This window comes from Lytechinus pictus, chromosome 1 (genome assembly GCF_037042905.1).
Source record: "Lytechinus pictus isolate F3 Inbred chromosome 1, Lp3.0, whole genome shotgun sequence".
Taxonomy (NCBI): domain Eukaryota; kingdom Metazoa; phylum Echinodermata; class Echinoidea; order Temnopleuroida; family Toxopneustidae; genus Lytechinus; species Lytechinus pictus.
The window spans coordinates 34,490,513-34,562,601 of record NC_087245.1 but is presented as its reverse complement, the minus strand read 5'-3'; the positions used below and the strand labels follow the sequence as shown (position 1 = coordinate 34,562,601).

Genomic DNA, 72,089 nt, shown 5'->3' with positions numbered 1-72,089 from the left:
TCTATACTTCTACGTCTACTTCTTCTTCTACTTTTATTTCTGCCCCCTTTTCTACGTCTACTTCTACTACTACTCCTACTTCTACAGCTACTTCTTCGTCTACTTCTAATTCTACTGCTACTTCTACGTCTACACCTACTTCTATACTTCTAATACCAATTCTACTTCTACATCTGCTTCTATACTTCTACGTCTACTTCTTATTCTACTTCTATACGTCTACTTCTACTTCTTCTACTTAACTGCTACTTCTACGTCTACTTCTACGTCTAGTTCTACGTCTACTTCTACGTCTACTTCTTTGTCTACTTCTACTTCTACATCTACGTCAATACTTCTACGTCTACATCTACGTCTACTTCTACATCTTCTTCTACATCTTCTTCTACGTCTACTTCTTCTTCTACTGCTACTTCTACGTCTACTTCTACGTCTACGTCTAGTTCTACGTCTACGTCTACTTCTACGTCTACTTCTTTGTTTGCTTCTACGTCTACTTCTACATCTACTTCTACATCTACTTATACATCTACTTCTACAACTACGTCTACTTCCATATCTACTTCTACGTCTACTTCTACATCTACGTCTACATCTACTTCTACGTCTACTTCTATGTCTACTTTTACGTCTACTTCTACGTCTACTTTTACGTCTACTTCTACGTCTACTTCTTCGTCTATTTCTACATCTACTTCTACATGTACATCTACTTCTACTACATCTACGTCTAGTTCTACGTCTACTTCTACGTCTACTTCTACGTCTACTTCTACGTCTACTTCTTTGTCTACTTCTACGTCTACTTCTACATCTACGTCTATACTTCTACGTCTACATCTACATCTACGTCTACTTCTACATCTTCTTCTACGTCTACTTCTACTTCTTCTGCTGTTACTTCTACTTCTACGTTTACGTCTAGTTCTATATACATCTACTTCTACGTCTACTTCTACGTCTACTTCTTCGTCTACTTCTACGTATACTTCTACATCTACTTCTACATCTACTTCTACATCTACATCTACGTCTACTTCCATATCTACTTCTACGTCTACTTCTACGTCTACTTCTACGTCTACGTCTACTTCTACATCTACTTCTACGTCTACATCTACTTCTACGTCTACTTCTACGTCTACGTCTACTTTTACGTCTACTTCTTCGTCTACTTCTATGTCTACTTCTACATCTACTTCTACGTCTACATCTACTTCTATTTCTACTTCTACGTCTACTTCTACGTCTACTTCTACGTCTTCTTCTACGTCTACTTCTACTTCTTCTTCTACTGCTACTGCTACTTCTACACGCACGTCACGACTAATTATACTTGCATTATACTCCCAGAGTAATATTATCACTATTCCCATCAAGTCTTCATCATGATGTTTTATATCTGTTCTATTCTTGAAACCATTTTATGTTCGTGTGTTTTCTGATCTAGTCAGGTCAAGTACATGTTTGTTTTTTACGCACAAATCAATTCAATCTGATCTTCGACACGGAGATTTGCGGGAGAGATACGATTCTATTCACATGGTCAAACTTCCCTTTGTGACGTCACACTCATCTTTGTGAACTGAGAGTTTGACCATATCCCCGCTCCTTCTCTCTCTCTCTCTCCACACACACCCTCACACACACTCTTATATTGCTTGCATCAACGCACTTCAAGAGCCAGGGGCTACGCCTCTATAACAACGAGGCACCCTCTCAAATTCTCGGAAAGGCGAAGAGTATTGAGTCATTCAAGAAAACATTTGTGCTGCGTCGACCAACAATAGCCTGTGTTAAAGGGCAAGTCCACCCAACAAGAAAATGGATTTGAGTTGAAAGGGAAAAAACCTGACAAGCATAATGCTGAAAATTCCATCGAAATCGGATGTAAAATAATGAAGTTACACAAATTTGAACTTTTGCTTTATTTTCACAAAACAGCTATATGCCACAACATTATGATATGCAAATGAGAAAGTCGAAGGCGTCACGCATTCAGTATTTTTTTATTTTATGATATGAAATATAGAATATTTCAATTTTTTCACATTTGAAAATAAGGAAGGATCTTTATGAATTACAAGAAGTTACAAGTAAAATGGCAATCCCACATATTCAAGGAGAATTCAACCCTTCTTTCACACTATAATGAGGAAAAAAAAATCAGACATGTCATATTTTCATAAAACAATGTACAACAGAAATAGTGAGTGGACATGACATAGGTTCTCTCCTTTGTGTACATTATGTAACTGTTTTGCGATCTTAAGTGAAAATTTAAAATGTTGGGGTTAGCATTTTTATTTTACATCCAATTTTGATGAAATCTAGCGTTATACTAGTACATATGATTTTTCATTTAATTAACTTTTGTTGGGGTGGATTTATCCTTAAAGTATGCGGTCAGTGTCCTGAGCTTATATATACTGCGGTCGGCTGCGTGGCTAAACTTCTCTAATCGTGTTACAGCCCCCTATACCTGGGACGCACGCGACAGTCCTTGGGTTTTAGTCTTCAAAAGGAGACCACGGAGAAAATATCAACAAAAGGATTATGAACGTTGGGTAAATCATTATCAAATGCTGTGAGATCGTATATGATTTTTCAAATAGTGAAAAAAAAAGAGAGAAAAGAAGGTGAAAATCTAGAAAAGATTTTTGAAAAGAAGATGGAAAAGAGGTAAAAAAGGGAATAATATCTCAAAAGAGATGCCCGGGTCGTGAAACGTTATTTCAATACCCCTTGAGTTCATTCGAGAGGGAAAAAAATTGTGTCACCTTTAAGTTGTCTCGCCCCTATCAAAATACCCCCAGCGCCGCCCCTGCCCCCCTAAAGGGTGATTTTCTATTTTTAAAAATGAAAATGATTTGCATCTTAAAAAAACATACATTTAATACACAGTGCCTAACATAGCTCTTTTGGGAAAAAAAACCCGACTGTATTAATATCACCGTATAACACTATAATAGTATTCATTACTAATTCCCTTAATTTGTTTGTAACTTTATGTTGATCATGGTGTTACATTCTTAATGAATACTTCATTATAAAAATGACCCAAATAAAGTACATAATGATTTACATATTCACGGATGGTTCTCTCATGTTATTGAGTTTAAGTCAGTGCATGTGGACTTTCCCTTTTATAATTTGATTTACCTGTCTCTATCAAACTGAGGGGCATTGAGAATTCGGGACAATGAGACTGCAAAAAGTTATGTGTTTGGTGTTGTATCTTTAATTAAAAAAAGGTTTATTTTTGTTCAGTGACTGAAAAGCCTCCAACTGGTGTTTTTTTTTAGACTACAGTTCACTTGACGCGAAAGAGCGCCACAGCATGTTTTCCAAGAATTAATTTGGGTGCTTAGCTCGTTCGATTTTTTTTAAGCTGCTACCTTCAACCTCAGTTCTAATTGATCCAATTATGCGTTATGAACTGAACATAGCAAGATGTTATGTCGGGTTGCGATATGGACGTGGATGATAATGTTCGATGGTTACCTGAGAGAAGCATGTTTATTGTGACGTATAGAAGTCGACTTGCGGCAAAAGAGAATAGTTTAGACTATAGCCAATCCTTCTATATATACAACAATTATTTTTAACAAATCTGCACAACTAAGTAAATTGTACAGATTTTTTTTCTCCTTTTTTACGTTGTACATATTGTGTTCATTTTTTTGGTTGCATGTATTTTGTTTCTTTTTGTTGTTGTGCAGATCTTGTTCAATTTTCTTGCCAGTGTGTAGAATGTCTATGATAATAATTGTTGTGGTTACCAAGACATAAGCTCCCTTTTGATATGTTTTCTTGATTAGCATAATGGCGGTTATAACATGATTCTAACATTGAATCGGATAAAGGCCTGCACTAGGACTCTTTAACCTATCATTTTAGAATAAATAAATCATGCAGTCATTTAAAAGGCGAAGACATGCTTAGCCACGCATGGCGTGTTTTCCTTCAGCAAGAAATGTATCTACACTGTGCTGCACTCGACCCAGGTGAGGCGAATGGATACCCGCGTAGGAAGAAATTCCTCGAATGCTCGAGCACCCGATCAAGGGAGCCGTGCTAAAGCTGGGGTAATAATAACATTATCATGTTAAGCAGGGCCCGCTGGTAGAACAATATTCAGAACTTAAGTGGCTCCCCTGGGTAAAATATGACGTTATCTTCATCATTATTATTGTTATCATTATTATTAAGACTTCATTCTCTTGCTTTAATATTATTTTTTTTGTGACGTTTTGTGGAAAATAATGTTTTCTTTCTTTCCTTATCCTTGCTACCCCACCCACTACAACTGCAACCGTCTTCCAGCTAGTCCTTTCCACCCCCCCCCCTCATTCTCTCTGTCTTTCTTTGCTTCTTCCCCCACCCCACCCCATCCCATCCCAAGTTCCCCATCTCCAGTCTATTCCGTGCATCTCGGGGGGGGGGGGGGGTGGGGAGGGGTGAGACGACCCTCTTCCATTTAGGCTGCAGTACAATATTCAAATACGAGGGGAGGCGCACGTCCCCTTGCCACCCGGTCCCCTCGACAACCGCCCTTCCTGCATGCTTGCCTATATGGAGGGGCGTACTTTGTCCCTTTAACGTGTTTCACCGATCCGTCCTTCACCTTCACCTTACACAGTATCACTAGTCACACCTGCATGCATGATGTATGACAAGGATGATAATCAATGCTATTCTATGTTCACTATCTCCCGGGTTCATCTCAGTCACGCTGACAACAATCAAAATAGTCTACATGTATTCAGACACCTTAAAAATACAAATGCCTGTATATTTTGATTTATTTATGAGGGGCGTCCTTTTTCAAGCCTTATGTGCTTATAAAATGACTGTCCCCTCCTATGCAATGACTGTTTTGATTTTACGATGAAGTATTATTGTTAATTCATTTTATGTTGGATGTTCAATTGTTGCATGGAAAAAGGCCTATATAGGTAATCAATCAATCAATCATTCAGTCATTCAGTCAGTCAATCAATTAATCATTCATTCAGTCAATCAATCAATCAGTCAGTGAGTTAGTCAGTTAATCAACCAATCAATCAATAATTCCGTCAATCAATCAATCAATCAGTCAATCAGTCAGTGAGACAGTTAATCAATCAATCAATCACATGTTACCTTATTAATACCTATAAATTATTTTGATCGTCATACTTGATGACCCTTTAACATAATTCCTTTTTCACTTTCACCTCTTTTTCTTGATTTTCTTTTAAAGGTTTCTTTATAGGTTTTTTTTTCTTTTATTCTATGCTCACACAGTCATCGCCCCAACATAAATGATAATATATTTTACGCCGAAGATGTGTAAGTGTCAGTGTCACATGATTCACCAGCGAACGATGGTATTCCAGTATCTAACATGACCGACACGCATCTCATATCTCATATCACAAGCTCAGCGTGTATGGCCTCTGGTCTGCATGCACAGACCCTGATAGAAACTTTGACCAACAAGTGTGTCTCCACGCAAAGACTATAGCACACACACACAAAACTGACTGTTTCAATTCTGAGCGAGAGGGCTTTCAGTACACAAGGCATGGGTAGGCTGCAGATTCAGACCCTTAGCTCGAGTGAAGGGTTTGCACAACAGACCACATTGCCTCATTGGCGTGCAGATGGGGGGCTTGGGAGCATGGACATCCCATCCCCCCCCCCCCATTTTTTACAAATAAAAAAGATAGAGGGGAAAAGGAAAGGAAAAGGAAAGAAAAAAAAGTGATATGGTTTTATTTTCTGACTTGTATGTCAAAATGTATCACATAATAATATTTTCAACTTAAAAAGGTAAAAAAGAAAAATTGCTAGCGCGCTCCGCCCTTCACAGCTTTTCTTTTTTCCAAGTCCCCTCAAAATTTTCGTCTCATTACGCCACTGCACGATCTCATCTGTGAATATTTGTGACATTTGAAAACAGTGGTGTTTAATCCAGGGGTGGGACGAATCCAAGGCCAAAACATGGGCTTGAGATGCGGGCATGATGCACCAGTTCGTAAAGTTTGCCAGCGAGCGAAGCAAAAGAGCCCCAAAATATCTAATTTGTTAAATCATAATATGTTCATTCTATTGTAGATTTTGAGAGATTGGAGGCCAATCAGCCAGATATTTAGGAATAGATAGACAGATAGATAGATGGATGGATGGATGGACAGATACTAGAAAGATAGGTAGATAGATAGACAGATATATAGATAGATAGACAGACAGACAGATATATTGATATATAGATAGATAGATAGATAGATAGATAGATAGATAGATAGACAGACAGACAGACAGACAGACAGACAGACAGACAGACAGACAGACAGATATATAGATAGATAGATAGATAGATAGATAGATAGATAGATAGATAGATAGATAGATAGATAGATAGATAGATAGATAGATAGATATGTGAGACTATAATTGCGTTTTACCTTAATTTGCTTTCTACTTTCAGAGAAAGCAAATTAAAGAATAATGTTCGGTCCCATATATATATATTTAGGGGTGGTTTTTTGTTGTTGCATGGTCAGATCTCCCATCCCACTTGCAAAACCCTTCCATAGCCCCTGATACACTGACGAGCAGACATTTCCGTGAATGGCATCCATTTTATACGGTATACATACCACTATTCTTGAAAACGATTTTGAATTCCAAATTTATAGCAAAAATCCGGCACCTTTTATGGCCCTAATCAACTTCGTATTTCCACTCCGATGAGCATCAATATTGAGCTATATGCAGAGGGTGAATGAACTAACGCATTGTTGCAGGTGAGAAATATGATATCGTTTCGTGTATTGTTCGATTGGAGGTGTATGCCGTTAACATACTAGTACGATATAAACATTGAACTCTGTCAAACGCCCTACATCTTCATAATATTCATACTATATCATGTAAAATGACCACTGATTTCTGCCAGTACAATACATCAGTGTAGACTATAACTTCCTGTAAATGGGAAGTAAAATGTTTACATGTATAATCGAAAATATGATAATAATGATGATAACACTTTATAAACGCTTTATCAAACCATGGTCAGATGAAACATCAGTTATTGAAATGTTTTACAAGCGGGTCCCTTATAACATAACATATTATTACCGTTCTCCTACGATAAGCTTAATTGTAAACTAAACAAAAAATTACCGACTCTATAATAAGTCTTTTGTACGACTCAGCTGGGAATCGAACCAAACACCTCCCGTTCGGTCGGGACATTTACCAATGAGCCACCAATCTCTAAGAGACAGAGTGAAAATTTTTAATCGTTTAATCCACTTTGAGCTTGAACACTCCATAGAGATGTACATCACACTCGTCGCAAAAATTAATTCTCTGATTTGAATTGCACGAAACAAACCGTATGGTCGGACGATATACAGGCATGGGGTAGTAATGTGTGTATACCATAATGACCAGTATCAATACTTACAAAAAGCATAAATTTAGAACTTTAAGTAAATATTAAAAACAATTGCATGCAATGAATTAATAAATAATGATCTTTTTATCAATGACACTGATTCATCAAATAAGTATACATCGTAAACGACTAGAAGTTTAGGTCTGTAAATTATTAGTTTGTGATGCATACTAAAATTCATCTTAACCATATTGCCTAAAACAAAGCAAGGTGGTTTTGATCAGAAGTGGTGTTGTTTTTATAAATAATAACTCATTATCAAGTACTAGGTCGAGGAGATGAGGTTCACCCATTTGTAGCGCTGCATGTGTCAACGAGAAACGTGTTTAAGAGCCGCTCAGTAATCATTATCCATGGTAGAATGATTCCACCATCATGATAAACACACGATGAAATAAACTCGACTATAATGATTATATCTTCACTGATAGAAAAACGCAAGGCATACATTTCGCACGCCGTTTTTGATCGATCTGATTCAATTCTAATGCTTCACAAAAAAGGTATAGATAACATCATCTTTTGACAAAAAATGCAACCAGGTGAAATACGAGAAACTTATGAAAGCCTAACTTGTCATAAAAAAACATGCAAGAACAAAATTCTTTATGTAAAATAAATATTTAAGTATATACATGTAAAAGAACAAAGCTGTCTTATTAAATTAGAAAAAGTTCACCCCTCTCTCTCCCTCCCTCTCTCTCCTTCTCTTGCTGTTTCTCCATTTCTTCTCATAGGGCCTACCGACCGCCATCTTTAAAAAAAAATTAAAAAACACTATGGTATATTCAATTTTATTTTCATCTCTATCATAATTTGGTAATCATAAGCAAAATCAAATCGTTTCTTTGACAGGTAAATGCAGATAAGGAAATGATGATTTGACACCCCCCCCTACTTATTGAGACCTGTACCCACGTGATATTGACCAAACTAATTAAAATTTGGTTTACCGCCTTTTTCAGTCGTCTGATGTGTTTTGCTATCTACTGTAGATAGTGGTTATTGCGCAATACCGTTGGCCATTACATGATTAATATTATATGCTACATTAACCATTCATTCGTCACTATGGAATTTTAGGATGTTCTTGTAATCATCGGCGGACAAAGTGCAGGTGTCCCGGCCACAAATAAAAAAAAAAAAAAATATATATATATATATATATATATATAGATATAGATAGATAAATCGAGAACAAATAACGTTTTAAAAATATCAAGATAAAACAATAAAAAAATGAATCAAACAATATGGATTGTTTTTTTTACGAGACCTGTTTCATGAGATTGACCTTTTAGAATTTATACTTATGATATTAGTAATAATAAGAAGAATAAGAATAATAAAAATGATGATGATGCTAATAATAATAATAACAAATAAATAATAATTATAATAAATAACAATAATATGATGATAATTATTATTATAATAATAATAACAACAATAATTATAATGATACGTATTATACGTATCTAAAAGCGATCACAGATTGAACTTTGCATAAGCATATTTTGTGAATTAAGTTTGCAATTGGGATTTGGAATGGAGTTGTTCACTTTATTGAACAAAATAAAAATCATTTTATGCATTGTTTAGAATCAACTAAATGGTTTCCTGTAAATCATGATTAGTGAGCTTAATGTGGTCTTCATTTTATAGCCTACAAACAATGTGCCGGGAATAAATCACTTTGCGTCCTTTCCTACAAATTAGCCACTTACTTTGTAATCTTCTAAAAGCCAACTGTATTTGCAATTGTTTATATTTTCATAATTAGTATAATCTCACCCGTACTTTGTGATTATCTTACCAATGAAGTAGTAATCCTATACGAGATACTTCTACAAAGAGCTCCAGTGGCCTTGGACAACAGTATAAATCATTTAACAGGGATAGAACGATGGTCAAGCGTTTCTTTTTTTTTTGTTAAATCAGCAGAGGGGATCATAAAAGCGGTGATACGGGAAATCTATATATAAAAAAATGATTAAGTAGCCAACTTTGATTCTCCCGGCCCCTCCAACAATATTTCAACCAAAATAAGTGTAAATTTTCTGACAAGTATATAACAAAGGAATAGAGAGAAAAAAAGAAGATCTTTCTAAATAGATGAACTTACTCCCCATACCATCCCGAGGGGGGGGGGGGCATTTCTAAAATTGTCAAACAGATATTCAAATGGGACCCTATTCTGTGCCCTCTCCCAGCTGCACATAAATCAGCCATCGATTAACTTCAATTCAACAGCCGGGGAAACAGATATATGAGATTTGAAACAATAGCAGTTGTGTAGGCGTGTTACGTAGGCCTACTGTTCGAAATGATGGTGATATTTTAAGGGTGTTATAATCCCATCATGTAAATTAGCTATACGATTTCGTTGAATAGAATAATTCGCTATTACTATTGACCCAACTTTTTATTTGACGAGATGGCTGTAGGCCCAACTGGCTACTGGGCGAAATGGCTATAAGACGAAGTGGCTATTGGATGAGATAGCTATTGACTAAATGTCAAACGTGGATGTCGGGCGTTGGTCCAACTGCATGGTTATTGGTCCAACTGGCTATTGGACGAAATGACATTACACATACTGAACACAAACCTTATTTTTTAATTCTAATTAACTTTCACTGAAATTTATTTCAATCAATAAAAAAACAAAAATAAATATACAGATTTAGATCAAATATGGGAATAGGGTTCCCAAGATTTTTAAAGGAAAAATCAGAGCAACAAATACACATCATTAAAGCAAACATTTAACTTGGCAAGATTTTCGTGTTTCGAGAGACCATAAATTTCATCTTTCAACATGTTATTGAAATTTTCAAGTTTCACAGCGTGATTCCCTATAAAACGTATAGATTATTGGGCAATTTGAAGCAGACCACTAAATCCAATACACTTTTTATGCAAAAGGGACTAAATCCACCTTTGCTCAATATTCATGAATCAATATTCTTTTTTTATTTCACCTAAATCAATTTTGCCATTCAGGAAGTTTTGTTCCTATCTTAAAAAATCATAAAATGTACGTTATAAAAATGACAGTTAAAAAAATAATAAAAATTTATTTTATTTCATATGATTATTTACATATATATATATATATATATACATATATAAAATCATATGAAATAAAATAAATTTGGATTTGGATTTAGTCCCTTTTGCAGGAAAAGTCCAAAGGGGTAGTACATCTACAGAAGGTTTAACAATAATAACTAATATAATAATTTTACTCTCTTGCCCTATCTGCCTATATACCCTTCCTATTGTCAGCCTATATGTTGAAATGGTTTACTGGTCTGTTTACCAGTTACCTGTATAAATTTCGACTGACATAGCAACAAATTTAATTTTCACAAAAAGGGAGTAAATCCATAATCCATAAATATTATGAATATAAAAGACATATGAATAAGAGACATCTCCAGGATTTTTTTTATTGTCATTTTGTAATGACTGTTGAACATAGTTTAAGAACTTCCTGAAAGGAAACATATAGATTCGGGTGAAATAAAATATGTTGATTTATAAAGAATGAAAAAAAGTTGATTTAGTCCATTTTGCATGTAAACTCTTCATGTATGTTTTAAATATCTATGTTATATTCATTTGTGTTTGTTTTCCGGGGAGCAACCCTGTACGGGTTATTTAAAGGACAAGTCCACCCCAACACAAAGTTGATTTGAATAAAAAGAGAAAAATCCAACAAACACAACACTGATTTTTTTTTATCAAAATCGGATGTAAAATAAGAAAGTTATGACATTTTAAAGTTTCGCTTTATTTCACAAAACAGTTATATGCAACATCCCGGTTGGTATGCAAATGAGGGAACTGATGACATCACTCACTCACTATTTCTTTTGTATTTTATTGTATGAAATATTCAAATTTTGTCCTCATTATCCTGTGAAACAAAGTTTTATTTCTCACTGAACATGTGGAACTATATCATTGTTAAACATTTTATGGTTCAGTCAAATTGGTCCTTATTTTCAAATCCGTAAAAATTGAAATATTGTGTAATTCAAACAATAAAAAACAAAAGAAATAGTGAGTAAGGGACATCATTGATTCTCTCATTTGCATGTGACTAAATTGTGCATATAACTATGTTTTGAAAAATAAGCGAAAATTCAAAATGTCATAACTTTCTTATTTTACATCCGATTAAGATGAAATTTTCAGCATTATGCCTTTCTGATTTTTCTCTATTGATTAAAATCAACAGTTTTCTAAAGTGGACTTGACCTTTAACACTTTTTTTGGCTCCCGAGACAAGTTATTTTAAACTTGTCTAAATAAAATCAATTCAATTTAAAAACAATTCAATTCAATTCAAATTTTCAGTATTTTATTTGTCTGAATTTTCTCTGTCTGTTCAAATCAGATCATTTTTAGCCTGCATGGAGTTCTTTGTCTTTCAAAGTGTCACATTTTACCATTTTAACCCAATATTCGCAGTTGATATTGTATGCATGAACTCCTGATCTGGAGCAATGGTAAGCTAATGACATTCAAATCTTGTCTCATGGGATGAGGTACTTGAGGTCCTCCGCCGGGGTATATCTGTAATAGGGTGAGTATACTAATCTCAATCCGTGGTATATTGTACAAACTAGAATACCCGCACTTATAGCGGCGCCATTTATAGTCTCCTTCCAGCGCTCATCTGCTCATTTATGATTGTAAATTGGACTCGGAGACGGTCGGTGAAGGCTTTTGAACAGGAGCATATATTATGTTCGGGGTCGTGACGATGGATTTACCTATATGAATTAAATCATTGTATACACTCAAAAAAATATTCAGGGTCCCGGGTCTATTGGTGCCACATCGCGAGTGTACAGATGGAGGGGGGTGGTACCATGGCACCCAAGGTTCTACGACCAAGACAAAAAGAGAAAAGGAAAGAAAATGAAAGTGTAGGAAAAGGGTTTGATTATCAATGTGAATCTATCAAAGAATTAGTTTTTGTCTTGAAAAGGTCGAATTTTCTGCTCGCTCAGCTTTTAAAAAAAAGTCACGTTGCGCCATCGAGCGCGGCGGCCGAACAGTTTGGTCCAGTTTGCATGGTTTGGGGATGCGGACGAATTGAGTATAATATTTATCGTTTAAACCTTAAATTAGGAATACGAAACAAATTATATTACGAGCCATTTATTTCGGAAGTATTGTTGGGAATTATTGGTTAGAGGTTGGACTGCCAATTATGATTTCTTTCGAGGATGTAGTGATTTAAAATGTAATATTTTATCAATTTAGAGTGAGGAAAAAACAAAACATAAAAAAGTATAGTATGCGTGACCATACACCGAAGAGAAGAGTTGTCAAACACTACACCTAAATCTAACAATTGAATTTAAGCATGGACCTCCATGATACAACCAAGAGCGGGGTATTTAAAAAATCTTCTTCCTTCTGCTTTAATTCAGTATTAGGTATCGCTAGACGATCTATTACAACTAATTATAGCTCTGATTACTTCATCATTGACGTCACAGCATTCATAAGCAAAGAAATGGAGGTTTTCATTTTGATGAACGGAGAGGCTGAAATGAAGCGATTTCAATTACTTATTCATATAACACTGGAGTAATTCAAATGAAGAAGAATGAAAGTCAGCTCAAAAGCACGCATCATACATTATTTCTGGTATTTTCAATCTAATAAATCTCTTTTTAAGGTCTCAAACAACGTTATATATGCTTTAAAAGAAAATATTTCCCAGTGCAGTGTTAAAATCTCCTTAAAAAGGACATCAATCATTTTTTTTTACAAATTTCATGAAGGAAGTGTAGAGTGCACTCAAAACACGTTTGATTTGGCAGTGAATTTGACCTTAAGAGAAATAATAAAATGAGAAAGATGGGAAATTTGAGAAAAAAATAGAAAAAAGAAAGAAGCAAAAGAAAAAGAACGAAAGATAGAAATAAGGAAAGACGGATGGGAAAATAGAAGAAATATGAATAAAAGTAGAAAAAACAAAAACAAAGGAAGAAAGAAGAAAGAAAGAACGAAAGAAAGAAAGAAAGAAAGAAAGAAAGAAAGAAAGAAAGAAAGAAAGAAAGAAAGAAAGAAAGAAAGAAAGAAAGAAAGAAAGAAAGAAAGAAAGAAAGAAAGAAAGAAAGAAAGAAAGAAAGAAAGAAAGAAAGAAAGGAGGAAGGAATGATACATAAATATATAAAGAAGAAATAAAAATAGAAGAAATAAGTAAAAAATGAAAGAATTTAAATCGATGAAATAAAAAGGCAATATATATATATATATATATATCATATGGGCTCCACTCATCTTCTTATTCAAGATGAGTTATATAGATCAATGCTTATTCTCATCCTCCAATGCCCCAATCACTGCTCATCGGATATGACGTAGATCACAATCACTTCCCAGAAGCCCCAAGGAGGATCTGATCACGTGGCGCGCTAAGTGGACAACAATGCCTGATCGTGGCGTCACATTATATCTTGACTGACCCCTCCGTGGGGATGACCGGTGTCGAATTCCATTTGTGATAACATATTAACATTATGAATGGAATAGTGCATTGTGTATTCGGTCAGCAGATCTTGTTCACACTGTTTCGGATTTTTTTTCTTCCGAAGAGTAATAATTGAATAAACTTTCTTGATTTAGCTTGACTTGTATTTATGATATCTGAGAGTAAGGAAAAATGTTTTAGTTAATCATATTTCAAATGTTTTCACTGTCTTTGTTATCATAACTAGTATAACAATGAATTATGCTGTGAAATAGAGTGACAATGTGAACTAGAACAAGGATAATGGCGTAATATCATACCATTTGAATGAAATTGATTGTGTAAAGGTGAGGTAGATCAAGTGGCAAAGAGTCCACTTTTGGAAGGAAAGTAAGGAGTAGTGGTAGTAGAAGTAGTAGTATTAGTAGTAATAGTAATAGTAGTAGTAGTAGTAGTAGTAGTAGTAGTATTTATATTGTTTGTATACATTTCATTTGCAAATGTTATTGTAATTACTTTCGACCACTTTACCTTGTTCTGTTGATATGAAATAAAACAAAGTAGTAGTGGAGCATAGTAGTAGTAGTAGTAGTAGTAGTAGTAGTAGTAGTAGTAGAAGAAGTAGTATTATTAATAGTAGTAGTAGTAGTAGTAGTAGTAATAGTAGTAGTAGTAGTAGTAGTAGTAGTTGTTGTTGTTGTAGTAGTAGAAGTAGTAGTAGTAGTAGTAGTAGTAGTAGTAGAAGTAGTAGTAGTAGTATATAGTAGTAGTAATAGAAGAAGTAGTAGTAGTAGTAGTAGTAGTAGTAGTAGTAGTAGTAGTAGCAGCAGCAGCAGCAGTAGTCTTAGTATTCATATACTGTACAATAGCCCCGAATGACATGTCCATTTCAAACCATTGTCTTTTTTAGGGCACCTTCTTCCCTGTATAAAATCCTCCTTGTATAAATGATTTCCCCTGAATACTAGATATAGAAACTTTGTATGAAATTTTGCGATCATTCAATGTTGAATAACTTATAGACTGGAAGTAAATACATGTACATCTGAACTTGTTTGGTTTTGAACAGTTATACTTTACATAAATAATACGCTCTATCGAAGTTATGATTGTGGGATCGTGGAGTGATCGAAAACGGCATTTAACAGTTCCTAGAATCTGAGAAAATGGATGTGACAGTCAGTCGGGTGGATTTCTCAGAACTGTGTGTACACATTTCGCATTGCCAGCGGGGAGATTTTCTTGGAAAGCGCCATACCACGGCGTTATTTATACAGGATACGAATGTACATGTGCATAACAATGGCAAACTGCTGCAGTCAAAAGCCCCGGTCAAAAGCACAAACGATGCTATCCGTGTTGGCGTGTGTATGATTTTGTATAGGCCAATATGTACTACATGTATTATGATACTCATTCGTGAACTGGATATTATTGGTATGAATTATATATATATATATATATATATCCACGATATCCCTCTGAGAAGGGGTGGTGCGTGAGTATTTGGAGGGGGGGGGGGGGAATGATGGGTAAAATTTAGACGATACCCCCCCAAAAAAAGTATTGTGATGCAATAGTTCATTCGAAAAAAAAAGATCTCCTATGCTCTTATTTTGGTCCTTTTATTTTCTTTTCAATTATTTTCTTGTTTTCCTCCCCATCTCATTGTGATCCTTCGAAGTTTTTAATAAATATTACAAATCATAACTAAAATAATTTGAAAATTCTCTAACGTTTAATTTATATACATGCTTAGCAAAAATTGTGAATTCTTTGTAATAACCATTTACTTTTTTAAAGTTTAATTATGAATAATTTTATCAATCTATCATATGCATTCTCCTGTTATTTATTCATATTTATCAATAATTGACTGTGTAAATGTATGTGAATAAATTTAATTGTCTCTGTATTCTTCTTACCATGTATTCTTAAGCGATACCCTGCAAAGCATTTCACTATAGGTTTAGAAATGATCGCGTATCGAAACATGTTGATCATTCAAAATTACACGTAATTCAAGAATAGCTGCAAAGTTGATTAAAGTTGTTTTTGACGGGAACACCATGGTAAGAGCTAAAAGGTCGACCGGTGTATGTACATAAGTCCCATCACAGTCCTTGGCCAAACATAAGATTGTTTGTAAAGAACAAACTCTCAGAGACCTATACAAATACGACGTCACACAAGGACTACCAACAAACACCTCATACACCGTGCGTGATTAGTCTCGCATTTCATGTCCTTCATTGGGAACGAGAGTTCAGACATTAAGCGGTTCCTTTAATAACATTTTATTCATTTAATGTGGTTTTTTTTTCAGGGGTTTCTGCACTAAAATCAATGATAAATTAACAAGCTCACATACTGAAAATGATATAAATGAATACATTTCAATTGTGACAATTGAAGAGATAAATTATTTATTCATTTATTGGTTTTATTTATTTTATACTGTAGGGTATATAGGCCTGTTCAGTTATGCAAAACTGCTTTCCAAAGGCGCCCTGCAGTTAAATAATAGGCCTACTGACAAAGACTGATAATTGAATTATACATAAAGCGTGTGATATAGTACAGGGGCCGGCTATTTCAAAACAATAACAAAATAATTAAAAAGATAATTATACCTATACATCGACATATAACCAATGCAGATGATTTACATTCCAAACATCAGGAATGTATATTTTCACTCCATATCTCATTGTAAATTTGTTTATTTCACTAATGTAATAGTTTCCTGTACAGTATATTCCCTGTAAAAAAATCTATGAATCAGTAGTTAACGCTTAAGTTACATAAGTAGAATTTATTATTTGTAATTATTTCTCGATTTTTTTTCAGTAGATTTAACTTGTCTTTTAATTTACTTGATTTAATAATAATAATAATAATAACGTTTTATTTACCCAGGGTAGCCACTTCAATCATAAGACTGCTCTTCCAGCGGGCCCTGCATAACATAATATGTTATTATTACCCTTCTCCAGTCTAAATGCTGAACGTCAAGCAAGAAGGCAGAAGGTCCCATTTTTATAAGTCTTTGGTATGACTCGGCCGGGGATCGAACCCACGACCTCCCGTTCATGATGCGGACGCTCTACCACTGAGCCACCATGCCCGGTTTATTGGGTTCAATGTACATTTACGAAAATTCACGTATTTCTAGCTTGATTCAATTAGGCAAAGATAATTATTACTTATGAAATCATGTTGAATGTACTTATATTTTCCAATTAACGCCTTATTTAATTAATACCTTAATATGCATTAATAGCAAGTAATTGTTAAGATTTTTAAATAACTGTCATATCTATTTGTGTTTGAAATTGTTTTGGATTTTTTAGGGTGTGCAAAATATATTATTCTTTTGTTGAATCAAAGAAAGAGCAAAATCAAATATTCACTCATCAGAAAATTTCAGATTTCTTTTTATAATAGGTTTTCGGAAAATGTTAATAATTATTCTCACTGTTTTATTTGTTAGGATGAACCGGTCGCGTATAAAATATAAATGTCAGTACCTATCATGTATATACAGGTAAGTGACAATGCATAAAGTCTAATATTTGGATAAAAGATGTCTAAGATGAAAATGATGCCACTGGAAGTGGGACGATGGGGGAGTGGACTTCCAAATCACGAAAGTACACTCCCCATTGTTTTTTTTTATTGTTTTTTTTATCTCAGTGATTGTTTTACTTAATTGAATTGAGTTGTTGTACCTCAATTTACTTGAGTAAAATGGATGCAAAGAAAATAAGTAAATTTTAATTAAACTGCCAAACTTATAAATACTTGAAGAAAAAAATAAGGCAAACTTTTTGCCTCAATTTTATTGAGTAATTTCATTTTTAACAGTGTCATTTGTCAGAACTTGAGCGTCCAATCTATATTATATATTCTTCGGCAAATTCCCCCAAATTTATCATGAAAATAATTCGTAAGCAATCGACAATATTCTATGGAATTGACTAGTGAGTTTTCTTTAAAATGTTCCAAAGTCTGAAGAGACATTTGGTAGTAATACAAAGCAATCATTTATTTTTTTCTTCATACTTTATGTTGACACACGTCGCACACGTTCTTACCTGGATCTAATGATAAACCAACATTGACTACGTGACGTTAAACAGGCCGTCGTGCCGGTGCCCGAACTTTTTTTTTTGCCTTGCCGGCCGGCTTTTCGATGGAAAAGAGGTTTACCAGCAAAAATAAATCTGTTTTCCAGACCGATTTTCAGTCAAATAAGCAGATCAGTCAGATCATCGCCATGGTCAGATCAACACAAGGAAATTAATCATATTCCGTGAAAGTGACATTTCGTGAATATCCTAATTCTCTACCCCCCCCCCCCATCCCCTGCTACTCCCCCTCATTTACCCACTATACCTTTACCTTCCCGTGAAGTTTTAAGTTCCTGAACGACAAACGTAATCATTGATTTTTATCAATAAAATATTTATTCAGCTGTGTTATCGAAATCATCTAGGCTTATAGAAATCAGATCGTTGGACGATGTGACTTTTGTTTGAGAGATAAAGATTCAAACATCAAATCACGCACGTACACGGGAAATGATAGAAACCAAGCCATTTCCTCCGGCACGAATCATATTTCGCAAAATTATTATTTACGATGTAGGCCTTCATGGAAATAAGGTCTTTACCTATCTTATTTGTTATTCACAATTGACTCATCATCATAATAGTAGTATATCATACACAATAACCTCCAATGACTTTCAACAAAAGCTGTAACTCCTTAACTGGTTAGGAAATAATTATGATGGTTATAACTAAATGCATAGATAGTAATATTAAAGGGATGGTCCGGGCTGAAAGTATTTATAGCTTAATAAATAGAATAGAATTCACTGAGCAAAATGCCGAAAATTTCATCAAAACCGGATAACAAATTACAAAGTTATTGAATTTTAAAGTTAATCAATATTTTGTGAAAACAGTCGTCATGAATATTCATTAGGTGGGCTCATCTCCACTTGTTCTTTTGTATTTTATTATATGAAGTTAGGTTTATTCAAATTTTTTCCTCCAAGAACTAGAAAACTTGGATTGACAACTGATTTAGTGCATTAGATATTTATTGCTGCAACTTATTTCATTATAAGGGAGACATATTATTCACACAAGTATGAAATAATGAAAAAAATACGATTTTATGTAATAACATAAGAAAACGGAAAGTGGAGATGTGACATCATCAGCCCGCCTAATGAATATTCATGACGACTGTTTTCACAAAATATTGCTAAACTTTAAACTTCAATAACTTTATTATTTGTTATCCAATTTTGATGAAATTTTCGGCATTTTGCTCAGTGAATTCTACTCTATGTATTAAGATATGAATATTTTCAGCCCAGACCATCCCTTTAATGTTTAGACATGCCCACTCAACATGCTCAACGAAATAATGGTAAAAGTCCCCCCCCCCCGTTAATTGTCAATTCGTCCAGTGCCAACTCGTCCAGTCATCACATGGCCTACCTTCTCTCCATCCATTAATATTTCGTGTCTAACAACCATTTGGTCCAATAACCATTTGGTCTCATATAAGCACTTCGGCTAATCACCAGTTCATATATGACCATTTTGTCTCACAACCAGTTGGTCTATAATACTCATTTTCCCCCATTCATTTCGCCCAGTTAACACATAGTCCGATCAAAACAAAATGGACTAAATGGCTATTTGACCAACTGGTTATGAGACGAAATCTTGACTGGACGAAATGGCAATTAGTCCCTGTGGATAGTGAACTGCATTAGATTAGTAAATAGCCCCCCCCCCCCCACATCGTTTGAGCAAAAAAAAAAAAATGCGTCCTACCAATTACATCTGAAACCATGCAGGATGAATCCCATCCTTCCAGCATCCATCTGACAAAAATGAAGGGGATTTGTTTGTATTTATTTCCGTCATTAAAAATACATAACAATATATACATGTAAAGAGACACAAAGAGTAGCATAAACCTACATAATGAAATAAATTCTAAACATTGATTTAAACAATAATGCTTTGAACATGCTAAGGAAGTTAAAAGACAAAAGACTAAACCAAAAAGATAAAAGACAAAAGACGGTTGGATAACCCATATTCAGCTGCACCGATTATGTGTGCAGATAGTCTTCCATGGGGACCAAATGAAAGAGAGAGAGAGTCATAGGGAGAGGAACATGAGAACAGAAAAGAAAAGAAAAAAAGAAAAGGAAGGAAGAAAGAAAATAAAAGGTAGAAAAGAAAGGAAAAAAGAAGAACAAGAACAAGAAAAAAAAATGCACTATCAGTTTGCTTATACTCCCACTCAACTACCCCCTCCCCCAGAAAAAAATAATCAAAGTCTCAAATATGAAAACGCTGATTCAAAAGAATTTAAGGTCATACAATTACGAATATTATCTGGGATACTGTTAAACAGCTTAGTCCCCCTATAGAAAAAAATGTGCATTTGCAATAATTAGTTCTGGGTTTGGGAGGCACATTATTATTTCGAAAATGGTCTTGAGGTGTAAAATATGTATTTTGTTATATAATGGTAAAGGGGAATGAGGGGTGGTGGAGATACAGTTGATATCGCTCTTCCAATTTTGGATACTTATATACATGATATACTTCGGTTGTTCATTAGCGTGATGATCGAGAGTAAAGTAACTTTGAAGTATTTTTGTTTACTATTTCCCCCCATGTTTACCTTTTCCTCATGGTTTTCTAGTTTTGCTTATTTTAATTGCGCCTCTGATCACAGATTTTCTAACTTCAATAACTTTTTTTTTTAATCGGCCCAAATAGCTGCAAACATTATCATATTATGCGTGTGTATAGGCCTGTAAATAATGTTTCCCGACCGGTGAGTTTGAAGAGCATGACGGGTGATCATGGAGAAGATGAATGAAGCGGAAAAGACCTAGTTCTTAGAGAAATACGGAAATAACACTTCAAAATTATCAAAATAATCTTGAGAGTATCTCATATGTATTGTTTAAAGGCCATTTGCGTACATTCAACAAATTCAATTGATAAAAGGAAAGGAAATAACAAGCAAAACCTGAAAATATGATTTTTAAACAGACATTTTGAACTTTAACCTAGTTTCACACAACACTCGTGATTATTACACTGTTAAAAAATTTATCCTTAAAATAAAAGACGTTCCTGCAGCAGAGTCTCGAGAACACCTGTAATCTTACCAGATTGCGTAATTTTACAGGAAATTTGTATTTGGTGTATAGATGGAATCTTACAAATTTCCTTAAATAAAACACACTTTTCCACTTTTTAAACAGACCTGTTCTGTTAAATTGCAGAAAAATTCCTGTTTTATGAATTTACATAATGATTCTGTTATTGCTTTCTGCAAAGTCTTCTTTTTTCCCCTGTAAAATCACGTTTTTTTTTAAACAGTACGCAGAACACGATCATGACAGTCGGTATGCGAATGATGAGGGAACGAATGGTGTCACATACGAACTGTGCAAATTCACTATTTAATCGGTATTTCAAAATGTCAAACATTTCACATCAGAAAAAAAAGAGATGATAAAGCAGCTGTAGTGATAATGATTCATGTTCCATGAGAATTCAAATCATGCTTAGGCTATGTCACCCGGGGGAGGGGGTGAAATATTTGTAATCTAAAAAAAAAATGAAATAACTGAGTGTGAGACATTGTTTTTCCATCATGTATGTACCGGTGATAATTATTATGCATACCTCTGTTTCATGAAGCAGAACCTTTCAATCCTATATATAACTTTCTCATTTTATGTTCCAAAGCGCTTAAACAGTGCAATTAGTATCAGCCCGGGAATCGGATCCTAGGCTGGCATGCCCGCATACAATGTATGAACTTTCTCCATTCCCAGAGGAGTATTCCAACAAGAGTTCTCAGACTCAATTGCTAGGCATACGCATCCTACCGGGTAACCATTTAACACCTGGGTGAAGAGTGGCAAAGTGTGGATTAACGCCTTGCTAAAGGACGCTATATAGGCTTCGAACTGATGACCCTCAGATTGCAAGGCGCGAATCATCAAAACCGCTACACCACGACGCTTCCACTAGTAAATTGCGGCGCCCCCGTGGGAATTTTGTACATTCTCCTTCGGGAAAAGGGCCGTCTCCACCAACAAGGGACATGGCTTATGCGACAAAAGTCCCAAGCGAATGAAGCGAGCCGCAAAAATATCACCTTTTTATAATGAAAATCTAATTTTGTGATTGATTTTGATATTGTTTTTAGAAAATAACATCATATTTATCTTACCCTCTTTCACTTCATTTTTTCTCTTTCTCCTCCTTTTTTCCTTGGTCTCGCCCCCCCCCCACGATTGGTCCCCCAAAATCACGAAATCGCCGCCAATGCCTGGATATCACCTACACTCCTGTCGTTTCTTGCAGTTCCACTCCGATAAATCAGGTAACAGTTACCTGGATAGATTTTGGAGTTACGGTATAAAACCAAACAATAGCAGAATGGCTGGTTGAGGGCCCTGGTAACGATTTTTATATAGGGGGTGTTCAGGGGGTTGTCGTTAAAGAAACTGACAGGCAATAAAAAAACCCAAAGAAACAAAAACAATAAACAAACAGACAAGCAGAAAGGTTATTGCTCAGAAATCTCAGTCCATCTCCATTTGGAAGCAACAACTTTTTATTTGTCTTGTCAACCCCATTTCCAACACCCTCCGCTTCCCAGGGCCATGCTGGGCACATTGTAAAGCTTTTTTGCACTGATGGGTTAATAACGGGATGAGCCTTATAGGTCGAAACCTCGAAATCACCTATATTTATCATTCATTCGAACTTTAAGTAGTAATTACTAAAATTATTCTCGATCACATTTCGTTCCTGAAAACACGCATTGAGGTTTCACCTCTTAATGGCCCATAATACTTCTCGTTATCTATCCCGGATAAAACACCATTCTCTGTTAATATGTAGATCTGCTTTAAACCAACTTCCAAATCTATAAATAAAGGCTACGTACATTGGAAACAGGCTGCTTAATGCGACATTAATCTCACAAGGTACCCGGTATAATGGTACTTCTACGAGGTACCATATTACACGGTTAAAGGGGAGGAAGACGGTTTAATTATCTCTGCATCCTTTAAAGACCTAGTGCCTGCACCCTGAAACCAGGTACGCCACTTCAACAGCTGCCACACAATGGGACTACGGCTACCCTGGGCAGAACTCATCCAGGGACCCGGCCGGCTTGACAAAGATAAAAACCGGCAAATTAAATATGATTGCGGCGGAAATTTCAGTCGAGGCAATGTAATGACAACTTTCTATTGCTCTGAATGTTCGAGCCAGTTCGAGCAAACAGAAAGGAACGCGGTACCTGTAAAAAAAAAAGTCAATATGTGCGTGCATGTTTAGACGAGTGGATTTGCAATGAATGTAGTTCAAGGATCATGGGTGAAATGGGATAATAATATCGCTTGAGTATATCGTGGAGAATATTCATGTATTACAGTAAATAAGTAATGTGAAATACATGGTATACAGTAAAATAGAAAACAAACCTGCTCAGTTTATTGGCAGGCAGACAGACAGACCCCCATCCAGTGGCGTACCTAGGATTTTCCACAGGGGGGCAAAACCGTCCGCCCAAAAATTTGACAAGCAAACAAAAAAAGGTCTTCAATCACAAATAAAGGATTTCATACCAGAAACAAAATTGACTAGCAAAAAAAAAAAAAAAAAAAAAGGTTTTCAATCACAAGGTCTTCAAGCTCGTCAGGGGGGGGGGGGGCAAGAAAGGTCTTTCAAGTTCATCAGGGGGTGGCAGGGATACGTTCTTTGCATGGGTTGTGGCTCGTCAGGGGGGCAGACTGCCCCCTCTGCCTCCCCGTAGGTACGCTAGTGGAGTGCCCCCATCCCCACCAGAAATTGTGCCAATATAATACCGCATCCACCGTTAATTCAAACCCAGTTGTATATTACAAAGTACACCCCCTGATATTAAAAGATGTAGGCCTGCCATTGAGTTATATTCCACAATATTATATCTGACAACGCCATCCAATCAAACCATGGAGAAAGAAGCATGCATATAGCTAGCTGTAACTATTCAATGGATTTCAAGATTTATAGCTTACGGAGGATCACGGTTTCTTCAAGTTTATTGCGACAGGGTTACAACGTGGCAACTTTGTGATTTGTTTACATAGATACGTATTTTTATATAAATGAAAGTACATATATTTCCAACGATAAAAGCATCAATACATTTCAAGAACTTGAACAAGACAATGGAGGTAGCAACTTAGAAAGCACAGTTTGTGATGAGTGCACCGTGACATAAACAATAAATACATAATACATTAAAAAACTTATATAAACAGAGTACAATACAAAACAAGGGGAAAACAAAAGGGGAAAGGGGGGACAAAAAAAGGGCAACTTTATATAAAATACTAGTATATCATTTGAAACAGAAAATAAGTCGTCAAACCAATCATCGCACAACTAAAACTGTTAAACAAAATTTAGGGACCAGACGTAAATTTTTCCTTAAGTTTTGTCTTAAAGTTATTCAAAGTTATATATGTTCATAATCCCGGCCAACTCTATCTCACTTCACCCATGAGTGTGTTACTGTTAATTCCCCCCATAGGGTACATTACAAACCCCTATTATGAATATAACCTGCTAATTATACACCCGGTATACACCCTTTTCAAAGGTCTTTATACAGCATGAAAAACCAACTGCTGAAAAGAGAGATTCCATCAAAACATCTATTGAAAGTGATGTCGGGCAAATGGAACAATTCAGTAGCAAACAATAGCTTATATGAGAAATAACGGGACCAAATTCATTTCATATTCGAGTTAAGTTTGCTTGAATAGTCAATCGTTATTATCACACACCCACGAGTCTACGTGACGTTTTACATGAAGCTTAGCTCTACATACAGATTTAAAGATACCAGTTGTGGTAACGATTTTAAAATGAGTTCGAACAGAATCCAATGAAATTACCACCAAAGTGTTTGTATGGATAAATAAAAAAAAATATGTGCCACATAGCTCTAGAAGAAAATGCATAATTGCTGAAAAATGAGCAAAATAAGCACGGAATTCCATCAAATGTCGGGTATTTTTCGAAGCAATATTCATACACTGTCCAACATATGCTTTTCCGTGCTAATGATCATCAGAATTATCGAAAAAGACTTCAACATTTTACAAAGATAAGTTTACATGTACCAGATCTAGATGTATGATAAATATATTTTGACAATAAACCATGCATGATCTAAAAGACTTTCTCATGAAATAATTGTTTGCTGTAGCTTCCGTCATATACCTTTAAAGCGAATCCGCGAATCTGCTTTAGTCCGATTTCAGATAGGTAATATGTGATGTTTCATATACTAATACATTATGGTATTAAAACTTAATGATGAAACTTTAACTTAAGATATAATTAATTTTATTTAGCGAGTTATATCGAGATAAACAAAATCAAGAACGCTTAGATCTCTATGATGTTGTTATCCAGATATTCATGAAATTTAAGGACGTTTCTATAGTCAATTAGATTGATTTCTTAAAACGGTTGACAATTTTCGATTCGTCATTCATCACAATTTTAGATCGATATTTCGTTGGTAAAAGGAATTATCTGTTCCCCTTTTCTCAGTGATGTCATTTTAACTTTGCCATGTTTACCATTCTTCTATTTTTTTTTTGAGAAACGAAAACTCAATATTAATTGGACTGGAACGAAATAGAAAAGTGAAGGATAAAGACAAAATTATTTGAAGAAAAAAAGGAATGTAAGCTATTTATTTCTTTTAATTCATAACGCAAATCATTTCATATAGGGCCTCTAGTTTATAGGACGATCCCCACCAATCGCTAACAGCTGTCAGCCATGACGCCGCCATTGCCTCGCTCCATGTCTAAAATATACCGATCATAATTATATGGGGCGGCTAGGGGGCCTTGGACCTTCAAAATGCCCTTAAAATAGGTATAGGTTTGAAGGTTTCAGCTGCAAACCCCTTCCGAACCAAATCTTATGATCCCGGGGGTGGGGGAGGGGAGGCTTGTGTCTTCTCACACAGATTAAAAGGAAAGCTGAAGAAAATGTATCTTTGAACTTTATTTGTGAGGTGAAGAGGGAGAAAAATAAAATGTGCAAAAAAAAAACACGAAACAGTAGTGATGCTTTGATCGTGTTCACGATGAAATCACCCCGGTTTTGCCTATGTTTATTTCGCAGATTAAAAAAAATGTAATACTTTTATTCGAAATTTCTACTAAAAATATCATACTTTGGATCGCATCCTCCGAGCCGTTCCATTATAATCATCTGGAAAATAAATGCAAACCTTTAAAATTAAGATTCTTACCAAAACTCAATATTGTCTAAAACAAATTTGGGATTAAATTTATGTTATCATTCATTAATTTTTAAGTAAATTATTCATAATGTGAAACACGATTGAAGAAATGATACAAGTGGTGTGGCTTACATAAGATAAATCATTTTTTTAATGATTCAATAAAAATAGGTTTTATATTTTTTCATTATTGATGTAAATCCATCACTAATGATGACGTCATCATTCATTGTCCCAATCAATGATTGAGGATTTTCTAAATAATTATTTTCTACCTTGTCTGGGATAGGGGCATCCTCGATATTACGTCATTTTCTATTTTGGAATGGAATGACTCACACGTACTCGCAGGGCGTTGTGATGCGCCCGGCTGACTCACTTGTTGAAACACGGTCATGGAATTGAAGGTCTTAAATTTGGGTTCATTAACATTGAATAGTTGTCCGTGGTCATATCCAGGCTTCATGAAACTCAGACATGGAAATTGAGAAATTAAACCATCGAGAGTTTTGTTTCTTCATAACTTCACTCTGCACAATGAGGATGAATCTGTCGAGAAAATTCAAGATTTCTCTTCCTTATCCTGTGCTGCTTTGTCTCGAATATTACCTCCCCCCCCCGCCGCCGCCCTCAATCTTACCCCATCTCTTATTTAGTCCATGCCCCACCCACACTCTCCATACTGAAAAAAAATCTAAACATATCAAATCAATGTGTCATTTCCTTAAAATGAATTATAAAATATGCAGTCTACAAAGTCTATTTTGAGTAAAAAGTTTGATTCCCATACTTTTTTTTAGTGTTTGATAGTTAAATGCTTAAACCGACGAATTCGATTGATGATCGAGATTGAGAGATAATAAAGAGTAAAATGAAAATTTCACTCCAAATTTTGCACTAAATTCTCCGTTTGAATTTATTCTAGTGTATAATGTTCATCCACAACCCTTCCCAAATTTAGGGTGATTTCATATTTCTCTATAAACAATCATAATTCTTGTCTTCTTCGAATCGATATTCCAGAATTTTCTACTAAGGGGGGGGGGGGGGGAATTATGATTTTAGAAAAAGAAGGCCGGAACCGGGTAACTGTCCGCTTTTCAAGGTGATGGTCAACGTCGGTCATACAGGGGCGGCTCCAGGGTATTTGATGGGAGGGGGTTCAAGAAGATCCTATAATACAGGGGCGGATACAAGATTTTCCAAAGGGGGGGGGCACATTTTCCATATAGGAAAATTTGACAAGCAAAAAAAAAAGGGGAAAAAAAATAGTCACTAAAAAAGAGGTTGTCATTAAAAAAATTGAGGTCGTTTTGTCCCGCTTAAAATTTGACAAGCAAAAAAATAAATAAAGGGAACGGTTGTCATTAAAAAATGAAGGTCGTTTTGTATCGCGCAAAATTGTATAAAAAAAATATTGCCATTAAAAAAATTAAGGCCATTTTATCCCATATAAAATTTGACAAGCAAAAAAAAAAAAAAAGGTCCTCACTTGTGTATGCACGACTATTTCCACTAAGAATGATTGCTGTGACTCTCAAACGGGAGGGCACACTTGTGTATGAACGACATATTTGAATTAAAAATATTGACTGTGACTCTTAAAGGGGGGGGGGGCGGACTGGAAATGCCCCCCTCCCCTGGATCCGCCACTGATCATACCCTTATTCTATTTTCCCCTTTTCACCCCTTTCTTTCTTATTGCTCTCTTTCTCTTTTTACTTCACTTGAAAACCATGATAGGGGTCCGGTGGTTTTCCCCCTTGCCCCTCCTCCTCCGTTGGGGTCGGAGTTGAGAGCTTGTTTTTTATATGAAATCCTAATACTTTAGGATTAACATAAAGGCATGAGCCACTGGCATACAGAAGGGGAACTGGGGGGGGGGGGGGGGTCCTTGCCCCCTAGACTTTTCACGACCAAGAAAAAAAAGAGAAAAGGAATTAGAGAAGGGTGACTTATGATATTATTTTCTGAATATTATGTGAAAATCTATCATAATATTGTTTAGCTTCGCTCAATCGCAACTTTTTATAAACTTTACGCAATACGCCATAGGTCTAACTGGCCCTCTCAAAATTTTTGGCTAATTACGCCACTGGCATGAACGATAATATATACAGCCTATTTATTCTTTTATCAAAAGTAGTCAACCGCTTTGTTTATAATTCTTTTAGTTTGTTTCTTTTTTTGTTCAACCTCCATCTACCCATTCATGAATAATCCACATTGTTATAGGCCTATATTGCTCACTCACTGTGACACGGGTGTTTACAAATTTATAGTGGTTAAAAACATGTAGTAACATGCTCCATTGAAATAATGGCCCATCCCTTTAAATGTGATTTTCTATTTTAAAGGCACTGTCCTCACTAAGATTGTAATTTAAAGAGGACAAAAAGGGATATTTAAAGGAGAAGAATGTACACCCGGTTGTTTTTCTTTGTTCAATAAAACGAGAACACAGCAAATTACCACCCCCCATAAAAAAGTATATTAGGGCGGGAATATACTTAAAGGTTTTTTATTGTGCCATTATCATGATATTCAACAAGCCAAGTTTTAATATCCTTTGATATCTGGCCGATCCCCCATGTCCCCGGCTTATTACAAAATGTAAAATTAACAATTTTGAGTCTCTCGGTTCGCTTCACTCGAAGCAGGGCAATGCGCAAAAATTAAAGCACTGTTTGAGATTCTCATTCGGCACCCCTTGTGTAATTATCATTTGTTATTCATTATCATAGTCAATTACGAAGCACCAAATTGTTGATATTTGTGAGATTGTTATGTAACTAATTTACTGTCAGTGTGAACTTTTCTCTTATTCTGACCTCTACACAATAATTGACCAACTGCTATACATGCACGAATACTTTTCAGTCTCCCTTTGAATTTGCATTTGTTTTTACAATAATGATAATAGAGCAAATTCTTGACACGAATATATATTATATATTAGCCTATACTTCACCAATAGGCATGTTTACCAAGTGATTTAATTAATGAATATTTCTTTCTATGGGTACAGCGCTGGCGTACAGATGGGGGGGGGGGGGGGGGCTTGGGCGCCCCCCCCCCAATTTTACATGACCAAGAAAAAAAAAGAGAAAAGGAAAGGAATAAGGATTAAATATGATATCGTTTTATGAATATTATGTCAAAATCTATCACAAACTTGGATTTTTGTAATAAAATTTCGAAATTGCGAGCTAGCGAATTTCATTAATTTTACATTATACGAGATATCAAGCCCCCTCAAAATTTTGCTCACTACGCCAGTGGGGTGCAGTTACGTGATATTCCATGTTTCAATTTTATGTCTCCGTATGTATAGTGATTACCAATTTTTACCACTTTTAAAAAATCATTATTTTCATTCATTATGACTCTTATTATTTGTCCGATGTTTTTTTCCTTCAAATTTTCACCTATCGACAATGGCCCTGAGAAGCGGGGGCTAAACACCCCCAAGATTTTTCAGGAGGTGCGGCGTATGTTATAGGCAAAAAAAAAGGTGTATTGCTCCGAAATGACGGAGATTTGAGAGCAATAACCCCCCCCCCCTTGCTTTTTGCTTGTCTTTTTTTTTCTTACGCCAACCACCTGTACAAAAACCCCCATGCAGGGCCCTGCTATCGATTTGTCTGATTTTTCTTTTTCCTCCAAAAAGAACAGTTTTAATTTGCCCTTTAATAACATGCCCTTCACCATATTTTGACCAAATTCTTGACACGAATACTTTAAGTGTTGTGTTCCCTTATAGAATTTGTATTTTTAAGCGACTGAGCAATTTCTTGGCAAGAATACTTTGAATGTATAGTGGAATTTTATAATTGCAAATAGGCCCAGTAGTTTTTTTCATAAAGTTACAGGAATTAGCATCTGCCTGAGCCCTTTTCAATTCAAATCGAATAGGCCTATATAGGACAATCATCTTTACCATGTTTACGGCAAGTTATCAATGGACCAATGAATACGGACAAGATACAGGCATTCATTCAGATTGCATACATTAACCTATTTGATGGAATGTATACAAGTCTATTACAAGATTAAAGGTTTTTGATAAACACCCCATTGTTAAAAAACACGAGAAAGTAGGCTAACTGCAAATGAAACTGGTTGCGTAATTCGGAACATTTAAGAAAAGATGGGGATTCATTGCGTATAACTGTTTTTAACATGTCTTTTGTCCAACAAAAGAAGTAGGACTTACATATATACCGTGTTTACACTTAATCGGCTTCTGCATCGGCTCTCGGTTCTGAACCGCGAGCTGTTACAGCGTGTAAACGCAGTGCAAGATAAACCAAAAGCCGATTCTGCATCGGTTTTTGGTTCTGAACCAAAAGCCGATCAAGGTTAGTGTAAACACGATCATTATTATCCGTACCAGTATCACGACTAGAATGCACGCAATATATAATATCAAATCATCCACATACTTCAATATTATTAAAAAGCACGGGTATAATAATATTATCAATATTTAGTTGGGTTGTAATTTTTGTCAGTCGAGCATACATACTCAAATCCACCATGCGCCAAAGGCGAACAAGCACTAACGATTAACTAAAAAAAAAATGAAAGAAGCAAATCAACAACGGAGTTTGGTAAACTTTAAAGGTATTGTGTAACTTTGTGAGCAGCCGATTAAAAAAATTATCAAACCAAGATGAAACATGTGTACAAGTGCATGTATTAGAACTAATAAACCCTGAAAACAACCATTATTGAGAATGAAAAGCTAAAACTACAAGGCAAACCCCGATTTTGTAAATAGGCGTCTTATAGACGCCTAAATAGTACACATAAGTGTATGGGATGAAATTAAGATGGTGTTTTCGGTCACTTTATATTTCAATTTTTGAAGCACTAAATAATTATTTTCGAACGCAATTTTGTCTGGGCTTCATTTTTGTAACATATCACAGACACAGGTGACAAGTGTGACCTTCTAGCTCAGATTTTTTAAAAGTCAAACCAATGTTAACCAATCACTTTAAACGGAACTCATATAAACAACTATGTGAAATCATTATCTTTGACAATGTCATTGTTATCTCTTCTTTTCTCATCTCTCTCTCTCTCTCATTGTTTTTCTTAAATTGAAAGTTACATACCGATGTATCTTACGTTGCTCAACTCGATGCAGTTTGCCTTTGCGATTGCGACATAATGCCTTTTGCTTTCCTTCAAAATCCCCGATTCCAGAAATAATCCATTGTCTGCATGTATGTGTATGTCAGGATCATGAATATCAACGAAGGAATTCAACGTTGAAATCGATTGGATTCGTTTAAAAAAGAAGTGAAAGAAGAAAATAGGAAACAAAGGAATGGAAGTAGAGCGAAATTTCATGGAAAAACAAGAAGATGTTGTGAATATGTTATCACTGCAAAGTTATTTATTTCCCCTATTTTTTGGGGGGAAATAGGCATTTTGTAGGGTCCATGCATGCATTAAAAAAAATGTGCTACAATGTCTTTTAAAAACGGTGTTATAATACCACCTGTTCAATTTTTTTTTAAAATAGAAATCTGAAATCTGAAGACTATAATGTTTCCCTACTATGTTTCGCTGTATCCGGTGAAGGGCTACTGCATGGGATGGAAGGGGTGGGGGGGGGGGGGGGGGGGGTGGGAGTCCGAAGGGAAGCCAATGGGCGACTTTCAAGAGATAAAAAAAAAGATGGGGGAGAAGGAAACGGAACAAATAAAGAAATATAGCATGTGAAAAAAGATGAATTTATTGTTTAACTACAATTAGCTTGCATTTCTTTGATAAATCATAATAAACAAATCAAGTCACTTTTATGCCCTCCTTTAAATTACCTTAACTGGACTCCACATGGGAACATTATTTTATGAATGCAAAAGAAAAATAAAGCAAACAACCCCCCCCCCCCCGGCCGAAATGCCACGTGATTTCATTTATACCTATATTATTTAGACAAAAAAGATTATGTGGAAGTTTCCATTACGAAAAACTAATTGCTTATTGAGCTAAACATTCCACTTCGCCTTTGGCATTTCCGTTTTAACAATAAAACGCAAAACAATGAGTATGTTAACAGCACTAATGAAATACGGGGATGCGTGCAATATTGAATTATTGATTTAAAAATAATAATTTCTCTTGAATAGGCCAAGTACAAACACTATTTTTCCTCAAGCGAATATAAAAAATAAACAGATTTCCGTTCCTCTGCTATTTTGGTTCAGTAAGGCTTCACGGGATGTCAAATAACATCATAAACTTTTCCATTCATGCATCAGTCAGCAGCAACATCGGTAATGACATTTGGGGATTCCCCTCGACAATAGTGGGCGTGACTGGCATGGTGTGAGAAAACTGTACAACATGAAAGGTAAACACTGCTCCATCACTTCCATTATGACGTCATATTAAACGCGAGTGTTTAAAATTTGAAGATTGATAGCTGCCTTTATACAAAGCCACGTAAATCTTACGAATATCAGATTATCCAGAACATGCTGGTTGATTTATCAAAATTTGTGATAAAAAGGAATTTATGATACAGAAAAATGTCCAGCACGGAATGTTATATGATATATCAAAGTAAAGATCAGCTCATAGAATCGAGGCCCTCAGTAGGCCTATACTCCTATTTCTTGTTATTTGGTTAGAATGATCATTTTCGACTATTTTGTCACTTGCCGCATTTTATATTTTATAATGTCGCTTTCATTAATTAAGGTAATTATCATTATTATATATCAAGTTTGAAAATGGCCAAAATATGCACGCGCCGTGTTTTGTTCAGTGTATGTATGCGGTGTTCATTTATTTTTTCATCTTTAAGAATTAAATCCAATTATTTTTACAGCCTTTACATGACTTTCAAGAATGAAACACCGTTTATGATCTCCCACATGAAGTATACATTTGGTAAAATCAATTAGGGATCAAACATGATTATAATTCTGTTAAAGGACAAGTCCACCCCGACAAAAAGTTGATTTGAATAAAAAGATAAAAATCCAACAATCATAACACTGAAAATTTCATGAAAATCGAATGTAAAATAAGAAAGTTATGACATTTTAAAGTTTTGCTTAATTTCACAAAAAAGTTATATGCACATCCAGGCCAGTATGCAAATGAGGGGACTGATGACATCATGCACTCACTATTTCTTTTGTATTTCATTATCTGAAATATGAAATATTCTGATTTTCTCACCCATGTCATTTGAAATCGAGCTTTATTCCTCCCTGAACTTGTGGAATTAACATTGTTTAACATTATGTAGTTCAGTCAAGTTTTACATTACTGTCAATTCTGTATAAATTGAAATATTATATAATTCATACAATAAAAAACAAAAGAAATAGTGAGTGTTGGACATCATATACTCTCGCATTTGCATATCACTGAGTTGTGCATATAACTGTTTGAGAAAAATATGCAAAACTTTAAAATGTCATAACTTTCTTATTTTACATCGGATTTTGATGAAGTTTTCAGTGTTGTGCTTGTTAGATTTTTCTCTATTTATTCAAATTAACATTTTTTCTGGGGTGGACTTGACCTTTAATCTTTATCGAATCTGCAAACGTGTTTGTAATGGAGAACCGTGTTGGTGGTGATTGGGCCGCTATATAAGCCATTTGTTGTTGTAGATCTTTTTTTTTTTGGGGGGGGGGAGGGGCAAGAATACCATGCAATAAGTGAGCGAAGCAACAGAGCTGACGTGGAGATTTTTTTTTTTTTGGGGGGGGGGTAATTGAAATTGAAAGTGGAGGATTTGGTTTACAGTGCCTACTTTGTGACAATAATTATATAATTAATGACAACAAAAGTGTATTACATATATTTGTGAAGAGTCCTTCTCAAGCACTGTGTGAGATCATGGAGGTAGAAAGAAACTCCATGGTGAGATGAATCTTATGTATCTGCAGACTGCAAGGAGTATCTTCTTTCCATCCAATGAATTTGCTATTGAAAAGACAGAAATAATCTAAATACGGCATGTTAATCTATTCGATTGCTTTGTATAAAATCAGTTCAGAGAAAAGATTATGTAATATTTTTTTAGATACCTTGTTCATTCTGCGGGGCCCCTCAGTTGATTTACGGCCATCATAACACATCAAATAGGTAGCAGAGCTCACTGCGCTCACTGAATAGTCTTTCATAATCATACATGGTTTTCTCCAAATGAAAATAACTTGTATCTTTGAAATTGTCATATAACGGAACTAATCTCTACCTTCATAATTTTTTTTTGAAAATTATTATTTTCAGCTAGTTTTAAAAGTCCATTTGATGCTTTATTAAATTTTTTATTGGTATTTTGTAATTACAGCTCATATGCGTCTGATATTTAGACTAGGGAAAGGCATCGGTCATTTGCTTTTTGGCTCGACCCCAAGTTTCGACATAAACAAACCGCACTCACTACAGAGGGGTTTTTCTTCTTTCTGTTTGAGGAGTTACAATTACCGTTTATACTCCCTCTGATTTTAGCATTCGCGTCGCCCAGCATTCGTCTCTTTATTTTTTGAGGGCGCTTTACATTGACCCGGCGTTTCCACCGGCTACCAGAGGGAGCACGTTCAATACTTGCACCTCAACGCAAGAGCTGGAGAGGGACCTCGATTTGGCGTACGTGTGGCAGGTCATATTTTTATTCGCAAAATCAGGAGTGGAAAAACAAAATCCACGTTTAGAAATACAATTTATGAATTTCCTATTAATGTAATTACAAGAGGAAAAAGACACGTAGAAGAACTAGGCCTAAATGTCCAAGAGAAGAAAATCAGATTATGCTTCATGTTCTTAATAAATATGTTGTCATGTCATGATCAAGGAGAAACAAAAGTACATATTTTTAAAATTTTCAAGAAATGGTAAGAGGGGGGGGGGGGGGGGGGAGTGTCATCTTGGTGAAACCATGGACCTATTACAGGTCCATGGTGAAACAAAGTTTATTTTGAGGGTGGGTATGTGCATGTGCTGAGGTGTTGGGGGTCCTTTGAGTAGTAATTTTCTGAAGGCATATTGAAATCTATTTCTTTTCATAAAGCAATGGAGCTGAGTTTCCACTGATGATATTGCCAACAACTACTACAGAGATGGACTGAAAAGCTTATCAAAGTATTAACAAACAAATCATATTCAATAATTCATTGGCATAGCAAACGCTGCAGCAACCCCAAACCCAGCCCAATATCGACTGCACAAAATTTCAGGACCACGTGCTTTCCAATATGGCTACCACCATTTTCCATCGAGGATTGGCATTTGTAACGATAAAAAGATGCTGAAGAGAGGGCGAATAAGCCGGGCTCCGATTGTAAACAAAATACCCCGGCTTCACATGAGCTAATACATACACGTCACTCAAGCCACTCGCCAATCACAGGAGGGGTGCGTCATCTTTAGCCAATCAGCGCTCGTTAGTGGAGCGGCTGCCGATTCACTAAACCGGTTAGAGTCACGCCCATCTCTTTCACCGCTCGAGATCAAAACAATCTCCGCATGTTCGCTTCAAAACAATTCACTTATGTTGTGTACGTGTTCGCCGTGCGTTAGACTTTTGCCGATAGTTATTACATTTTTCTGATGAGCTAGAACTGGAAGATTATTTTGTGAGATTTATTCCTTCAGAAGGAGTTTGCTGATGTAATCATGCTCTCAAATCCGAAGCGAACACCGAAGCGATCCATTATCGGTACACTTGCCAGCGCCATGTATTCGGATGGAATCTTTTACCCCGTGTTGATACGAGGCATCAGGGCCCGAACACCGAACGGCGAATTCGTGTACGAGGTCGTTCGGGAAGACGGTGTCGCGAGTGAGTGCCTAGCGGACATGATGGTTGGCCCGGGATTCTTACCAGTTTCTCATACTCATCTCAAATTCAACCAACCCGTGTACACCATCCTTGACGGCCGTGAAGTAAAAGCCATCGTTCAGAAGCATCGGAAGCAGACGAACGAGGTTTTGCTCAAAAGTGCCGATGCCTCCGAGACGAATTTCAAGAGGAAACTCGACGATGTCCGGCTGTTGGAAAGTCGCAAGAGCGTTAAACTCACTGACCATCACCACCACCATCATCATCATAACCTCACAGACTCTAACAGGCACGACAGGCTCGGTGAAATTTGCCCAGAACCAAAGAAGCGACCCGTATCAACCACCATTGAAGTTCCAAATCCAAGCCCAAGAAGGTAAGATTTATTTTGTTCTTCCATCACTTCATCATGATCATTTTTTTTTTATACCCCTAACTCCCTTTTCCAATATAGGGCTAAAGGGTCTCACTCTCACAATCTAGGCCTATATAGTATACATCTAAATTCATACGTGTGTTTATTCGGCAATTTGGAGAAACAACTGATGCGCTCTCGTGTGCATCTCTGCCCCCCCCCCCCCTCGCCACCATCCCATCGAATCCATATAAAAACAATCCAATGCATCATTTTCACATTCACATCAACTCATTAATTCTTATTGATGGCATTCTTCGTGCCGCTGCCATTTTCAGTCCCTGGATTGCCGATTGATATCATTATTGTTAATTGCCTGGTGGACACTTTAATCAGTAAAACGATAGAGTGTAATGAATTCGCTGGAGTTGGATGGAGAGCTATCAACTTTGCACACGTCTCTTTCAAACATCAAGGGTGCCGGGGATTTAAACTTCTAGTCTGGAACATCACACTTTATTTTCAGTAAATAAAAATGTAACGTTGACGTGTAAATGTGGGGGACGTTGGCACTGCCTGGTATGTCTGTATAATGTCATAAATAGTTATGTAAGCTCCATTTTCCAATAGTCATTCGTACTCATTAAAATGAGTTACTATATTGTGATACCACATACTACACAGAGAACCCACCCTAGGTTATTTCGAGCTTGTAATTTCACCAATGTAAAAAAAAAAAAGTTCGAATTTCAAATTCGTTAGCGTATGCTATAATTAATTTTTCAATCGGTAGTTGTATTTCATTATGTTATTACCCCCATTCAATCATGTTTGCATTGGTTAACTAACAGTCAGATAAAGGACTAATTTTGCAGACTAATAAGCCGGTACGCGTGGCGTTCTTACTAGGATTATAAATCCTTTTTTCAAACAGGCTTCAAGGCCAATCCAGAATCGAAAATCGGTTTGTTTGACCTCGTAAGTTGGAAAGGTAAATGAAATGGCATTGTAATCATAAGATAGGAGATAGTGCCGATGGTTTTCTTTAGTATACTTCTATCATTTCTGTTCTATATTTTTATGAAATATTGGTTGAAGTTCATGGACTTAAACTACTCACTCAGTGTATCTCAAGAGAAGTTATTTGACCATGATATGATCTGACTTTTCCAATAAACATAAATATTTGAAGCGTTGGTGATCTAGATATTCGTAACCTTGTCCATCTCTCAACAAAACCTGAACAGACCATTGTTTGCTCTTGTTATCCATCTCAGCCTCCTCAATGATCTGACGTCAGCGTCAAATGTAAATAATAAGTAACTTTGAAGGTAAAGAGTAAAGACCAGCTCTTCGGCAGCTAAAGATCGCATTTGCGTAGGCGGCCATTTTCTTTGAACATTGGTAGGTTGAACCGTCGGAGCGCTCTGAACGTGGAGAGAAGCGGTGTACAAAACTTGAAAAACAAAATGTTTGAAAGGGAGCGGGTGGGGTTTAGATAGTGAAGTGCCCCCTTTAGTTTACACTTTGAAGAAAACTGAGGGGAATGTCTTTTGGCTTTTCGCGTTTTCTTTTATTGTAAGTGGTTCCTCCTATCCCATGGGTTGAATTACAAGGCCGTGGCCTTGTATATCATACTAAGCCTCGGGCTGTGCCTCCTCCTCCCACCCCTCCCCCATTTCATAAAAGTGCACCCTTTTAAAAGGCGGCCTTGCCCACGAAAACATCAAAATGACCTGTTCAGATCTCAATATGTGAACAAGGTCGCATTCATAATCCGCCGAGTTTTGTTCTTATCGTGTTTACCGGCGTGTATTGTTGATAAACATCGGAGGAGAGATCGGTAACTCCCAAAGAAAGGAAGCAAAATACGTCATAATTATGTGCGAGCTATTGTGCTTTTTTTCCTTCTGAAAACCCGACACCCTGTATCGGAACGGAAGAGAGAAATACCGGTATATACAAGATCTTTATTTTGCAGCAAAATTTATTGGAATCATGCCAAGTTGGTAAACCCCTTATTGCACACTTTTATTGGTGGTCATGATTGTTTGACTGGAACTTGGTAAATATGGGTTGATATCATAATTTAGTATTTGGTGAAGTAGAAGTTCAAGTGTATAGAACATTCTAGAGCTGGCAGTGATTATGAGCACTTATTGTCCCCACTAAATTCAGTAGTGCCCAATATGTAGGTTATTTGAGAATGTTGCTATTTTGATTGTTGATGAAATGTTAATCACTGAATTTCCAAAGTCATTTCGATATGAATTATATTATTAATAAATTATGTTATATTATATATATTTCATTATCTTCTTGCCTTATTTATTATAGCATTCACTATATGGATAAATGAAACGTCTTTTGTTTTGGTAAATTTGTAAACATTCTGAAATGCATTTACATCTATCTCTGTGTCAATAATATTACAAGAAAACTAATAACCTCAGTCTCAAGTCATGTTTTTTTTTTATTCACATGCCACACTAAAGTTGAGGTGCTATCTTTGAAATGATTTTTTTAATGTCTTCATATGATTAAACAAATTGTCAAATTGTGAGGAATGATTGTGTCATATTAGCCCCAAGAAATGTATTTATAAGCCTACCCCTGCTATTTTGATGGGCAGCCATGATACGGCTTAATCACACCAAGGAGATATCACTCTAGTCTCCTTGATCACACGGGATTGTCACCCAGCCTCAACGAGGTCGCTGAACTGCTGATTGTGAGCAGAAGTGACATTGGGATGTTATTAGCAATACCAACCTGCACGCTGGTTGAACTTGGACGGGGCAAGGTTCTGCTATATCAATCATTGCAGATATAAGACCTGGCCATGGCATCATTAAAAGAGACCTATCCCTTCTCTTTTCATCTTTCTCATGGTTTCTTCCCCGTCTTCATTGGTATTTTTTCCAGTCCTGGTTCCCATCCCGCCCCCTCCATCGGTTGGTCTTACCCCCTCCCTCAGCCCCATCCTAACTCCTACCATTCCTACCCTTCCTACTCCCCCCTTCTCTCTACCCGCTATCCCCTTCTCCCAAAGCTTTCCTATGTCACCCCTCACCCTTCCTTGCTCCTATCACTTCTTTCTCTTAATCCATCTTACCCTTCTACTCTTTCCATTTTACCCCTCCCCTTCCCATCCCTCCATTCCCCCCTCTCTTAGTCTACCCCCTCCCCTCCCCTCATCTCTATTTCCCTCCCCTCCCCTCCCCTCATCTCTATTTCTCTCCCATTGTATCCCAAATTCCGGATGTGTCTGTCAAGAGTTCCCTCACCACCCCAGTGACATACAAGATGAATGATGTGAAGGGGGACCAACAAGTCATCCATGGGCTAGATATTTCAACCAATTTGCTTGTTGATGACATTTCTCGTTATCTTTGGAATCTCTGAAACCCAAGTTCAAATGTTCAGTGATGAAGGCATTGTAAGAATCACCAGACACATTTGATTTATCAACGAACTTGGAAGAATGGGAGGGGGGGGGCGAGTGTAAACCTAAGAATTGGATAATGATTCCATTAGAATAAAGGATTATGTGCAACATGATAAAAAAACTCATGATTCGCTTTTGACGAGAGCAGCACAGAACAAGATTATTTCTTTATTTTCCTCTGTCTTTGGACTATGATTTTAGAATTTGCTCCTGTTGTGTTCTGTTTGATCGTTGAGTGTTATTGAGTCTAATTTTTCCCTATTTTGGTTTTTAACATTTTTTTTTTTCCCCACAACTGGTGGCAGCAGTGGGATGATGAACGAACGAATTAAGTCTTTGCATGCTGCTATTGCACATATGCACCAAATAATACATGAATCCCATATTTTGGTTTTTAACATTTGGTTTAGTTTGTTCTCCACAACTGGTGGCAGCGGTGGGATGATGAACGAACAAATCAAGTCTTTACATGTACATGCTGCTATTGCACATATGCACCAAATAATACAGGAATCCCATAAAACATGGAATTTTTCTGGCATGCTAAGAGTTAAAGGAAACTAATGTTCACCATGATACTATACACGTTGATGGGGTAAGGCAGATAGCCCCCCCCCCCATTTATAAAAATATTTTTAAAAATCGCTAAACAATAAGACAAGAATTGCCACCCTTCCCTTGGCCTATTGGTGAAATTCATTAATTGTGACTCCACATGCATGGATGCCTAGTCCAGAACTTTGTATGTAACTTTAAGAAAAAAACCTTGATGACACAGATTTCTATTCTCATTTTTAACCCTTGTAGTGCCAAAACGCAGAAGACCCATGAGGCTGAGCCAGCGATGGATGACGTGATGGCAGCCATGGTGTTAACTAGTCTCTTTGGTAGTCCTAAAGTTGACAGAGAGAGGAATCTTTCAGGTGAGCAGTCTTCTCTTGATACTTGGCAAACATTGGAATAACATCAGATTATTGATCAGGGCAAAAAGCCTTAATTAAACAAATTAAAGTAATTATAATCCACTTATATGACTTCATGTTTGTACTTTAAGTGTCATTGTTTTATTGTGAATTGTACACATGTTCTTACTCAGCCTTTGGCTATGAGGCATGTTTTAATAGACCATTTTTTTAATATAATTGAATGGAAAAACATACATAATCATGCATGATATGGACAAATTAATGTGTTTGTATGTATGGAGATGATATTGTGTCTTCTGGGTCGATAGTAGACTAAAGAAATCATTGGAAATTATTAATGTAAGATATTCAATTATCACAGCAAACCTATGAATTGCTGGTGTAACGCTTATTAAAACCTAAGCTAGATGGTGCAGCGATTTATCTCGAGCACAACCTTCTCAGCATTCATGTTGACCTTGCTCTTGATGCCTAGTCTTTATTTTCAGACTATTTGTCATGAGAAGATGTAAAGTTGTGAACATAACATCATGTTTATGAATTGCAGTATGCAATGATTACAGTAATCATGCTAAATATAATCTGATGTATTGTGGAATGGAAGTGCAATGGCGAGATTGCAGCGAGTGATGAGGTTCATGTTTGAATTACGGATCATTTGCGGACAATTGTGGTGGCGAGGTCTGAATGCAAGTATGTCAAGCTCAAGGCAATTTATGTGTTCAGCAGTGGATGACCTCTGGTGGAATTGGGCCAGCTGCACAAATGCTGAGAAAAATGATGAAGAGACCTGGGTGAAAAACATCACATGACTTGGTATGAGCGGTGGGATATAGACTTGCACTACAGACCCTTTTGGGTTTCATGTGGAGCGTTGTGGCCCAGTGGATTAATCTTCTGACTTTGAAAGAGAGGGCCATGGGTTCGAATCCCAGCCATGGCGAAATTTATCCATATTGTGCTGCACTCAACCCAGGTGAGGTGGTAATCCCGGTAGGATTAATTCCTTGAATGCGTGAGCTCTGAAAGGCAGCTCGAGCTAAAGCGGGGGTGATAATAATAATAACAACGCGTCTCGGAATATAATATTTCTAGATAGATGGCGCTATATAAATGCCTATTATTATTATTATTATGTGACAAGGAAAGGGGGGGGGGGAGCTGGTAGTACAACAGCAAGGTTTTTGTTGTTACATTCAGCCAAACAATACTGTAATGAATATGAATAATGGACTAAATCCTTTAAAAAAAAAGAGATGGGACTACATATCCCCCTTCCCAGGGACCACATTATCTTCAAAACATTTTAGTACAAATAGTACCAAGTACTTACGAAAACTTGGGACAAAACAAATGATAAAATAAAATAGAAGAAAATTATGGAATAAATACAGGTACCATGAAATTTAATTGACGGTTCAATATGATGATATTGTAGTTTCTGTTTTGTCGTATGGGCCTATGTTTATATGCATGAAAGTAAGAGGATTGCCAAAATCACATGCAGTAACATATATAGGCTATAAATCATCAGTAGTTCCTCGTAAGGGCTTTCCTTATTGATATTTAATATACCCAATGTGTTTGTATAATAATTTGGGTCTATTTTGCAAAGACTATTAATGTTTATCCTCCAAGCTTTCAGGAACAGATTGCAGCTATGAATATTGCCATATAAATGACCATCAAGTAACCATTGACCTTGCAAGTATTGACCACACACTCATTAAAGAGACACCCGTTATACTATCGGGGAGAAAATATTTTCTGGCATTGAAACACATTACAAATCAGGGACAGAATGTTTTGCAAGCCACATTATGGGTAAACATTACATCATAGGCCTATAGTATAAATAAATCATGTAGTCAAGTCAGTATTGACAAGTTTGTTATAACCAGGCATGGCAATATTGTGATATTTTTGGTTCATGGGGGGGGGGGGGACAACGAGACCACCCTCTGCCATTTGCTGCTTTGCAAATCCCCCTCCACCCCCCCTCCCCCTGATCACCGCCAATGCACCATAGTAAGGAAATTTCAATGACAAGAAACTTAGATATCTATTTAAAATGAGAAATATACTGTTTTGGGAATTGTGTCCCCCTCTCTTCAATGTTCTGCATTTGAAATGATGCAAAGTCAGAAACATTCTCGCCCCTCCCTTACCAAACCATTAACCTATTGCACTATGGTTTGTATGTCCCCCCCCCCCCCCCACCACCACCTTTATCTTACACCCCACATACACCATGTTTACTTCAAGGTCTAAACTGACCTCATCTTTGCTTGTCCAGTTTCCCAGCTAGTTGACCTCATCGAATCTCTTTGTTTGATGGCCATGCCATGGTCATTGCTGCTTGACCAATGATGGTCGACCACCGAAGCAAGCAATTGGCCTTTCTACTAGAGCTTGATGCTTGAAGGCTGACCTTGTAATGGGTGCTTGATGATCCAAAACTGAAAGTTGTGTTGCTACGCAATGAAAGCTTATCAATATTGTCAAGTATTATTCTTTACAAATAACTATGGTTGCATGCTGCCACAGGGCTAGCTAAATATGCAGTAGGCATTGCTGTATGTGTTTTTCCCCACTGATCAATTTCCGCTCTTTCACATGGGAAAAAAATTGAAATTTGAATGATGATTCCAGTGAAAAACAAGGCTAATGACACATTTTTAGCACGTGTGTGAAACCAAACTAGAGTCACAAATGCTAATCACAATCATGAATTCAAATTCTACTCTGGAGGTGAATTTCATTTAAGTTTCACTCAAATGGTACAAGTTTTCTGTGAGAAAGGTCCGATGATTCTAAAGACGGATTGCAATCATTACAATGATGATTCAAGATACACATGTGAAAAGGCCCTTTATTGCATTGTGAACTGAGGTAAATCACACAACAACAAAGGAATGATAACAGTAATCATTGTGAGGGCTGATTCCAATGTGACCTAAAATGCAAAATGCCCTGGAAATGGAAAGATGTCATAATGGTATCTTGCATCTTGGAAGCATTTCTTCATAAATTCTACCATGAAGCTTCTTGTTTGTACCATGGTAACCTTATGCTCCTACCAATAATGAAAATAAATTATTTAATCATTTTACAACTGTGCATTCTACTGAGTAAGCCTAGATGCATATATGTCTAATAATAAATGATTAAAATAAATGGATTGTTTACAGAATTGTATATTTGAAAGTGTTTCACTGTACATAAGCCTACTTCATTCCTTTTATTCCTTATAATGAATTGTTTTTTCTCAAATTCTAGAGGTTTTTATAACTTCCATTTTACATTCCAATTCTAGGTACATGCCTATATTTGCTTCAGGTAAATTAGGTTTCTAGATTTAGGCTTACTACAAGTATTAATTCCAATGTCATGTATGTCAATTTACTTCATGCTAATTTTGAGGTTGTGTTCTTACAGCTTATTTTGAAAGGAATATTATTTAGGTTTTATGATATTTTATGAGGTTATATATTCTTTTCACCATATTTCTTTAAGAAGTAGAAGTAGCAGTTTTGGAATGCAGGTTGGGGGTAACTGGATATTTCTGTGGAAGATTCCAGCTGTGCGGATTTAAGTCGGTGCCCTGCACCATATCCAGAGGGTCCATCAACTTGGATGGAGCAAGTGGTGTGGTTTACCTTGGGGTAGGGGAGGGGGAGGGGCAGGGGAGTGGAGATTGCAAGGTGACAAGCTCATTTGGCATTACAGTTGTATTTTTTTCATTGCAAAAAAAAAAATGGTCGAGATGTATGTTCCCTTGCCCTCAAAATGGATTACATTAGAAGGCAGGACTTATTCATTATTTTTGTATTATCCGAGGTCAGTTAAATTGATGTTTTCACTTTCTTTTGATTGTTTCGTTTGCAAGTATTTTGATAAAAGGTCTGTGATAATCACCGGGATAATCAGTCACCAAAATGTTGATGACAGGAGTCAGTGTATAAAGCCTGCTACAAAACATCTACCAGATTATATGCTGCATGCATACATGTATTATAGGCCTACTCGACTGTTGCCAAGTTTTTAGTTGTTGAAAGCCGGCCGGTTCGTTGGTATTCCTACCGGCTTCCCTGTGTTGTTTTCGTGTTTTCAAAGGCAGGAAACCAATCCCTTTTGAGCCAAATCTAGGCTATGTATTCAGACCCTTGTGTGATCTGGAAGATTTTGTTTTTCTCTGAGTATAAGGACATGCTGGTGTTTGAAGGAGCATTTTCCCGTTAGTTTAACTCTTCATGCCAGTATTGTATGCCCTTAACTTTTTTTAGGGGGGGGGGGGCTATATGTACAATGTCCATAACAGAGTGAATATATATTCCATGACACAATATCCAATTGTTAAAAACCTCCAAGAACTATAGATGTTGATGGAAGATGTTTATAAGTGCATCATTATGGTTTGGAGCCTAGTGGTTCTGATTCGCCTGTTGGAGTTCAAAATTGCAAAAGCAAGACATCAATTCGTACTTGCCCCTCTCCACCCAGGTGTGGATTGAATAGGACCCGGTAGATGCAAATGGCATTGTTTGTGGTCTGCCAAGCAATGTGAGTACCTCTGTGACTGGCTGAAATATTCACCAGGGAGTGGAGAAGGGGCAGACTTATGGTGTAAATTATGATTATGAATGGAAGCACGGCTTACCTACCGGTTCAATGGATTTGTCGTTACAAGAAAACAGAGTAATCCATGGGGGGGGGGGGGGGTGAAGTGGCTGTTTGTGATCAGGGTCTGTTTATTGAAACTAACAGAATAGCGATGGGGGTCATGCATCAATTTGACCCCAGCAAGTTTCCATCTTGAAATGGGCTAAATATTCCTTCCAGGGACAGAAATAAGAGATGAAAAACTTTTTTTTTCTTTCTCCCCAGATGTATTTTTGGAATGATGTGAAGGGGTGGTAAGGTAGTTGCAACTTTGCAAAGATAGGGGGTGGGATCAATTAAATGGTGTCTGAATGATCATATAGTGTGGGGGGGGGGGGGGTAGAAACAGGTTAAAGGCTACATTTTTTCATCAATGCACCCATAATCAATGTAACATATGTACTGTATGTTCGAGGAAAAAAATGTTGGGGATTAATTGAACAAATTTGGGAAGTGTGGGGGATGGGGATTATATAGATAGTGATACTCAGATGTTGATGCATTTTGTGAAGGCTATATTTGTACCAATGGTTAAAAAGCGTGCAGTCTGATGTCCAATCATCAATTTGCTTCAGGACTGCATATAGAAGTTTTTATTTCATCTTGTAAAACCCTATACTGCACATGTCAGATCTACCTTAAAGTCTGTTCTGAGGCTGTGCCAGAAACCTCTTCGGTTACATATACCTCGATCTACGCAGGAGGTTTAGGGAGTGGTACCGAGTGGAGATTATGATATGATAATACACCTAAACACTTTAAAAAGTGTTTTCACCTATTTCATACTGCAACTCTGCAGAAAAAAGTAGGCACCTATAATTTTGTTTACAAAGATATTTTCCAGTTTATTTTAAATTTTCAAATTGTAATGATTATTTGTTTGCAACAGTTGGGTCTGTACCCCTTCTAATGAATTGCTGGTGTGGCCAGTGCATGCCAACTTGCACAATTTGGATTTTCAGAATGATTTTGGTAAAAATAGTTGGGTCGCTTGCCTTAGGATCACAAGGCGATTGTTCTGTTGTGAATTAATAAAAGCATATTTTACCGCCTTGTGGATGGGTACTGAAAATGGAGGGTACCGAAAACGGAAGGATTACTGAGAGGGGTATTATTAGGTGTATTCAGAACGCCTTCATCACGAGAATACCAATCAAATTACGAGAAATTGTTCAGGCCTGAAAATACCGGATGATGATTTTTACTTCACATTTACACCGACCCGAAGCAGACCCTTTCAGGATAATTTTTTTTTTAAAGTTAAGAGCATACGACTAGCGTTAAGGCTAGAAGTATTTAATGACAATCATTTTATGACATCTTTATTATCCCTCATTTGCCTCAATACCATATTACCCACAAAGGTGATCAAACAAATAATTTGTCAAATGAAAAATGAAGGTAGCAATTTTGTGAAAGGCAAGGGATATCAAATGTTGAAATCCATTATTTACCTAGACAGTATTTCCCACATCATATCCATGAGCTTTACAGTGTTTGGAGATATTTCAGCTTGTAATGATAGCGGTGTGCCATGAATATAGGCCTGACTCTTTAGGTGGTTTCAGAACGCCTCGAAGTTCGCCAGTTCCAGGTATTCTCTGATCGGGAAATTTACCCCGATCAGAAAATACCAGGTATTTTGGCGGTGTGAAAGCAAACTACGCGTAATATCCCTGAAAGAAAATAACCGATAAATAGTAGGTACTTGTCGAAATTACGAGAACTTTCGCGGGGATTTTTCCAAGGTCGTGGGTATTTTGGCGGTCTGAAAGCAAATTACTGGAACTTTTAGCCCAGCGTGTCGTTGGGTGCGGCGCCGTGCATGGGTTGCTGCTGGGCTAGTGATTTTGAATTTCGCGCCTTGCTGCTTATCAGACCATACTGCGCATGCTCGTAACTCCAGGAACTTATCCCGAAGGGTATGTTTCAGGGCGGTGTGAATGCAGGAATAATTAATGGGTATTTTTCAGCCTAAAAAAGTTCTCGTAATTTAACGGGGATTCTTGTGATCGAGGCGGTTTGAAACCGCCTAATGTATATCTGTTCAATAACTGAAATTGAAAGTTACAGCTATTTGGCCATGAAGGATCACGCTGGTGGAATGATGAGATTCTAGTCACCTCAGATTATTTTTGAAGAGCGATAAATCAGAATAAACTTGTCAAAGTGATTATTTTTATTTCTTTACCACTGCATCCAGTCAAGGGAAATTTAGGGCATATGTGTATGTGACAGGTTAGAGAGAGGTGCTGAAATGCAGATAAGGTTTCTGAAAATGGGAGATGATCACGGAGGTATAGTTAGGGGAAGAGAAAGAAAAATAAACGAGAAAGAGTGAAAGATATATGTACATAGATAGGCCTATGGGTCCTTCATTGGATTCACATTTATTATGACGGGGGGGGGGGGGGGAGGGGGTGGGGGGGAGACAATATATCTGATACTTAATGTTTTATCAAGCAGTCTATTGCTGACCGTTCACACCTGTCTCTGGGTTCCGGAAAAAGACTCCAATCCTTAGAAACATATCCAAAGCATGCCAAAATGCCTAAGAATAAAGTATATTTAGGCCTTTCAAATGCTATCGATGACAATCACATGATCAGACCTTTTGCAGTTATTGTTTTGTCAGTTTTCCTGTTCTGACCGGATCAGGTGACAATATTGTGGCGCTTCCAGATCAAGCTATCCCTTTTCTTTTGTCCCTCTATTGATGGTGTCTCCGTGCTGACGTAATGGGGCTACGGGTGAATACACCTCTTCACCATTCAACTTTCTCAGAACTTGAAAGCAAATAAACAAAAACTTGCCACAGCATGAAGAAAACACACATCATATTTGCTTTATTTGTGCCTATTGTTGTGGAGGAACCCAAAACATGTCCAGTCTCCAGACCCAAATAAGAAAATAAAAAAAGAACATTGTTAGAATATTGAACAGAAAAGTTAGAAGATGAAATCCCTGGTTGAAAGATGAGTCATGATTTTATTAACATTATAATGTTAACAAAGAGTTATGTAATTTCATCTTTCTAGAGAGGATCATTAATTCCTTTCCAACTTGTCATTCAATATTTCTGTTGGAACAAAGTCATGGAAGTGGTATACTCAGCCTTGACAGACTATATGAAAACCACACACATCTATTTATTGCCCATGCAAGAATAACCGGACGAGCCCGATGAGGTCACGAACAAAAGCATCCCGAGAAATTGATTTCAAACTATGTATTGATCCAGTTCTCACTATAGGTTTCAGGCGTATTATCTGATTGTTCCCTGAAGCGATCAATATTCCACTCAGTCCCTTTTAACCTCATTTGCTTTAATTGCTTTCATTGTGACCATTCTTTTGGACAGTGATTATTGAAAGGAAAGTTCTTATGAATCAATCAATGCTGCGAAATCAATCAATGGTAGTTCATATTAGCCTTCTTTTAATCTTTTTCCTTCTCGCCCCTATACCTCCGCTTTATGTCCACACTATTTCATGATGATGATTATTTAATTTTTGTTCAAAACTATTTCTCAATCTGAATCTAATTTATACTGGGGAGTGTTGCATGAAAAGACTTGTTGCATGTTTTATCTGACAGCATAGTATCGGTGCTTTTACCCAGGAAAAATCAATGAAAGTTGTCTTATCTGACTACTTGTCAGACAAGAAATGTTGATGAAACACCCCTCTGGTGTAAGAGGGCGTTATGATGAATATCAGTATTTTTTTTTCAAATAAATAACACATTTTAAGGATATTTCTGCAGCTAAGATTTTGAAGACAATATTCAACAAAAATATTGCTGTTTATAATTTGTATCACATCAAGAGATGAAATGAAACTGTGAAAAATGTTCTTGTGAATGTCCTTTCTTGAAGAAGTAAAGTAGAATATTTTGTTTGCAAAATGTACTGTTGCGAGTATATATTCATTTTATGGTTTCTACTGTTGAAATCACAACCATATCACAGTATCCTCATAAATAGAGAGAGTTTGTTCATGCAGTAACACAAGAGAACAAGATTTGCTGTGATATGTTATAGACCTACTTATATATATATATACACAGTAAAAACACTGTTTAAGATTTTATACAACGCTGTTTACTATATGAACCTTACAGTATTTGTTTAACCGTTTAAACAATCATGTTTAATTTATTGAAGATTAGATATTAAACTTTGTTGTTTAAGATTTAAACAATTGTTTAAACTGTTTAAACAATTAATGTCAGGTTCATATATTAAACAGCGTTGTATAATTTTTTTACTGTGTGTATATATATATATATATATATGTATATGGGTTTTTTTTCTAGTTCTTTTTTTGAATGATATTAAAATCACACTTTCACTATAATGTGAGTATGAGGTGCAGTGATCAAATATCAATTACTTTTCAGTGATTCATATCTTGATGATTGCCGTTTGTTGAGTGGAGGAAATACATTTTAAATGTGTATTCAGGAATGGTATTGAGAGAGCTTCTTCTTTACCTTACACATTGAATAATAACTGAAGTGTTTTAAATGATGGTTGTAATGACATGTGTATTTCAGGAATGGTATTGAGAGAGCTTCTTTGCCTTAATTACATATCGAATGATAATTGAAGTGTTTTTGATGACGGTTATAATGACATTTCCTTGTCACTCATAAATACTTAATCTCTTCAGTTTCATTAACAATGATTTATTATCATATTTCACTTGATTATTTTCTTCCTGCCGTTAAAATGACGTTTGCCAATTTTTTTATTCAATTTAAATCTAAGGTTGGAAGTAGTTAACATCTGAATTTCTTTTTAGTATACTAGAGTTTTAAAAAACTAGTTTCACCAGGATCGATTTATCAATTTTATTTGGTTATTTTTTAAAGCATAGAATTATGCTGAATTTCTCAATTTATTAGCATTCCAGATGCAGGTATTACATAATTTAGAATAGGTACTTATATTTTTTCTTGTTTGTTTAATTTAATTTTTTTAGGGGGGGGGGTTGAATCAAGTGTTGATCAAGCAATGCGATTGGATTATTCTATCATCAGTGAATAATATTTAAACTTTATTAGCTTTACAGATGCATATAGTTTTATACAATTAAGAATATATGCATATAAAATGATATCTAATTTCTTTTTTTCCAATCTTCGTTTCTTTCTGAAATTAGGTGACAGTGTATTGAGTGGAGGAGGTCCAATGTCACCGGCTAGTTCCTTCAGCTCTGGTATATCACCGAGTCCATCGCCGTCAATCAATGCTCACTTCACGTGGGACCTATCGAGAAGTACGCCAAGCCCTTCATCCTCAAATAATAGTAAGTAGTCATTATTTTTTTATATTCAATATTGATCCCCCATCTTTGAGCTACCACTTTATTTGTCCCTCATATCTATTATTTCTTACACATTGTCTTGATTTTTGTTTGAAACCATATTTATTCTTGATTATGTTTATTGCATTTATCTGTGTTTTCTTGTGATAATTCAGAAGGGCAAAAAAAGGCATCAGGAATAAAAAAATGATTAATTTTTTTTAGATTCATATAATTTTAGTTCAAATATGAATTTGTATTTATAACTTAATTTATCCATGATTTGTAAAACAATTCTTAAATGTAATTTTGAATGATCCATGAATGTCTATGGCTTGACTCAGTGCTTACAGGGTATAAGATTAAATATTAATAGATTTCCGCCATATATGACAAAAAATACTTTTCAAGGGTATGAAATGAAGTGAAATAACAGTCAAAAGCTGAATATTATTAAAAGATGATTGATTAAACGTTTTGATGTAATCTATCAGGTGATATGGAAAGCATGCCGTGCCCTCCTTTCAATACCGCCCAGGGTTCTATCCCATCATCCTCAGCTCTATTCAGCTCGTCGGTTGACGAAGGAATCGACATCAGTGGCGGGGGATTGCCCTTCTCAATGGAAGACAATTTACACAGTGACAGTCCAACCAAAAAATTCAAGGTAAGTTGGGATCGAAGCGTTATTCTATGACATCAAGGGGCCGTTTTGGTAATGCATGGCTTGATCCATAACTGGCGACCATTTTGTGTGCTAAATCAGACACCCCAAGTTTTAACATTAATGAACTATATATCTATATGACCCAATCAAATTTTGATGATTAAAGAGAAATTCCAGTAGTTGCAGTAAACACTGATTTCATGAGAAAGTCTGTAAAACCAGGCTTAAAGAGAAATTCCAGTATTTGCAGTAAACACTGATTTCAAGAGAAAGTCTCTAAAACAAGGCTTAATTGTCAGTATATCATCGAGGATCTAGATCTGGTACAGTTACATAAACTGAACTTTGTGAAATCTTGAAATCTACGCTGAAAAATGTTCACACTGAAGATCACCAACACAGATAGGCACACGTGGGACAGTGTATTATTATTGCTAAAATAAAGACCCGACGGAAGTGACCGAATCCGCGCTTATTTTGCTTATTTCTCAGCAATTACACAATTTCTTCCAGAATCCTTTGGCACATATTTTTTATTCATACAAACAGACACTTGGGTGGTCATAATATTAGATTCTGTAAAAAGTCATTTTAAGATCGTTACCAAAACTGGAATTTATCTTTAATTGTCAGTATATCATCGAGGATCTAGATCTGGTACAGTTACATAAACTGAACTTTGTGAAATCTTGAAATCTACGCTGAAAAATGTTCAGACTGAACTTCCCCAACACAGATAAGCGCACGTGGGACTGTGTATAATTATTGCTTTGAGCGTCGGGCCCGACGCTCTACCCGAATCCTGTGCTTATTTGCTGATTTCTCAGCAATTACACAATTTCTTCCAGAATCCTTTGGCACATGCGTTTTATTTATGCAAACAGACACTTTGGTGGTCATTTCATTGGATTCTGTACGAACTCATTTTGGTATCGTTACCAAAACTAGCATTTACCTTTAACAAAGTTTGCATTCAAATGCTCGCTGTGAACAAAAAATTGAATCTAGAGAGATCAGATTTCAACCGTAGCTGATTGGTAAACTGAATGATTGAGAATTTGATTTAACACCAAAAAGATCACTATTCGTGCATTAACTTATTGGGGAAAATGGCAGCTCGCGGCAAATTTGCCCCCAAAATGTTCCCAAAATCCCTGAAAATTGTATAAAAGAGCCCCAGAAATTCCTTTAGGGTCCTCCAATGTAAATTGTAATAGAGACTATACATTTTGAGCATTTTCCCTTAGTTTAAATGAAGCAAGAATTCATGTCAAATTGTCAATATGTGAGCTGATGATACTGTAAGTTTACTTTTCTCATAAAATTATTATCTGAATTTTCCCAGATTTATCATATGCATGTTTGCATCAATTTCTTGATTCCCTGTAAAGTATTTTATCTCAATGACACCCCAGGATAATCATTGCACCTCGTCATAAATTTTCCAGAACTTGTCCCATTCACTCAGTATGGGAACATTAAAAAAAATGGAATGCTCCATTTTTCATCTTTAGGGGTGCCAGGTTTTATTCTTCACAGGTTCAACAAACTTTGCATCCATGCTTTCAGCCAAAGAACCGGTTTTAAAGTTGGCTGCAATGTACCCGTTTGCCCTTGCCCTTCTCAAGTTTGTAAAATCCCAGTTGATTAGGAGACTATATTTCACGTAATCCCATATTACTGGTGACTGGTTCGAAATTTTATTTTGCTTTCAGCAAATATTAGTTCCGAAATGTAAGCAGGGAGTTGGGATTTAAAGCAGGAATGGGGGAGACATGCATGTAACTATGAAATTGAATAAGTTCTAGTGCATTACTGGACTGGTATGGCTGTTAAGATTTTTACTATTTTAGAGCAAAAAACTACCATTCTGGTTTATATGACACCTAGATAGATCCTTGGCATTTGATTAGTTGTTTGATATCGATCATTCAGACCATTTTACAATGACGTCATCGTCCGTGCAATTTAGGATCCATTCATCGTGCAATTTTTTATCCTTACAAATTTGTCCATTGCACGCGCGCATTGTACGAGACAATCAACAGACTGAGCTTGCACTGCATGATCATACATTGCATCAAAATTGATAAATTTCCTATGAAAAATAATCTAGTTTTAAGTGTCATATAAACCAAATAATGAACGTTCCTTCATTCGTGCAATGGACAGAATACTTCATTCGATGAAAGATGAAATGAATGATCCATTCAACTCGGCTATGCCTCGTTGAATGGATCTTTTCATCTTTCACCTCCTGAAGTATTTTGTCCATTGCACTCATAAACATTCATTATTTGTATATTATTGGCCTTGTCAAAAGTTTGTTTACATTGTATGTCCCCCCCCCCCTCCTAAACTGATGAATTTCAAGCCTTCCCCCCATCTAACAGTATAAGGCTGCGTTTATGCGACCTCAATCCAGAATCATGATTCAAAACACAAACATGAATCACGATATCACAGAATCAGCGTTTAGACGACCTTCATTCCAATGCTGTTTCTCCTCAGATTCGGGCCAATCCAGTGCGCATCACTAGTGCGCAGTTTGACAGAGGAAGTTTTTCGCACGTGTTTCGGCTCTCGAAAAATCTTTTGCTTCCAGAATTCAGTCTATACCTAATTTTGTTTAATTCTATCATATAGGGTCCATATGCTTCTATTCATCTTGTTAGTTTATCCAAAATAGTGTTCGGAAGTGAATTTCAGCGTAGATCCAATTCAATATTGACACTCTATACTCAACAACAACTGAGATCATTGTCTGTCCAGTTAATTCATTTACTAGAACTTGAAGTTGAAGACATGACCAAAAAATGAAAAGTAGTGGACGATGCGATGACCAACACAGAACTTGAACATGACAAGAAATGCATGCAGAGTAATCATGTATATACAATGAGCATATAGAGAGCCTTGAGCTTGGCAAGAGTCAAACCGAAAGTAGCCCGACACAGTGAGGTCATATAATCATGATTCAAATCACGATATCGTTTATTCGAACATTTTCGTACGTGATTCTACAGAAACGTCTTTCCAAACGCCCCTTTTTTCGTGTTTCATGTTTGTGATTCTAATCATGATTATATTCAATTTCGACTAAACGCAATCGTGATTCTGCAGAATCATGATTCAGATCATGATTCTAGGGTGAAAAAGTGGCGGATAAACGCACCCTAACAGGCCTACATGTTTAGATGAAATTCCAGGGGACGAAAAATTAATCATGGGTTTATGAAAATTTGATTTTGAAACAGAATGTGCATTTTTAAATAGAAAAGCAGTCGAAGCATGCTCCCACAAATTTGGTGTCTTTTTTTTTCAAAATTTAATTTCTGATTCGATTATGAGAGAGTACTATAGCTTCAATGGTTACTGAAGAAGAGATATAACCCAGAAAGGCAGATACCAGGGTTTTTAGCAAGGGGGGGATGGCACAACATTTACACCACTGTAGTCTGAAATAGTAGACTATGATTGATTACACTGACCCAATAGAATGACCTTTAAACAGCACAGCCAATCAACATTCAGGAAACATAGGTTTAGCTGCCACACCCCTGCATTGCCCACAAGAGGCAGGTGTATTAGTCTATTTCATCAGACGCATATAGATCAACAAATTGAATAGCGTTGTATCTCCAATTTGACTTTTTTTTTCAAAAATGAAAATAAAGTGTTCAAGAAAATGAAGGAAAACCTTTATTATCCTTATCAAATACATCTTGATAAGTCTGTTGATTTAGTATTTCTGTCAAGAGCGGAATATACGTATGTCTGATATCTGCAACTACTACTTCCCAGGCACTTGTTCAGTTGATCTTCTCCCTCTATTGAGTGTGTGTTGGTTGTGTGTGTGTTACTGTGTACACTACCAGTCTAAAAGAACAGTCCTGTATGAATTCCCTGCCTACATTTATGGTATTAGGACCATCTGGGCTTTGTCATATTTGAGAGGAGATCAAAGAAAGAGATTGGAAAAACAGATCCAGGTTTTCATTCTTCTTGAATTTGATGAGCCCAAATATAGACTTTTTTTCTTTTCTTTTCTTCTTGGGACAATGAAGAAGTGATGATGGCCTGGGTCATTATGTTTTGATTGTTGAGATGATAGAGGTGACAATGATGGGGGGGAGGGGGCATTACTCTCTATCTTATACTACATATATATCATTTTTGCGAGTCTCTCCCATTAACTGATATAGCCAAAATAGTCCCTTAATGCACATTGAATTGCATTTATATCATACAGAAATTGAAATTACATGATTCTGTGGTTTTAGATTTAATTTAAACTGTTTTTTTTACAGAGTGGTAGACTAACAAGGTGTTTATTTCGTTTCAGGGGAGGGGTACAAAAGCTATAATGGGGAAGGGTACTTGGAATCACCAATTTGGTCATGTCTGTGGTCTGATATCCTAAACTGTCACACAATTATGAGACAAGTATTTTGTTAAACCTATTTCTAATATGCAATTAACCATGTGAGATTTCAACACTATGCCCATGAGTACTAACTAATGAATTTTTACTGATCCAAATATGTAATAGAGAAGAAGGCATCATTAAAGTACATAAATGTATTGTGATCAATGAAATTGAGTAGTTTCCTTTGAATCAAATGTAAGGGGTTGCTTTGTGTACTTGAGAAAAAAATAAACACTTTTCATTTTGAGCTTAATCCATATCACGATCAGTGAAATTATATTGGACAGAATATAAATATATCTACTAAAACTCTCGAAACCAAAATTTGTACAGGATGCCGAATTCACAAACCAGTAGGCCCTACTACATGTAGTTAATTTATTATGTGAAATAATGAAAACCTGAAGTTTATAAGGATCAGAGAAAATGAGAAGAGAAGAATGACGATAAATTGATCACAATGATTTAAGCTCATAACTCCAGGTGCGTTCTGGTCTGCTGATGGAGCGAATTAAAATGCATAGAGAAGAGTTTAGCGACTGATAAAACCAGGGTGCGATTATTTTCAAACATGGCGCTGAATATAAACAGACTTCCACATCATAATTAGGTCCCCCTCTATTGCGTATCCAGGGTCTGATTTTCATTCGACAAAAATCTTCAGCATATAAAGCTTAATTTCTTTGGCAACATCAACTAAGCAGCCAGTCAAATGCAGAGATATCTCTGTATTTCAAGTTTCATTTTTCATTCATATGTATTTCTTTATCACAATGGATCATGGTATCTGCTATGTGATAGGGTAATAATATTTTCACTTCCCTAAATGCTTGATTCAAAGTCAATGAAATATGAAGATGACTTAGAATAATGACTGTTATAATATTCTAATATCACATATGGAAATATAAATGTGTCATTTTCCATTCTTCACAGTCAAAATGCTTGATTACATACCTGCAGATTGAGCTGTTTTCTTCAATGTAAATTTAAGCAGATTGATTTTCTCTTTTCATTCCATTTACTTTATTTTTTAATCAAATATCCTTAAACAGTGTTGAGAGAGGTTGTAACTTGTAAAATCTAACAATACAGTTTTTTGGTTATTTTACCTGCACTTTTGTAAAATCCATATGGTGTAATGTTCCTCATTTTGTCTGCTTTTATTACAACTGATATAATGTCAGGAACTCGGGATGGACTTCATTTTTTATTCAAACAACTGCATATTTTTTCACCTTCGATTTGAATAACTGTTTATTTCCTCCCATATTTCTCTCGCTCTCATCCTCTTGCACTCTTTCGATCCATGTCCTATTGGCGATCGAAAGTTCAGCAGACCGACCTACTTCTCTCTGAAACAATGTACTGTGCTTGGTAGCTTGGTAATCATGTATTAGTGCTCAGCATGTCGCAGTTGTGTAGAAATCAATCACTATGTTTTGTTTAAACAGATGGTGTGTAAAATTGTGTCATTAGAAAAGAAATGTTTCACCTTCACTTTCAATTCGAAAAAACAGTATTCTTCCCTCGTTATTTATCTCTCTCTCTCTCTTTCTCTTTATTGATCTATGTTCTATTATTAAATAAGAGTTCATCAACTGACCTTCTTTCCTATGAAACAATTATTGTTCTCTGAATAACGAATTAGTAGGGCTCTGTGTATCACAGTCAAGTGTAATTTGATCTCTAATTCTTTATGTCTCTGTTTATTTGTACAGATGTGTTTTTTTAATTGTCAATATAAAAGATCTCATACGTTGTATAGTATTCATAGTTGAAGTATGCAATTCAGTGCAGTATGTTAGGTAGGCCTATCATCAGGGCCCCGTCTTAAAGAGTTACGATTGATCCGATCAATCGCAATTCTATGGAAATCCAGTATTGTCATAATATTTTCTACAAGAAATTTTAAAAATGCCCTTTGTAAACAAAAAGAAGCACACTGAATTTTCAAGAAAACCATGGATTTATGAATACATCATAGTTAGAAAATATTTTTGAACAAACATGCATTTCAGATGTTGACATTCCTGGCTTTCCATAGTTGTGATTAATTGGATCAATCGCAACTATTTGTGCTTTAGTAACCCAATTTTGAAAAGTCAAATGATGCACAAGATCAATAAAGTAATACTTTCATGGTGAGATAAGTAAATGCTTGGTTGAAGTAAAAAAAAAAATAATAATCCTTGGATGGATTTTTGTTTCCTTTTGTACAGACAGATCTGTATCAAAGGCCTGTTAAAGAAAGGGTTGAGTTTTAAAAACAAACCTTTGAAAAATCAAGTGCAAATCCCGAATGCAGGCTTTTGATTGGTTGAAAATGCAGTTGCAATTGATTCTTAGAGGTGCATTTAATTGCACCTCTTTATGTGACAAATCCTTATTGCTCTGATTACAAACAAAGTGATAAAATCTATAATTAGATGTTTTTTGGAAATTGTTGGTTTTTCTGGCAGGCTTGGTGATAAAATTGTATGGATACCAGCAAATGATTACCAGTCTTTTTTTAGTTAGCAATGCTAATTCATTACAGTCATGTTCTGGGGCCTGTTTCTTGGAGAATTACAACTATTTAAACTCTGTGCCATTATGCCAACTTCCATGGAAATTTGGCTCAGCAGCCAATCACAATCAAGGTTTTCGTTAGATTTTTACAGAATGGCGAGGTTACAATAATTGTAAGTCTTTGTGAAACAGGCTCCAGTTCCTGAGCTGTGCAGAACACCAAAATTGTGTTTCCAAAAGGGGTGAGAAGGATCGTTGGAATAGCCCGGTAAGGAGATACATTAAGGCACGCAGTGGGATGACATGGGGGTCTTGACACATAAGTAGAACGTGGTTGCCAAAAATAGGAAGAAAACCTCAGCAAGTGGGGAAAATGGAAAGATGATCTCTCTCCCCAAGAACTATGTTGTTTTTATGAGAAGATGTGGCAAATTGCTTGTCCATATTTGGGTGATGATAGGGGAAATTTGATAGAATCCAGAAAGCGAAGGGGTATGTTAGGAAGAAGAGAAAATGGGAGGAGGAGGGGTTCTTTTTTTTCACATAGTGAATACTGAAAAATAATCTTTATATTTTTTCCCTTCAAACTTTGAACCAGCACTTGACACCATCGAAACATAAAAAACATATTGAATTGAGAATGTTTATTAGCTCCAAATTTGACTTTATTTCTTCATGAAAAAGGGGACTTGTAGCCAATATTTTCAAAGCTGGACTTCATTCAGTCTTGGTTTCCAATACAAATTGATTGTTTTTCGATCACAATGATAGATTTGTTATGAAACTGTTTTTGCGAGACTAGAGACCTATAGATCACATGAATTAAAGCAATATTTCTTGAGTGGAATGTGAAAAAGACTGGTACCCAAACGTTATTGGCAAGTGGCCAGTGCATGTATGGTGTATTAATTACAAGATCTTATACCACTCTCTCACATACCTGTCCCGTTTCATATAATATATAATAGATATGAGATAAGTAGAAATGTTGTCATGGGATGAATGTTTATGTGATTGGCATGATGCCATTGAAGCGCATGCATTTTTGAGTTAGACACAGAAAGAGATATTTGTTGTAGATTCTGTTTTGTTTGAAAAAATTAAGAAGGTTTTAAGATGATACCTGGATCATTGGCATAATGCATATGATATTGATTTGTTATTTTTTTAAGTAGCAGTCCTATACATTTCTGCAATGAAATAGTGAACAATAATTTTATGTAACATTAATTTTTTTTTTTTCTGCAGCCATCTGTGAAGACGTCCTACAAATGTACCTGGCAGGGATGCGGAAAAACACTCTCTACTGTCCAAGGCATTGAGAGACACATCAGGACTATTCACCTCAGGTAATGACCTTTGACCTCGGAGATGGTAATATGTGCACCATCTCCATCTCTGTGCATCTCGGTTCTTTTTACACTGCTATCCTCATTCTACTGTCGTTCCTAGGTAGCATGAGGAATCAGATTCATGGTGTTAAGGATTGTCACCAAGGAACACTAAAAAAAAAAAACACTTTAACCCCCCCCCCCCCCCATTACATTTTGTATGCCAGATAAATAAGACATGAATAGAATTTAGAAATATGATCCAAAAGACCTTTAGAAATGGTATGAAAAGATATCTATTTTTGTCAGCCTTTCAATTTTATGATATGCATGTTGATGTTTTGGAGGATATACACGACCATGCCAACTGCATATCAGAAAGCTATTCTTAGACTGACTTCTATTATTGCTCACTCTATTTTTACGCCAGATGAACATGGCATGAAAAGAAAATATTATACAAAAGAATTAGGATAAAGAGAAGGAATGGTTTCTTTTTATTGGAATTATAAAAGGACTCCAAATGTAAACACCGTGTCATGCTCCTGGAAAGAGCAGCGCTCTGAATCAGTGCCAAGGAAAGCCGGTTGCCGGTGATTCAATTATCCCTCGGCCGCAAACTTTTTCTCCACATGTGATTTAATTTGGAGTAGTCATAGCAATGATTTACATCATAACATCTCTTATACAGAAACATCTTACTAATTGCTGGTTGAGCGCTTAGGGCAATGATACTCTCGTCATTTTATGGGAGTTCCTGTGTGTGGCTGTTAGCATTGTGTGCAAATTAAGAGGGAATTATGTTTGCCGAGTTCGCAATACTTTTCATGCGTAGTTGCATTGTGCCCGTGATCAAGGAAATTGCTTTGCCCAACATACCCACTCTTTGTTGTGGCCTCTGGTTTTAGATGAGGGCTTATCAGCCTAATTACTTATGAATGCAGATATTTCATGCACGTACAAGATCACTAGGTGGTTTCAGACCGCCTCGAAGTTCGCCAGTTCCAGGTATTCTCTGATCGGGAAATTTACCCCGATCAGAAAATACCAGGTATTTTGGCGGTCTGAAAGCAAACTACGCGTAATATCCCCGAAAGAAAATACCCGATAAATAGTAGGTACTTGGCGAAATTACGAGAACTTTCGCGGGGATTTTTCCAAGGTCGTGGGTATTTTGGCGGTCTGAAAGCAAGTTACGGGAACTTTTAGCCCAGCGTGTCGTTGGGTGCGGCGCCGTGGGTGGCTGCTGGGCTAGTGATTTTGAATCTCGCGCCTTGCTTGCTTATCAGACCATACTGCGCATGCTCGTAACTTCAGGAACTACTTCAGGAACTTATCCCGAAGGGTATGTTTCAGGGCGGTGTGAATGCAGGAATAATTAATGGGTATTTTTCAGCCTAAAAAAGTTCTCGTAATTTAACGGGGATTCTTGTGATCGAGGCGGTTTGAAACCACCTACTGTGCACTTGCTAGAGGTATTAGATTAATTTATGGAAATGGGTGGTTGTGGCATACTGATTTTCCGGGGATCGGGAGAGTATTAGCTCATCTTTCTTTGTTTTCTCCTTTTTTGCTTTGTCCTTGGCCTTAATATTGTCAAAGCTTTTTCCTCTTCATCTCAATGTCTCTATTTATTTAGCCCTCTTGATTCTTTCTCTGTTACCCCATTATATTTTCTCTCTTCCCTTCTCTACAGAATTTCTTACTTTTTTTGTCTCTCTTTTCTCTTACTTTATATTAGACCCTTTGTTGACGTAAAAATGCATTTCTTTTTTTTTTCCAACAATTTCTTTAATTTGCCCTTCCCTTTCATCTTAGATATTGGGGGGGGGGGGTAACGAAGCTGTTGTTTGCTTCTAAATCCCTCATTCTCCATTATATGTTTATCTTTATTTAATTTTTTTTTTTTTTTTCCTTTTGATTTTGTGTATCTTTCTCCCTCCCCACCCCTCTCTCTTTTTCTCTCTCTTAGCTTCATTTCTCTCTCTTTATGTCATTTTTCATTGCCCATTCCATTCCCCTTTTCTCTCAATTATGCCCACTTTCTATTTTCCTTTTTAAAGCCTGTCCATTCCCGCCGTTCTTTCCTCATCTTTGCATCATCATCCAATAATGTCATTGAACTTCTCTCTAGTCTGTAATATCAGACCCTTGAAACTCCTGTGAAAAAAATAGTAATGATGAAGCTCCCAACCAAATCAATTCACTTTTGGTACATTATTTACCTAAAATACTTGTCATCTTATTTGAAAAGGTAGTCCTATTTATTTTTTTGAAAGCCCCTAATGGAAACAAAAATTGAAACGCATGAACAGTAACAACGAAAAAGGTTGGTTAAATCAAACTAGGTATCATGGTATTGAATCAATTTTCCCAGGGTCCTTGCTGCACATACAAGCACACACACATGGTATAGGTTTCGGAAGAAAAATGCTGATCAGTTTAGACTTTACCACAATGAATCAAGATGGGGGAATTCTTCAATATCATACTTGACCAAAAGCCTGACTATATACATATTTGTCTTCTTCCCTTCATTTTGATTTATATAGACAAACATGCCCAGCAATATGACTTCCGGCGCTCTGTGTATAAATATCTTTTGTTGAGGTTTTGTAACTCAAACAAAACTGATTGGGTAATTGACCAATGCAGGTCTAGGTGATTAGACTAAATTCAAAATGATGATGTCCATCGAGCATCAGGGTTTCTATCTATCACGTCGGACAGTGAACCTGTGCTAGCGCTTCCAAATCCAGCAATCGGTTTCGTTTGCAGCACCTGGGAGTACGTCAGGAAACCTACCATATGGTATGGTTTTATACCTCTACCTCAATACGTTCCATTCTTCTGATCAGGCAATTTGGATATGATTTTGTGTCACAGTTAATCATGTGCAGTTTGGTTCCCTCATGAAATCTGGAAAATATACTTACCGGTATCCCCCGCCCCTCCGGCAGAAAAAAATTATGTGAAAATTTTGCAGCCTCTCCATCTTATATTGTAACCACCATGATCTATCTTGCTCTCTCCTTTTCTTTTTGGTCTCTTATCTCTTTCTCTTTATTTATCACTCGTTACTTTTCTCTCTCTCTCTCTTCCTTTGGTTTATCATAAGTTTGCATCAACTTTTTTTTTCATGCCTTCATTGTATTCTTATTCTCTCTATCACCCATTCTAAGTTCTACCCTCACCCCTTCTTTCTCTCTCTCTCTGTTCTTTATTTCAAGGATTGCCCCAATAGATATTCAGTCAATATTTTTTTCTTCCAATTATCAAACCTCTCAAAGAGCATGCACCCTTTGTTACCCAACCTTGCCTATCCAAATTGACTATCCACATTGAAAAATCTTGATCAATAGTTCATCAGTAAAAGCTGACAGAGATTCAAATCAGTTGTTTATCCTTGGCCGTGTATGAATAATTTATCGGTCTATTTTCTGCTTCTTGGTTTATATTTTGCGCAGTGTATGGTATCTTCCCCCGTTCGATACGGCAAGGAGTTGGTTAGCAAGGAGAGATGTTTCATATAGATAAGGGGGAGGTGAAATTTTTTGCTCACTTGCCTAGCTTTCTTGCAGCTTTTTAGAAAATTTGCCCAGTACACCATGTCTGTCCCCCTTAATTTTTTTAACGCATTATGCCACTGTTCCAAATGTTCTTTTTTCTGTAGTATATCTATCTTATTTGTCAGATTTGCATACATATTGCATTGTATATACATCTGTCCCTGTATCGTTTACTACACCATTGGAAAAGGGTGAAAATGCGGTTATCACAGCATAAATACAGTTTTCAGCCCTTTATGCTGTTAAAATGTTTGTATTGCCACAGGATGAGAATGAGATATATACCACTATATGGTTACAACAATGAACATGGTTGCTATGAAAGCAGATAAATGTTAGCATACATACTCCATCAAGGGGCCTTGGAAGGGATGAAGGGGTAGTTCACATTGTTATTGATTTTTAATGATATATATATTGGCCTAATGCAAGCAGAGCGGTATGCATAAAATGCTCTCTGCACCCGAGTCCCCACGTTGAGCTATCATGCAAGTCAGAGAAATTATTCTAAAATATATAGTATTAAAGAAATGCAAGCAATGATAGGTGAAACTGTTTTTTTTTCATTCATATATGGTGTAAATCTGTATTCAGAGTAGTACCACAGAATCATTTTTTTTAATGAATTTGTTGTATTAAATTGGCCTAGTTGCATATTTTAATTTTGCCATCTTGATGGGTGTACTGTAGATGGTAAGGCACCCAGCTGTTTCCATAAATTATGCCTTTGCATTTCTACCTGAAATGTGATGGTACTGTTATAATGATTTATTTGGATATCTTCCAAATGAATAAAACCTGTCTTTTTCTTATGTGTCTCTGATCTTCTCTGTTTTTTTTTTTTTTTATCTCTTCATATGTATTAATGTAATTATTACTATCATTGCATTTACTGCAAAAAAAAATAGTGCAAATCTTTTTTTCAAAATATCTTCGCAGTTAGAGCATGGCCTTTTATTATTTCATATATTCTCTCCTTCGTGTTATCATCACTGTTTGGGCCATTCCATTAAATAATAAACATTGTTTACCCCCCACTACTCATATTTTTATATTCTCACTTCACTTCATAAAATCAAGGAGCTTCAGCTCCTTGATAAAATTCTCAAGCCATAATAATTTGAGATTACACCTTTTCATGTCAACTAGCAAGTAGAGACATATAATTTCAGGATTGCCCCATATTTTTTTTTTGCAGGGGGAGGGGGTGTCTGACATAATTACATGAAATTGTAACAGGTATTTATCTTGTTTATGATTCTGAAAAATTCAGAAAGATTTGTGTCCTTATCTTTTTTATAGCGCAATTTTTAAGATTCTCAATTATTTCATCAAGCCATTTCCCACGATATTTTGCTGAATTCCTTCCATCTGGCTGTTATAGTGAAAATAACTTCCAAGATGGCTCATCAAACTCTCCCCAAAAACTTGGATTTGAAGATATATTTTTAGTTTAATGTCATACCATAATAATTGATAGTTCTATCCCCTTAAGCTCTGGCAAATAATTTTGAAAACGTTATGATATCTCACTTAATGCCCACCTTGTTACGTAATCCTTACATAATCAAATTGCTCTTGTGCACTTAGATTGAGAATCTAATGTCCTTGGAAGATGGATTGAGGAGAAGCAATTATCATCCCTGTTTTTTGCAGGTTTCTTTCTGGAAAATGTACCTCCAGTGGCAGTTCCAGGATTTTGCAATGAGAGGGGATGTTAATGACAACTTTCCTAGATTTAGCTCGATAAATGTCCATGTCCAATATGGGAATTTTCTCAACATAGAGGGGGCATGCGCACCTTGTGCCCCCGCTTGGATCTGCCACTGACTGGTATCTTGTTACATTGATTTGTGTGATATCATTTTAGTGGCTGCATCCCTTGATATACGTTTATTCCATTAATACAAAAGAGAAGAAGGGAATCATGAAAAGATAAGATCATATTATCTCAGTGCTTTCGCATAACAATCTGAAATTTGATCAAAATGTTATAATGTTATGAATGATAATGTTTGTAACTTGATATCTGCTGAAATCTGAGTAGATGACAGTTGATTTTCTTTTCCTTCCTTTGTTTCTTTCATTGTCTTCTGAAGTTATATGAAGCAAATTCAAGTGGACACGGTGCTTTGACTCCAATCTTTTTGTGTCTTTTCAGTTCTAGTACACACTGCTAAACAAAATTAAAGGCAACTTAGGTAATAGATATCTTAATCTTATTTCTTTTTCTTTTTTATTTCTTTGCAGGAAAAAGGAAGGGGAGGAATACAGTGATCATGAAGAGGAATTTTACTACACCGAGATCGATACTACAGTTGAATCTGTTTCCGATACCCTTGCTAACATGTTCACGTCATCACCACCTCCATCCGCCGGCTTCATCCTTGATCAGAGCCGCCTACCACACCCTCATTCTCAGAACGCCCACCCAAGCATCCCTCAAGACATCACACCAAAACCAATGGAGGTTTCCTCTCCCTCACCTATCCTCTCCAAGAGAGGGCGACATCTCTCAACGTCCAGTGACATTGTTTCTTCAAGCGTCATCTGTGACTCGACTAACCCACCTCTGGTTGGCTCGCTGCCCAACCAAGCAATCGCCATGGTAACTATGTTTTTGTCATCTCGATATCTTATAGCTCCCATCCTTAAGCCTATTGGCTAATCGCCTCATCGGCCTTGAATTCACAACATTGGAAACTTATCTCGATTTGAATCTCGATAAACCTTTTTGTTTTCAGTTTCAATTGAATCGAATTGATTCTTTGCATTGCCTGAGCTAAACAGATTGATTGATAAAATATTTGGTTTGTAAACACGTCCTCTCACGCCCCTGTATACACCCACACATTTTCATCTGTATATTAAGCCGGTCACTGTTGACCTAGATATTGGAACCACTCTTCCAAAAGATTATTCTTTCTTTCTTAAAGAATGATTAAAAGAGGATTGTCAAACAGTTCAGGTTACAAGTGAATCTTTAATTCTTTAAATGAAAATATTGTGTATTTTTAGTAAAGTTTGACGAAATGAGCATGCCACTTTCAAAGCTAACTGAAAAATAAGGATAGGAGATGAGGGAAAAGTTTTGCAGAGATTTCTGCTTTAATAGGATCTAGGGGAATCAATGTAAAGGGTACCCTGGAAGCGACGTAGGAAGTTAGGTAGAGTTTGCCAAGCAGATTTCATCGTGTTTCCTGTTTCAAATGTCGTTCAGGAAGGAGAGGAAAACCCGCCTGTTCTTTTTAACCTTTGGGTCTGTTTTGGTTTAGAAAGCAGCTTGGCACTCGAAACCTCTACATCTGTACAGTCTTTCATGTTGCTGCATCTTTGAGTTTTAAAACTGAACTGTGAATAGGCATGCAGTCTGTCAATAAAGACCCCAATATTGTTTTGGATGATTAAAGTCTGGACGTGGGCTGTACCTACTCACTTGAAAGTTGTTGATGATGTAATAGAAAAGAAAGTTCTGCAGTTTAAAGTTGTGTATTTCTAAAATAATCATTGTTGATGAAATGGAATCACAGGTTTTCAAACTTTCTCTGTAATGAGCAGGTCTTATGATAAAAAACTGGAACATGTTTTCTTTTCTTTCTCTGCAACTCAAATTTGGTTTGTATTATCTATTGCATTGGGCTAAAGTTTACATTTGATGTTGTTTTGTCTGTCTCGTGGACTTTTAACAGACATTACATCAATATTTATCTTCTCATGATAATAGTAATTGTTTAAAGGTGTTATTTGTTCAATGTTGCTTTTATAAGCAGTCATGAAACCATAAACCTTGAGATTGCCTTACACTGCGTGATGTTCTATGATTCTCTCTCTCTGATTTGATTTGGTTAGATTCAAATTTTGTAACTTAATTAAAGAGATAAGGTAACAAAATACACAGTATTTATCTTCTTTTTCCTTATTCTTTATTTTTGTATTTTGTTTCTATTTTTACCATTCTTTTCTTCTATCATCCAACCATCTATTTCTCTTTCTTTCCCTTTCTTCTTTTGTCTCTCTTTCCCTTTCTCTCTCTCCATCTTTCTCTATGACTCGACTCTTTCCCTCTCTGTCTTTCTCCCTCTCTGTCTTCCAGATTGCGTCTCCAGTGAGTATTCCCAGCACCCAAGCTCCTTCGTTCTCTTGGTGCCCAGTCACGTCGTCTCCGACATCATTTAGCTTTCCCTCCTCATGCTCCCCGCCCTCCCAGGTAAGTCATCTATAATGTATGATCGGGGGAGGTTAAGGGGGATAGTTTGCCCCCCCCCCCCGAAGAAATATTTAGATAAATTAAGTAGATGAATAAAATAAACGGATAGATGGATCATGGACCTACTAGTAGGTCCATGGATGGATAGATAAAAATGAAATAAGTAGTAAATTAAAAATAAGTATTAAAAATAATAAAAAGAAGAATTAAAAAAATTAAAATGAGTGAAAGCATGAATAAATGAAAATTTACATTATAATAATGAATTGAAGCAAATGAATAGAAATAGAATGATGATTGAATGTAAAGTGAAATATGAATAGAATAAATGTAATTAGGGTAAATAAATTTGATCAATCATTGTCTTGTATTTTTAACATGATTTTCATCAAGTTTCCTTCACCAAATGAACTCTCCCTCTCTTTACATTCAAATTGTGTGACGGAATTTATAAGTTAATCAAATATCCTAGGTTTTTTTTTTGGGGGGGAGGGGGTTGTTGATGGATTTGTTCAAAGTCTACATTGGTAAAGAAAATCATATTTTGTATTTCAGAAGATTAAACTGATTTTCAACTCCCAGTTTTTTATATAGATTTGTTTCATTTACTCGACTAGACTGAAGTGCAGCATAAAATTGTGTGCTCTTTTTCTGTCTCTCCATTCAATCTTGGATGTTTTTAGAAATGGTAATTCCATAGACTGCACTAGCAAACTTTCACGCCACACTTGTTAAACCAATAGGCCAACTTAACCCCCCCTTTTTTTTCCCCTTCACAAACAGCCATCCACGGGGAACAGAGTCCGCCACAAGTCGGCCCCTCACAGCTCAGCAGGACAACCCAAGATCAGATCGGAGGGGAAGAAATGCCGCAAGGTTTACGGTATGGAGAACCGAGACATGTGGTGCACCCAGTGCAGGTGGAAGAAAGCGTGCGTCAGGTTCACCTAGATACAGTGTCCTCAAGACCCTTTCGAGTTCAAGTAGATACCATGTAATGGGTTGTCCGGTTTGCCCAAGTAACGTATCCCCATGATGTTGTAGGGTTCACATGGTGTGTTGTCTGGTTGACAGTACAGTATCCCCTTGGCCCTGTGGGGTTCATGTAGATACCTCATCAGCATGGGTTTATAAGGTTTACCTTCTGGAAACAGTTGTCCAGTTCACCGAAGAACAGTGTCAACGTGGACTTGTGGGGTTCACTGAGATACTGCCTCATCAGAGGTCTGTTGGGTTCACCTAAATACAGTATCCAGAGACCCCGCAGAACTCACTCAGAAACTACATAGTGCATTGTTTGGTTTTCCTTGATAAGGTGACACCATGAACCTGTTGGAGGGTTCACCTATATGCTGCATTGGCATGTCATCTTCAGTCACACACATACTGCTTCCTTGTCAGAATGGAGGGCTACGGCAATGTGGGTGTGCACAGTTGATTAAGATGTGACGTTGATAAAGATGACCTGGATACCACATTGTTGTGGATGTTTCTGGTCCAGCTTGATCCCGCCTATCCAGGGGTGTGCCAATTTTGCCTCGATACCACATAGTCATCTACGTGCCAGGTTCATCAAGGTTCGTCATACCCACCCTCACGATTGACCAATACCCACCTACACCAGTGCTTATCAATTACCATGATTCTATACATAAATAAATCTGCTTACAAACAAAACTAAACACTTTCATATTTAAGGGATTTGATATTGTTGGTCAATGTCTATTGAAATGACTTCGGTGAATTGGTTTCGAATTTGTATGACCCGTTTTAATCATATCAAATCATGTCACATTTAAGTAGAAATACAAATTTGAAAATGTAATTATTCATGTGATATGCTGCAATGCCTCTAACTGAAATTCTTTTTTGGATCCTATTGTGCAGCTTGGAAGAATGGCATGTAGTTCTCTTTGAGAAACGGGTTGATTTTAATTTTTCAGCACTGCATGCAAGATTTCTTTTTTGCCAACAAAATTATAATTGCTTTATTTGATATTTGTTGATCAAGAGATATTATTACACCTAATAAAAGTGATCAAATATTAGAACAATCGTAATTTTAGTTTACTTACTGGCTAGGAGAGGGAAGTAACTGCTGGCTAAAATCATTTAGAGAAATGGAATCAATTTCATAAAATTTTTTAAGTCCATGGATTCTTATATCCATTCTAGCTGTTTGTGCTGTCAATAAGGATAAAACTGAATATAAATAAACTTAACTTTCTCACATTTTCGACCATATGTATTCATGGGTTTTACAAAACAATGATTCACAAAACCTTCATTGCTGGGCTGGTTCATTGCATACATACCCCCCCCCTCCCCTCAAAAGAGAATAAATAAAGAAATGGAAAAAATAACAAAGAAACAAACAAAAAACGGCTGGGCTAGTACTTTCGCTCATTTTTGGCGTAATGTAAATATATATTCTTGAAATGATCTGTTACATGTATGTGCAGAAAAACCTTGGCATTTTTCTTTTCTTTTCTTTATAAGTTATTTTTTTATATGAATTATTTCTTTACATCAAGTCACTTTAGCATGTATGTTAGTTTCATTCAGTGTTATTGTCCAGGTCAAACTTACAAATTCATATTGAATGTTATGATGATGACAAAAAATACACCTTAACAAGTGCATTTAAATAGAATGTATATTTCAAAATAAAATCCATTCATATTTTGTCAAATAAGATTAGTAGTTAAAATTCCTTTCACATTTCTTGTATGATTATGTTGGTAATTTTTTAGACCTATTAAAGCAAATAATATAGGAGAAAAATGGTATAATAGTTAAGGATAAGTAAAATGTACTTAAAAGCAACAAATAGGTACAATAATCAAAAAGCATTTCATGTATTGCTTTATCAGATATTTGCTCTATTGTCTGTGCTGATATTATTATTCTTGCTTTCATCATTTAATTTTCTCACAAATTGAAACAAAAAGTTCAATCCATATTCTTAGTGTGAATTCCTTGTTCAATGCACTTTACCTGTTGAAATGCAATCATTGTTTGCTATAAAATGAGTGAATACTTGCAGTAAAAAAATTGATAGAAACATCAGAATTTTCCATTATCAAAATAAGAGACTGAACTTTTATAAGTCTGTTATATTTCTTCAAATGAACTGGAAGATTTTTTTTCATGAGCAGTGTATGGATTGATTGATTAATGTATTACTGTTCAAATTGTGTTTTCAGGTTCTTTTTATTCACACATGGACTTTCAAATTGTTTTCTATCGAGCTCATTTATTTACGTTTTTTTCTTACTCGATGCATGCCTCAGAATCCTATTATTACTATCATCCTACTAGCTAGTGCCTTACTTAGCCATATTGTGATGAATTGTCTTTTATGGCAGGAAATTTGAAAAGAAAAAAAAATAAAGATAGAAAAAAATAGAAAAGAAATTGAAGAAAATTTAATGGAGATGAGACATTGTGTGAAGTTTCTCAGGGGACTATATCAGTTTGGATCAAAATTAAAAGAACATATTTTCTATCTGCAGAACTTTTTAAATTCAAAACTGTCTCAGGACTATAAAAAGAAAATTATTTTTTATGAATGGAGTTGGAGATCACGTGAAATTTTGAGATGTCAAGATATTTGGTTAGTTTGAAAGAAAAGAAAATAGATGTGGTTGAGTTTATGGGTGAAGTCTGGTTGAAATGTGGTTTCAATACTACTGGGAACTTATTTTGTTGAACAAAGACTGTTGAAGCAGGGATTGATTACTGCAAATTTTTTGTGTCGTCAGTGCAAAAATGTGGATTATTTGTTCAAGTTTCTAGAAGTAATCATATTTTAGAGTACCACAGTGTTTCAAAACTCAGAGGGAAAAGGTTTAAAGTGGTCTGTTGCTATGTCAGTCGTGTAAAAATTTGGAGATACTGGAACTTGCTTTGAAATGTATTATACAGGTTGCTTTCATTTGTAGGCGCTAGTGGTCTGATATATATATTATATATCTCATGTATTTACCCCCTCCTTTCTTTCTCCCCCTTCTCTCTCTCTTTCTCACTCACTGCTTTCATATTTTCTCTTGCTATATGTGTACTACATGATACATTGGACTACAACCTATAAATATTAATCGATAGAAAAGAGAAATATTATGAGTAAAGGTTGATTACATGATCATAAAAAAAGAATGTGATGGTTTTCACCACTTTTAAAATCTGTCAGGCAAGCTATCATAATTTCCATTATATTTTTTGTTGTTGCTCTAAATGGCTCTTTACCCCCTTCTTTTATTCAAATTCATGTGTTATTATACTCATATGATAACCACAACAATGAAATTGATACTTAGAGTGATGCTTCCGGAGATGAGTTTGATATTATTTTTCAAAGGGGATTATGATAAATGAATAACCGCAACAGGTGAGTTTATTTTACTGGGAATTCAGTAAGTCATGAATGAGTAATTGATACAATAGCTGGCTTAAATCAAACCCCAATCACCTGTTAAGCGAACCGCCTTCCTCTTTCACTCCT

General features: G+C 36.1%; 1 protein-coding gene across 1 annotated transcript; it reads left to right on the top strand.

Annotated features, from left to right (window-relative positions):
* The first annotated feature begins 35,861 nt into the window (after positions 1–35,861).
* LOC129261529 (zinc finger protein 704-like) lies at positions 35,862–70,196 on the top strand. The gene is made up of 8 exons (XM_064101109.1): positions 35,862–36,547; positions 40,782–40,897; positions 50,728–50,874; positions 51,366–51,538; positions 59,727–59,827; positions 65,629–65,986; positions 67,472–67,585; positions 68,369–70,196. Exons 1-8 carry the CDS (start codon positions 36,006–36,008, stop codon positions 68,534–68,536), a joined length of 1,719 nt encoding a protein of 572 aa, XP_063957179.1. The 5' UTR covers positions 35,862–36,005; the 3' UTR covers positions 68,537–70,196.
* Positions 70,197–72,089: the final 1,893 nt, after the last annotated feature.

Bases quoted from the DNA above. Each gene is read 5' to 3' on its own strand.
- LOC129261529 (XM_064101109.1), top strand. From the start codon at position 36,006: ATGCTCTCAAATCCGAAGCGAACACCGAAGCGATCCATTATCGGTACA. The intron at 36,548-40,781 runs GTAAGATTTATT...TAACCCTTGTAG, and splicing joins CCAAATCCAAGCCCAAGAAG to TGCCAAAACGCAGAAGACCC. The intron at 40,898-50,727 runs GTGAGCAGTCTT...TTCTGAAATTAG, and splicing joins CAGAGAGAGGAATCTTTCAG to GTGACAGTGTATTGAGTGGA.